Source organism: Rhinopithecus roxellana, chromosome 19, assembly GCF_007565055.1.
Source record: "Rhinopithecus roxellana isolate Shanxi Qingling chromosome 19, ASM756505v1, whole genome shotgun sequence".
Classification (NCBI taxonomy): Eukaryota; Metazoa; Chordata; class Mammalia; order Primates; family Cercopithecidae; genus Rhinopithecus; species Rhinopithecus roxellana.
This window is the reverse complement of record NC_044567.1, coordinates 15825351-15892316: the sequence shown is the minus strand read 5'-3', so window position 1 is coordinate 15892316 and position 66966 is coordinate 15825351. Positions and strand designations below refer to the sequence as shown.

Here is a 66966-nt window from a genome sequence, read left to right as displayed (position 1 = left end):
AAGTGGGTTTCTACACTGAAAGTACTTCCCAAAAATCAGTCTCCATCTGAAGGAAAAGGAATGCAACTACTGTACTTGAGTGGTTGTTAAAGCAAAAACTACATGCTGCTATTCCTTCTTTTAACAAAACCCCAAGATTTATGGGAGCTTTTTGCAAGGGAAATGAATTGCCACTTTTTATGGCTGTAGCAAATGTTTTGACATTTCTATTTTTCTTTTGATTTTTGTCATCATATAGGAATGTATAATTCATTGTCATATTTATAAAAATTTCCATCTTAGGTTCTGAGTTTTACAACTGCTAGGACAGTTCTTCTAGTACTTTTAAGGTGATCATATGGTTTCTGTCATAGGACACTTTTATCTGCTCCACATAATATTGAGTCATTCTCATTTCTGGTAAATAACTTCCTTGAGATATTTTATGTTATTTAATATATTATTGAATTATATTTGCTAATATTTTATTTAAGATTATTTCCAGAATATGTCTTTCTTCTGGGGACTGATTCCACTAAATTTCTCATTTTCTGTGATTCTACCTTAGTTTAATTAGTTTTTTTTCCTCTTATTTCTAACCATTTCCTAAGGTTTGTCACCTCATTTCTAAGTTTTTTTCTAATTCTGGTATATGGGGATTTTTTTTTTCTTTTGTCATTTTTAGCGATTTTAAGTCACTTTGAAATGGTGGGTTGTATCTTACTCAGTTTTGTAGGCATGTCTTTCCGGTATGCTTTCATTTTCTATGGGGACACTATCAACTCCTCACCCTTATTATCTTGTATCCACATTTCTTGGGATTTTACTTCAATCCTTTTCTTTTGCTTGGTTTTATTGCCAATTCATGTTCCTTAACTTCTAGACTGAAGTGTCATTCCTGGCCGGGCGCGGTGGCTCACACCTGTAATCCCAACACTTTCAGAAGCCGAAGCAGGTGGATCATTTGAGGTCAGGAGTTGACCAGCCTGGCCAACATGGTGAAATCCCCTCTCCACTAAAAATACAAAAATAGCCGGGCGTGGTGGTGCACACCTGTAATCCCAGCTACTCGGGAGACTGAGGCAGGAGAATCACTTGAAACTGGGAGGCGAGATTGCAGTGAGCCAAGACCGTGCCACTGCACTCCAGCCTGGGCAATAGAGTGAGACTTCATCTCAAAAAATAATAATAATAATAAAGTATAATTCCAAATAGCTTTACTAACTTCACAGAGTTCCCTTTTCTCTTGTTTTTATCTAGGATTCAAAAATACATTGGCTTGATTTCTGAAATTTCCTATCTTTTTTTCCCTCCCCAACTTGTATCTAGACCTTCTGTTTCCTTCCTGTCTATGACCCTCTCCTGAATAATTTTGATTCTTCCCCCAGCAGTTTCTCCTCGTCATGGGTTGCTCTCCCAGGAGGGAACCATGGCTGGTCATTTTGAGAATTCACAGGATGTAGGCTGTTCCATTCCCTTCTGAATTCATGGTGGACCCCTAGTTTAGAGTTAAAGTTAGAACAATTTTCTAACTAGTTTAACCCTGTTTTCCCCGTATCTTTATCTCTCATGCCACTTTCTTATGCAATTAAAACTACCAAGCAATCATTTTCATCTATTCCCATGAAGACCTCACTTTCAGAATCTCCTGTCCTCCTGTGCAATATGGGCTCTCTGTTTTTTAAGCCTGCTACCCAGCTGTCATGTGGGAACACCGTGTGCTCACATTGGAGCTCCATTTCCAGGAACCTAAGTTTTCCTTTTTCTTGTTTTTCTGTCTCGCGGGTTCCCAACAAAATGTGCAAAGGAGATAACTTTTTTGAGACCTTTCACATCTGAAAAGATTTTTATTCCACCCTCACTTGTGGTTGTGAAAGTAGAGAATTTTGCTTCTCTACATAAGTCACAATTAGAAAAAAAAAAAACTTAGAAATGAGGTGACAAACCTTAGGAAAGGATTAGAAATAAAAGGTTGGGTATCATTTTGGGTTCACTTTTTTTTTTTTTTTTTTTTTTTCCGTTTAAGAGACAGAGTCTCGCTCTGTCAGCCAGGCTGGAGTACAGTGGTATGATCACAGCTCACTGCAACCTCTGCCTCCTGGGTTTAAGTGATTCTCCTGCCTCAGCCTCCCAAATAACTGAGATTACGGGCACGCACCACCACACCCAGCTAATTTTTGTATTTTTAGTAGAGACGGGGTTTCACCATGTTGGCCAGGTTGGTCTTGAACTCCTGATCTCAAGTGATCCAGCCCCCTCGGCCTCCCAGAGTGCTGGGATTACAGATATGAGCTACTGTGCCTGGGCTGGGTTCGTATTTTGAAAGCATTCTTCAGTGGAATGATGGCTTTCCTAAAATTGAATATGTGTTGGTTTTGCTCCTGACATTTTAAGTGTTTGTTTTTCACCCCTGCCCCCAGCCGTGGTTCTCTGAAAGATCCTGTGGATGTGCCTCACTGTGGTTGTTTTTCATTGATCATTCATGTTTCTTGGTGGTCTCTTCGAATTTAGAAGCTCAGTTGTTTAGTTCTGAGTAGTATTTCAGAAAATATGATTATAAAATAATAAGTAGGTCTCTTTCCAGAAGACCTATTTGACATTGTTCTTCTTTGACCAAGTCTCTCATTTTCTAATCTTTTCTTTTATCTGTGAACAAAAGTTCTCTGAGCAGGAAATTCAAGGACAGAGACTTCATTCCAGCAAACAGCTAGTAAGCTGGTGAGACACAGACTTTGGTGTAAAATGAAAGTGTGTTCCAGAGAACAAAGGGAGGGAATTTGTATTTAGAGAAAGTTCCCACCCAGGTTCCCACTTAGGTCTGCTTATGCAAAATGCAGGATTGAAATTTACTTAGTTCTGATTGGTCGATGTTTGCTTACTTAGCTCTTATTAGTCAGGGCATGCAGACTTCTGATTGATCCATGTAGGTTACAGTCTATTGTTTGGTTCAGGAGGCATAAACAGGAGGTTGTTTGGTTTTAATTTGAATTTAGGCCCAGTTGGCTGCTCAGGACTCATCTTAAGAGACTGGCTCTTTACACCGGGCACGGTGGCTCACACCTGTAATCCCAGCACTTTGGGAGGCCGAGGCGGGTGGATCACTTGAGGTCAGGCATTCAAGACCAGCCTAGCCAACATGGTGAAACCCCATCTCTAGGCCGGGCGCGGTGGCTCAAGCCTGTAATCCCAGCACTTTGGGAGGCCGAGACGGGTGGATCGCGAGGTCAGGAGATCGAGACCATCCTGGCTAACACGGCGAAACCCCGTCTCTACTAAAAAATACAAAAAACTAGCCGGGCGAGTTGGCGGGTGCCTGTAGTCCCAGCTACTTGGGAGGCTGAGGCAGGAGAATGGCGTAAACCCGGGAGGCGGAGCTTGCAGTGAGCTGAGATCCGGCCACTGCACTCCAGCCTGGGCGACAGAGCAAGACTCCGTCTCAAAAAAAAAAAAAAAAAAGAAACCCCATCTCTACTAAAAATACAAAAATTAGCCAGGCGTGGTGGCACGTGCCTGTAATCCCAGCTACTTGGGAGGCTAAGGCAGGGGAATTGCTTGAACTTGGGAGACAGAGTTTGCAGTAAGCCGAGATCGTACCACTGCACTTGAGCCTGGGTGACAGAGCAAGACTTAATCTCAAAACAAAAAAAAAAAAAGAGAGAGAGACAGAAAGAGAGAGAGAGATTGGGTCTTTCAAGGCCCACATATTTATCTTTTTATCTTTTTGTTCTAATTTTGGGGAGTTTTTTAAAAATTTATTTTCCAATTCGTCTATTGAAGTTTTATTTTGGGAGCTAGTTTTTAATTCTAAGAGGTCTTTTATGTGCTTCCTGTTCAATTATAATGATGTTCTATCCATGTTTGAAATATACAGCATTTTTGTTACTTCTGAAAGTAATAATTATAGGTAGTTTCTTTTTTAAAGTTTTCTTCAATGTTCTTCATTATCTGTTTCCCCTGAGTACTGTTTTCTGTTTGTTTGAGTCTCTGTCTTTCTTGGTGAAGTGTTCTTCAACGCATGGTGATATCTTAAAATATGTTCATTTTGAGTAAGACCTTAAACACTTGGAACTTTTGCGTGAAGTGTCTGTATTTCCTTCCAGAGTGGTTGTGTGGTGAGCTCCCTTTTTGTGGAGAAGACTCAAACATTTTTATCTGGAGGTATTTTCTCTAAGATTCTTCAGCTTCCTCAGAGAGACCCAACAATTCGGGCTGGCTACATAATTTCAAGGCCCCGTGCAAAATGAAAATGTGAGGTCTCCTCTTGAAAAGTCAGGAAAAACGTTCAGTTAGAAATATTAAAACAGGCCCGGCATGGTGGCTCAAGCCTATAATCCCAACACTTTGAGAGAGCAAGGTGGGCAGTCTGAGGTCAGGAGTTCGAGACCAGCCTGGCCAACATGACGAAAACCCATCTCTACTAAAAATACAAAAACTAGCCCACTCCAGCCTGGGTGACAGAGCGAGACTCCATCTCAAAAAAAAAAAAAAAAAGAAATACTAAAATATAAATCTTTTTCTTTTAAAAATGTCTTATTATTTATAACACGTAATGAGGTAATGAGGACACATTTATAACAGCATAAACTACAAACAGCAAAGAAATATGTTTTGGTGTCCTAGTTTTATGTAAAACAATAAACCATAATACTTTACTAATGTATTAAATTGATTGACAAATCTTTCTGGCTTTTTTTCTGCAAGCTTATTTATTAAGTCATGAAAATTTAAATTTTTGCCAACTTGATTTTCAATCTAGGTAATTGAAAGTGATGTCAATCATTCTTGGCAAATGCAAGATCTCAAATGATTTGTTATAATTTTTAGTCTGAAGAAGAAAACCAGGTGGAAAGAACAACATGAACAAAGGGAAAGAGATGGGAAAGAGGGAAGTAGTAAAACAGAACGGACAAGTCAGTGAGGGAAAATCTACATTAAGACAGTGAGGTGGCTCCTGTCTATAATCCCAGCACTTTGGGAGGCCAAGGTGGGAGGATCTGTCGAGCCCAGGCATTCAAGACCAGCCTGGACAACATAGCAAACCCCATCTCTACAAAAAATATACACAGATCAGCCAGGTATGGTGGCACGTGCCTGTAGTTTGTAGTCCCAGATATTTGGTAGGCTGAGGTGGGAGGATTACCTGACCCTGGGAGGTTGAGGCTGCAGTGAGCTGTGATCATGTCACTGCACTCTGGCCTGGGTGACAAAGCAAGACCCTGTCTAGAAAAAAAAAAAAAAAGGAAAGAGAGTCCTAAATACCAAGCACAAAACTATAAGAAATGACAAAGGTAGGGCGCAGGAGCTATAAGTGGAAGAGAAAAGGGGAACAACATGAGATGTAGAAAAATTCTCAGAAAGCAGCTGTCTGAAACTCGATCAGACTCATCAGACTGAGGTTGTCAGTACTGAATGTAACCAAGAGAGTATAGGAGAATAAACAAAATAAATGATGATTAGAGATGTGCAGTGATGTTTGAGAGGTTAATTTCAGTAAAATGGTGGGACCACAATTCAGAAATAAGTAAGAGGTGAAAAGTACAAGAAGCAATGCAGAAAAGTGCTATGGAAACGGACAGCCAACAGAACGAATGCAGAAATATGAGCGATCTAGAGATAGAAAGGAAACACAGAGGCCACAGTCTAGACTCTTCACTTTACAGATGTGGAAACTGAGGCCCGAGGAGGTGACCAATTCCTTTACCTAACCTGGTTAGCAACGGAACTTAGACAGAAAACCAGTACAGATGAAATGGTAATTCAGGAAGGATAAGGATCAAAGGAACACTTTTGGTCTCCAAAGAAGATTCCCTTTAATGCCTCTGTTTTCCCTTAGGACCTCCCCTCCTTCTTCTGGTACTATGGACACACGGTCTTGAAATTATTTTCAGCATATCTGATAGAAAACTATGACTATGATACTTCATTGCTGAAGAGAACACAATGGTGATTTGGGTAAGGGAAAGAGAAATCTGTCTATCGTACTTTTTTATTCTTATAGATATTATACATTCCTGAAGCCTGGAAGACAGGAAGGGTTACTCATACTACATTTGAAATGCATCACTATAATAATCCTGATAATACTCCACCCTGTCCAACTCCAGAGATAACAAATAACTCCACGATAACTATCCACCTACAGAAATGGACACAGTACGGTAAAGCCATTCATTAAAAAAACACCCCATTATGGATAATTCACAATGAGCTGGCAAACATCATTTGGCTATGAGCAAAGCTCATCAAGAAACACCCTAATAATGTGTATATAAAGGCAAACCAAGCTGTTTGAGTAGGACGTTCACCATCAGAGCAACACCCCAGAAACAAACGCTCCAGCCTGGACACCATGTCTGTGCGCTTTTCTTCTACCTCGAGGAGACTTGGCTCTTGCGGGGGCGCTGGCTCTGTGAGGCTCTCTAGTGGGGGAGCAGGCTTTGGGGCCGGAAACACATGCAGTGTGCCAGGCATTGGAAGTGGCTTCTCTTGTGCTTTTGGGGGCAGCTCATCTGCAGGAGGCTATGGCGGAGGTCTGGGCGGGGGAAGTGCTTCCTGTGCTGCCTTCACAGGGAATGAGCATGGCCTCCTCTCTGGCAATGAGAAGGTGACCATGCAGAACCTCAATGACCGCTTGGCCTCCTACCTGGAGAATGTTCGAGCCTTAGAGGAGGCCAACGCCGACTTGGAGCAGAAGATCAAGGGGTGGTATGAGAAGTTTGGACCGGGTTCTTGCCGTGGTCTTGATCATGATTACAGCAGATACTTCCCAATTATTGATGAACTTAAGAACCAGGTAAGAAATGCCATGGCATGAGTGTTAGCACTCCTGAGAGTGTTTAGCCACTCACAGATGCACAAATGTATAAGCTATCACAATAACGGGGCTTTGCCCTCAGCTTCTAAATTTTAGGACTTCATTTTCAATATTAAAAATAATTTCTAATAAATTCTAATATTTGAACATGGCACATCCATCATGTGGTATTAGGTATGTGTGTATGCTTTTGGTAATATTAAAATATCAAAAGCTGCCCAGTGTCTCCAGCTATATATTTATAGGCTTTCCCACAGAAAGAGATTTTTTTAATGCTTGGGGTGGGGAATAAAAGAGACCACACCTGGCCAGGCACAGTGGTTCATGCCTGTAATCCTAGCACTTTGGGAGGCCAAGGCAGGTGGATCACTTGAGGTTAGGAGTTCGAGACCAGCCTGGCCAACATGGTGAAACCCTGTTTCTACTAAAACTACAAAAATTAGCCGAGTGTGGTGGCACGTGCCTGTAATCCCAGCTATCTGGGAGGCTGAGGCAGGAGAATCACTTGAATCTAGGAGGTGGAGGTTGCAGTGAGCCGAGATCATGCCACTGCACTCCAGCCTGGGCAATAGAGCAAGACTCGGTCTCAAGAAAAAAAAGAGGAGAGAGTGAGAGAGACCATACTTAAATTACCCATCTTCAAAAGAATCATCTGATTATTAGAGACATGCCAAAAATATCACTGTCATTTCATAGGTAATTTTATTTCAAGGAACTTTGAAATGCGTCTTAAATATTTCCTCAATCTTAACTAACTTTTCTTTTGTCAGATAATTTCTGCAACTACCAGTAATGCCCATGTTGTCCTGCAAAATGATAATGCAAGACTAACAGCTGATGACTTCAGGCTAAAGTAAGTAGAGCTGAAGATAAATAGGAAAAAAAAAGTTGTCTAAGCATTTTTTCTCCTTTATTCTTCTAAGTTATTTGAGGTTGGCTCAGTCTTTGTTCTTGTTTATTCATGTATTTGTTTTAAACAAAATGCATATTAGAATGAGTAACTAGCCGAGCAACATATTTTACCTGGGAAATTTGGGGACTAACAAAAATGAATGTCAAAGTCATATGAGAAAGAATTTTGCCTCTTCCCATTCTCTTGCTTCAATGAAATGTATTTGTGGCATGATAGGTGACCTAACTGAAGTTTTAAGTATTATCTTAATAGTTTTAGCTCAAAGCTTAGTCTGAGTTGTGATGTGCCATGTCTAATGACTAATCATGAAACTTTCAAATACTTTTCTAAGGTTTGAAAATGAGCTGGCACTTCACCAGAGCGTTGAGGCAGATATCAACGGTTTGCGCAGAGTCCTGGATGAGCTGACCTTGTGCAGAACGGACCTGGAGATCCAGCTGGAAACTCTCAGTGAGGAGCTCGCTTACCTCAAGAAGAATCATGAGGAGGTAGAAGCTCCACCAGGCTGGCTCTCACAATCTCCTCCCTCCCGAATTTTCAAATTAATTTCAGATGATAAATATAATATATGAAATTAACGTTCAAGAAGGAACCTGTCAGTTTCTCCATAAGGCTTAGATTGTTTAAGATGCTTCTGTGCATCCTTCTCAAAAGAAACAAACCTCCCAAAAAGTTTCTAACCCTATAGATCTTGTCCATCTGGCTCCTTTAAAAATATTCAGGCCGGACACGGTGGCTCACGCCTATAATCCCAACACTGTAGGAGACCCAGACTGGAGGATGGCTTGAGGCCAGGAGATTGAGGCTGCAGTGAGCCATAATCGCACCACTGCATTCCAGCCTAGGCATCAGAGCGAGACCCTAACTCAAAAAATAAAATAAATAAAATATTCAGATCCTAATTCCGTTAAACAAATATCTTTCAGGAAATGAAAGCTCTGCAGTGCGCAGCTGGAGGCAACGTGAACGTGGAGATGAACGCGGCCCCTGGGGTAGACCTCACGGTTCTGCTGAACAACATGCGAGCTGAGTACGAAGCCCTTGCCGAGCAGAACCGCAGGGACGCGGAGGCCTGGTTCAACGAGAAGGTAAAAGCACGCTTGGGTGCGCTCCGCGGGCGCCGGGCGAAGCAGCCAGCAGCACCCTAACGCGGCCCCTGCCGTTCCAGAGCGCCTCGCTGCAGCAGCAGATCTCTGACGACGCTGGCGCCACCACCTCAGCCCGGAATGAGCTTACTGAAATGAAACGCACCCTTCAAACCCTTGAGATTGAACTTCAGTCCCTCTTAGCAACGGTAAGCGAAAAGTTACAAAACAGATTTGCTTTAGAAATTGAGAAAAAAATAATCGAAGATAATTTTCTTCCAACATAATTACATATTTTAGTTTTTAGCCATTAATTACAGTGCTTGACATAAGACACATTTGCATTTTGCACATGACAATCCTCTTTGCCTACAAAGTATAGCTGGATGCTAATAATTATGAAATATTAGAAATTGGCAAATACGATCAAGATACTGGAAAAAGAAAATAGTTTTGACTTTGAATCTTCTATCCTAAGTCAAAATATCAAAAAACTCTCACATGTGGAAGCTAAAAAGGTCAATCTCATAGAAGTAGAGAGTGGGATAATGCTTACTACAGCCTGGGAAGGGGATAGGGGAATGAGAAGAGGTTGCTTAAAGGACACAAAATTACAGCAAAATAGGAAGAATCAGTTCAAGTGTTCTATAGTGCTGAGGATGACTACAGTTAAGAATAACTTATTCTATAATTTCTAATAGTTCAAAGAGAGGATTTTGAATGTTCCCAACACACAAATAAAGATAAATGTTTGGGACCTTGGATATGCTCATTGCCCCGATTCTATCACTACACAATGTGTGTTTTGAAATATAATTACGGAACCCCATAAATATGTACAATTCTTATGTGTCCATTTAAAAAGAAAAAGAAGAAAAAATCCTACTGCTTAAAGAGAGTAAAAATACATTTGCGCCACTCCTAACTTCATCTAGCATTCCTTTTGACTACTCAATTTTTTATTTATTTATTTATTTATTTATTTATTTATTTTTTTTGAGACGGAGTCTCGCTCTGCCGCCCAGGCTGGAGTGCAGTGGCCGGGTCTCAGCTCACTGCAAGCTCCGCCTCCTGGGTTTACACCATTCTCCTGCCTCAGCCTCCCAAGCAGCTGGGACTACAGGCGCCCGCCACGTCGTCCGGCTAGTTTTTTGTATTTTTTAGTAGAGACGGGGTTTCACCATGTTAGCCAGGATGGTCTCGATCTCCTGACCTCGTGATCCACCCGTCTCGGCCTCCCAAAGTGCTGGGATTACAGGCTTGAGCCACCGCGCCCGGCCTTGACTACTCAATTAAGAGCACTTACAAGTTCCTTTTAAGCGGCATAAACAGAGGCAAACTAGAGGCATGAACACTGACTATAAAACTAAACATGTGTAATGATAATCATAACTGCTTTCATTAAGTGTTTGCCCAGCACTTCCGCCCACATGTGAGTCCACAACAACCCCTGGGCACAGGGCAGGGCAGACGTTATAACTCATGTCATTATTTCCAAAAGAGGACTCTGAGATTCGACGAAGTTAAGCAATTCCCACAGTCCCACAGTTGGGTAACGAAGGCATCCAGAAGTTCTCTCCTAATTTTCTAACTCCCAAGTCGACACTTTTCCCACTATGGCTAGTAAACCACCAGAGTTTATCCACAGATGAAGCTATGAGTGTACATAAAATCAAGGCTTTATATAAAAAATACTTGCAGGTGAAAGGATAAGACACGCTCATCTTCATTCCATGTAAAATTGCAGTGAGTGTTCCCTCTGAGTATCTCTATAAACCCATTCAGATTCACAAGCCAATGAACTGAACTACTGTATTTAAAGCATAAGAAGGTCATTCTTTTCTGTGGTTTATTCTACTCATGGAACATTTATGCAGTTCACTGCAGGATGACTTTTTAATAGAAAGCTACAGTCCTCATGAGCCAACACTGTCACATGGCTAGAAATGAGTAGCAAAGTGTAGGCGGACTTCCAGTTGTATGGAAAGTGGCAAATTGTGCCAAACTCTACAAGCACAGGCTACATTGGTGCAGGGGAGGGATCTTTTTGTCTGTGCCCTGTGAAGAGAAAATTTCATCTTTTTTAGCACACCTGGGCATCTGAGGGACATTCAGCACCACCTGTGTCATTCTCAAATCAAAAAGTAGTATGACGTTTAATAAAGGCAATAATTAATATTGAACAAATAGAATCTTTTGGGTAAATGTAATTATTTGTGTGATGTAAGGATAATTATCTTAATTATCTCTTAAATGCTTTGACTTATTCTAAAACACTGTGACCTTTTCTATTAAACCATGTCTTACTAAACTACAGAAACACTCCCTGGAGTGCTCCTTGACAGAGACCGAGAGCAACTACTGTGCACAGCTGGCACAGATCCAGGCTCAGATCGGGGCCCTGGAGGAGCAGCTACACCAGGTCAGAACCGAGACTGAGGGCCAGAAGCTCGAGTATGAGCAGCTCCTCGATGTCAAGGTCCACCTTGAAAAAGAAATTGAGACCTACTGCCTCCTGATAGATGGAGAAGATGGGTCAGTATTGCTGTCATTGAGAAAACAATTCATTTTTAAGGTTACTAAAGATTATTTGAAATCAATTACAAAATATCTAATGATCTAGATCACATGGAGATAACACTCTTTTAGTGTTATTTCAGAATTTAGTGAATTCCCACCTTAAATCATTATTTTTCAGTTTCCTCAGTAAAGCAGAATGAAATGATTCATATAAGTGTTCTGTACTTTTACAGCTCCTGTTCTAAATCAAAAGGCTATGGAGGCCCAGGAAATCAGACAAAAGGTAAACAAAAGCTGTGTTAGGTATTCAGTGTTTATTTGTATGTATTTCAAACGATGAGTTATTTCCTATTTATGAATTTGATAAATTCTAACCGTTTATATGTGGCATTTTAGATTCATCTAAAACCACCATTGTCAAAACAGTTGTTGAAGAAATAGATCCTCGTGGCAAAGTTCTCTCATCCAGAGTTCACGCTGTGGAAGAGAAAGCCACCAAAGTCAACAACAAGAATGAACAGAGGGTGCCTTCCTGAACTGCCACCTCCGAGAAACAATGGCCCCCACATTAAAATACCAAAATGAAAACAGTTTCCTAAATAAGGGTCCCCTTATTTTTCTGCTTTTCTTTCAATGAATGAAGACGAGTTATTTTTAGAATAGTACCATTTCTTTGGCTTTTTCTCTATGGTGGTGTTTCAATAAACGTTCTTCCTGTTGCAAGTCATCTTCCCTGGTTCTGGCCGATCTTTGCATTTAGATATACCTTCCAATGGGTGCTGAATTTTGTCTTTAATTTCTTCTGTCGAATTCAGTGGTCTTCACAAGTTGGAAGTGAGTTTAACATGCAAACTAGTTGGAGTCTTTTTCACTTCTCTGTATACTTTTGTCTCCCTTGTCTCAGTACGAAAAGTACTTACTGAGCACACACTATATGCCAGATAACGAGGATAAAACAGTTAATAAGATCCAGTCCCTGAGGTCAATAGGCTCATAGACATAGAAATAAGAAACTGAAGAATCAGAAACAACCTTAAACATAAAGGAAAGGCTAGAAGTGGTGATATTTGAAGGTAGAAGGGGAAAAAGAGAGCTGTGAGGATAAGGGTAAGAGGAGAATTCCAGCGGGTATCGAATTCATCATCTTGATCACTCCACCATAAGGGTAGGAGTTCACAAGTTCTCTACTTCGTTTTTGCATTCCAAGACTGCAGAGCCATGTGGTTCTCACGTCAAATGTAAGTTTTAGTGCAATAATTTCAGCACCTACCATTAATGAATCTATTTCAAGGCTGGGAGTGGGAGGAGGTTAAACTCAGCAGAAAACCCTCCAGAGGTTTATTTGTGGGTGAGAGATTTGGCTCCCCCTCACCAATCCCATAACAAAAACAGCCTGTTTTTCTCTGGAACCAGTATCCTGTTACTGAACTCTGTAGAATTGGTTCAGTCCAGTTGAAACACAGTCACTTTCGAGCTGTCTTTCCTCCTCTCTTTCCCACATGCATGTAGTAATACCTAGATGAATGTAAGGCAGATACCCTCTCACTTAACTTTTTAATTAACCAGTTCTCGCATCATATACCCTCATATCAAAATTAGGAAAAGGAAGCATCCTACCACATAGGAGTTGAAAGCTTACATTCACACAAAAACCTGTGCACAGATGTTTATAGCAGCTTTATTCATAATGGCAAAACTTGGAAGCAACTAAGATGTCCTTGAGTAGGCAAATGGATAAATAAACTGTGGTACATCTAGACACTAGAATGTTATTCAGTGCTAAAAAGCTATGAGCTATTAAGCCATGAAAAGACACAGAGGAAACTTAAATGTATATTACTAAGTGAAAGAAGCCACTCTGAAAAGGCTGCATACTGTATGACCCCAACTATATGACATTCTGTACAAGGCGAAACTATGGAGATAGTAAAAAGATCAGTGGCTGCCAGAAATTGAAGGAGAGGGATGCACAGGCAGAACACAGAGGATTCTGAAGGCTGTGAAAATACTCTGGATAATACTGTAAGAATGGACACATGTCATTATACATTTTCCAAACCCGTAGAATGTACAACACTAAGAGTAAACCGTAATACTACAAAGCCTTTAATTTATTATTATTTTTTTAGTTAGTCTCACTCTGTTGTCCAGGCTGGAGTGCAGTGGCGCCATCTTGGCTCACTGCAAGCTCCACCTTCCGGTTCACGCCATTCTCCTGCCTCAGCCTCACGAGTAGCTGGGATTACAGGCGGCCACCACCAGGCCTGGATAATTTTTTTTGTATTTTCAGTAGAGACGGGGTTTCACCATGTTAGCCAGGATGATCTCGATCCCCTGACCTTGTGATCCACCTGCCTCAGCCACCCAAAGTGCTGGGATTACAGGCGTGAGTCACCGAATACTTAGCTCAGATTTCACAGTATTTAAGACGCCTGACCACCAACTCACCGTAACTCAGGGAATAAATTCTTTCTGCTAAAACCAGGCCGATATTCAAGACCTTTAAATATGACTTCCAGGAGAGAGTCAATAATAATTGATAACCAGCACTTACTGGGGGGCTAGACTCTGTTCTAAGCATCATTTATTCCTCATGACAACCCTATGAGGTAGGTACTGTTATAGTCCTCGTTTTACAGATAAGGAAACTGAGGCAGAGACCAGTTGAGTAATTTGCCCAAGATCACACAGCTAATAACAGGAAGTGCTGAAATGTGTAAACCACACAGAATGGCTCAGAGTCTGGTGCTCACCACGACATAATACCATGCTACTGAGAACCTTATGACTCCACTTTCCTTCTAGCAAGAGAAGGGATAAAGAAACTACGTGCATGCTCACTCCAGTCGGTCTGACATTAGCAGAGACATCAGTATCTCCTTCTTCCCAAACCAAACCAGGGAAGCCATTTTGTGGAAGGACTTAGTATACCAGAATCTGATTCTCAGGAAAAAAAAACAAAAACAAAACAAAAACAAAAACTAGGAATCTAGTGACAAAACAAACCTCATTCAAGTTCAAGAAAAAGGGTTATCTAACAGAAATATAGAATGTGAATTTTAAACAACAGCGTACTTGAAACTAAACAATAAATCTATTGGGGGAAAATTAGCATATGATCATCAGGACAAGATAATGTAACGAAAAACTTTATCCTGAAATAAGGAGACAGCAACACTGCATAAAACTTAATTCGATTCATTTTGAATACCTAAAATACGTATGCACATCATGTAATGTTCTACTACCTAGTAGATTTTTAAGAAATGATCAGTTATATACATCCAAATACCACTTTCTTGCCATGAATAAAATAATCAATCTTGGGGGAAAATAGACTGAAGTGGTCCAGAGAATTTGTTAAATCTAACCTCCACTTCCAGAAAGAACTAGAGCATACCTACATTTTAAAAATAAGTATTAGTTTAGAGGAAAATCTATGATTAAAATAATTTAAGAGACCTACGCACATGAGTAAATAGGCAACAACGTTTCAAGAAGGAATTAAGCATCATACATTCCAGTCCTGCTTTGATACGGAAATGTTTTGTGGCCACTTAGCTTCAGAGACAACTCATCTCCAAAATGGTCCTAATAATATGTGCTTAACTTATTTCACAAAAGATAATTTGTATTTGTAAAGTATCTAGAGATAAATAGATTATGTTAATAATACTTTGAAATCTCATAACAACTCACCTAAGAAACTCAAGCTCTATAAACCATTAAACTGACAATATTCTCTGTTTTTCTTGTTTTATTCCTGGGAAAAATGAGCAAAAGATTAAAAATTTGACCAGGTCACAACAAAATCAGTAAAAAGTCTCTAAATAGGAACTGTATCTAGGTTATCATGCACAGTTTTAAACCTAAGCTGATGGCCCAGTTATAGCTTTGTATTTATTATTTATTTTTAAATATTTTTGATTTAGAAAATCCATGCAGTCCACTCAATGTTACATACATTTTAGTGACAATAATGTTGGACGTTTTCCAAAGTATTCAGTATCCAGAACACTGAAAAATATCATTCAGAAAAAAATTACTGTTTCAAAACTAAATCCATAATTAGTTAACCAATCAATTTATGTCATTATAGGTGATAGAGACTTCACCCTGTCTGACATGTCCACTTTATTATAATAATTTAAACAATTAACATTTTAAAATGTTTGTGCCTTTCAAACTGTCTTATAGTCATTCATGATTGGAACTGCTCAACATTCATTTGAGACTGTCTGATACTATTATTTTCATTTGCCCAGTAGGGAAATGATCCAAGCCTGGATAACTTTCCAGGGCATCAAGGCAAGAGAATAAAGAGTAATTCCCTGTGACAACTTATCTTCTCTCTAGGGTACCGTAAGTACTGGTTTTCTAGGTAATGATGAAAATGCCTCCCTTCTTATATATTTTACTCCTTGCTAATCGCTCACTTCTCAAAATAATTCCTAATGTCTTAAATACATACATTTACACTAAAAGACAGTGAACACTATTTAGGGGTAGGGAAGTGAACAATTTGGAGACTGTTAGTTGAATTGATGTCCTGCTCCTGGACCGAACCAAGAAATCTCAATCAAAATAATTCTCCACCACGATGACATATTCATGAATTATATTGAAATTAATAATAAGCAGGACTGCAGGATTTCTGTTACTTCAGTTTTCAATTCAAGAAATGGTAGATTTCTTTTAAAATCTCCCACTACCAAAAGATCAATAGATGCTGAGATTGTCTGGTGTCAAGAAGAAGGAAAACACACCCAGATGCCCAGTGCAGTGGCTTACACCTGTAATGCTGGCTACAGGAGGCTGAGCTGGGTGCCGAGGCTGAGGATCACTGGAGGCCAGGAGTTCAAGACCAGCCTGGGAAACATAGCAAGACCACATCTCTTAAAAAAAGGAAAAAAGAAAAATAAAAGAAACAAAAAAAGGAAGAAAGGAGGCACTCAGTGAAGTGGGAATACTAGAAATACTCTATGAGCATTAACAGGACAAAAGTAGGAGACATTTCTCATTGGAATTATTAATTCTTTATTATATGTGACGGGGAGACTCTAGATTCTATTAATATTCCAGTGGTCAAAAAGATGCATATTTAGTCATATTTAATTTTGGCCTTTGAGGCTATGATTTAGTTTTACTTCACCTGGCATCATTTTTATATATAAAAAATATCCTTGGGGCACCTTTCCACCTACAGACTGGACTGCTGTTAAAAATCACCCAATTGTGAAAAACAACAATTAGGATGCAAGTAAATTTTATTACAGACTGGCATAGTCAAGACTGAAATGACCCAGTGAATCCTATAAAAGGCCAAGGGAGCTAACGAGTGTGGAAGGTGAACTCTGGCTTTGCTCCTCTCTTTGGCAAGGGGTTGCCCGATTGTGCTGCCACCATGTCTTTTCGACTTTCTGGTGGGTCCAGGCAGATCTGCTCGCGAACTGGGTCTGGTAGGCTGTCCGGTGGAGGAACAGGCTTTGTGGCTGGGAATGTGTGTGTTGGGTCGGGAGCAGGAAGCAGCTTTTCTTGTACTCTTGGGGGCATCTCTTCTGGAGGAAGCTTCTGCAATAGCGGTGGAGGGTTGGGAAGTGGTGCCTGTAGTGGTTTTCTTGGCAATGAGCACAGCCTCCTCTCTGGGAATGAAAAGGTGACCATGCAGAATCTCAATGACCGCCTGGCGTCCTACCTGGACCATGTGCGTGCTCTGGAGGAGGCCAACGCAGACCTGGAGCAGAAGATCAAGGGCTGGTACGAGAAATGTGAGCCTGGCTCTTCCCGGGGACATGATCATGACTATAGCAGATACTTCTCAGTCATTGAAGATCTTAAAAGGCAGGTAAGAAATAGGGATTTGCATACTTTTACTACAGACTTTGTGTCTGGATAATTTAAAGAAGAGAAAATATAAAATGTGTTTAACAAATTTATGTGATGTAGGATTTGTTCACTCGGTATTTCCAGTGCTAAGTGCAGTACCTGGCAATAAAATCTTGTAGAATTAAATAATGAAAAAGAAATCATTTCAAAACAGATATATTCACTTTGTTTTTCTTATATTTAGCTCATACCATTTGATCAAAAGTAATAAAAGTACCTATGTGGCGCTTAAGCTCTGGATGCTTATTATCTGAAGAAAATCCAGGTTTCTTTAACATAGAAAAAAGATACTAAAACAGATGTTTGACAGATTAAGAAGATATAAAATCACACTGAAATCTGGAGCCTCCTTTGACTTTTGGTAATCAACATTTTTCATAATCTTCCCTATTTAGATTATTTCTGCAACCACCTGCAACGCCAGCATTGTTCTACAAAACGACAATGCCAGACTGACCGCTGATGACTTCAGGCTGAAGTAGGTGAAAACGAACTAATTAATTATATTAATAAAAGTTAAAATATTACAGTTGGATTAAGGAATATGTATTTTGCTTTGAAAACCAAAATGTTTTTCTAAAGCCAGACTAGATCAATAAAGAAATTGAATTAAATACACCCTTATAAAAAGCGCTATCATGGTTGGATACAGTAGCTCATGCCTGTAACCCCAGCACCTTGGGAGGCCAAGACAGGTGGATCACTTGAGGTCAGGAGTTCAAGACCAGCCTGGCCAACATGGGAAGACCCCGTCTCTACTAAAAGTACACACATAGAAAAATAGTCAGGCATGGTGGCGCACTCGGGAGGCTGAGACATGAGAATCACTTGAACCCGGAAGGCGGAGGTTGAGTGAGCTGAGATGGGGCCACTGCAATTCAGCCTGGGTGACAGAGTGAGACTATCTCAAAAGCAAACAACAACAAAAAAGAGCTATTACATATTTTTTAAAATCTAAAATCTAGCAATATTGTATTTAATTGTTAAGCATATTGGATGACAAAAATCAACTCTGAAGAAATAACATCCCCAAAATACAATTCATGAATTGTTAGGTATCTCAAACCATTTTAGCAGTTTGCCATTGCAAGAAGCCTCAGAAGTATGTAGAGAACATCGTATCTTTCAGCATATGAGATGTCTTAGAAAGTTGTGCTTTGCAGCTGCCTATGATGACAACTCCCAGGTGCCTTACTAACCTTTCAGGTATGAAAATGAGCTGGCTCTGCACCACAGTGTTGAGGCCGACACCAGTGGTCTTCGCAGAGTGTTGGATGAGCTGACCCTTTGTACAACTGACCTGGAGATACACTGTGAGACCCTCAGTGAGGAACTGACCCACCTCAAAAAAAATCATGAGGAGGTAAGGAAGCCTGCAGAGTGGCTTCATATAGTGTCTAATTTCCTTTTTTAAGTCCACTGTTCATTTCATAGCAGGGCATGAACATCAATCAAAGTCCTCCACTGAGGATGAATACCAATCCCATTTTTAGGAGATGGAAGTCTTGCAGTGTACAGCTGGGGGAAATGTGAACGTGGAGATGAATGCAACCCCAGGAGTGGACCTAACTCTCCTGTTAAACAACATGAGGGCTGAGTATGAGGACTTGGCTGAGCAGAACTGCAAAGATGCTGAAGCCTGGTTCAACGAGAGGGTAGGTCTATGGCAAATTACAAAGGCTTGCTCAGGAGGCAATCAGGCCGGTCATTAACCCTTTCGACAACTACACTTCAGAGTGCAACGCTGCAACAACAGATTTCCAATGATGAGGGAGCAGCCACAGCAGCCAGAAATGAGCTGACCGAATTGAAACGCAATCTGCAAACCCTGGAAATAGAACTTCAGTCCCTCATGGCTGTGGTATGTAGGAATCGCCACTGAATTGAATATATGTGTGAATATGTATAAGTGAATACAGATATAAAAATGTATGTAACACCAAGTACGTATAACCATTTACATATGACTAAAAGTATAAAATATATTACATATCAAGAATTCTGTCCCTAAATTCACCAATTCCAAAACTTGAAAAATGCCTTTTTACAATAGAGGAATTTTTTAAAATCTTGCAAGTGTTGACTTTCAATTGAAAATATTCAGACCTTATACAAATAATTATTTCTACCTTGAGAATATTTAAAATATGACCATGCTGCTCAAGCATGGTGGCTCACGCCTGTAATCCCAGCACTTTGGGAGGCCAAGGCAGGTGGCTCACTTGAGGTCAGGAGTTCAAGACTAGCCTGGCCAACATGGTGAAACCCCATCTCTACTAAAAATATAAATATTAGCTGGGTGTGGTGGTAGGCACCTGTAATCCCACATACTCAGGAGGCTGAGGCAGGAGAATCACTTGAACCTAGGAAGGGAGGTTGCAGTGAGCCAGGATCGTGCCACTGCACTCAGCCTGGGTGACAGAGCAAGACACCATCTCAAAAAAGTGAATAAAATAATGTAAAATGTCCATGCCATTTCTCTTTTACACAATGAAGCTTTGCTTTTTTTGTCTTTCAGAAACATTCCTATGAATGCTCCTTGGCTGAGACTGAAGGAAATTATTGCAATCAACTCCAACAAATTCAGGATCAGATCGGGGTGAGAGAGGAACAACTGCAACAGATTCGAACAGAAACAGAAGGCCAGAAGCTGGAGTATGAACAGCTTCTTGATGTAAAAATCTTTTTAGAAAAAGAAATTGAAATTTATTGCAACTTACTAGATGGAGAAGAAAGGTAACTATTAACTTGCAGAAAAAAAAAAAGCCTCCCATCAACTAGGTTTTCTCACAGTATATGTATGCCAATATTGTATCCTAGAATTTCCTACTCTAGAGATCACATATATTTATCCTCAGGAATGCATATTATTGCAGTCAAGTGAAATTAAAACATGCAGAAATTTGAAAATCAAATTTCTAAGTATGTAAAAATATTTGTATGTATAATAATATAAAGGTCATTTAAGTATAGAATATTTAACAATTCCAGTACTCCAATTCAAGAGGAAGCTTGCTTTCTGCGATTTAGTGTGTGAGCACATTTCTTATAAATAACTCACTCTCTTTTCTTATCACTTCACTAGTTACCCCACATGTACCTTGTATTAAAGGTGAGCAATGAAGATATAGGAAGAATTAATTGGAGAAGCACCACAGTTTCTTAGTCAATAGCAACAGCCTTGGAATTGTAGCCCTAGCTGTGAATCAAATACTGGGTGAATTACGAGCACATTGTTTAACCTTTTCAAATGCAGTTTCCTCGTTGGTGAAACTGTGGTAACGCCAAAACCATACTTGTAACAAGTCTTAACTATGATGTCTCACTACGTAGCATACACAGAAAAGGTATTTGTGACAGTGGCCTACACAGAAAAGGTATCTGGTAATCACTGCCTATTACTAAGTGCTTGCCCATGGCCGCATAGTGAGGAGGTAAAGTCTTGCACATTACAAGGCCCATCAGCCTTCTGCAGCCTATTCTCACAGGAACCCAACAGTGATTGCTCCCTCCTCAGAACAAAGCACTCATTATACCACTCACTTTTCACTTAATTTACAGCACTTTTCAAGTTATAGGTAATTTTTAGCATGTGTATAATTTTTTCCAACCGTAAAAACTGTGTCTTGGTTCTATATTTTCTGCAGCACCTAGCCCAGCAACACTTTCTTCATGGTAGGCTCTCCAAACATATTCATTGGCCAGTTGATTGAAAAGTCAGAGTGAGAAATATTGCTAGATGAAAGAGGTAATATCTGGTCATGAGAAAATTTCTATCCATAAACATCCATTTCATCTCTTCTTTCACTATGTTGAAGTCATGAAAAGCTTACTAGTGTCCCTTAAATATATAAGGAATTTGAATCTTGTTGAAACTAGAATTCCAAAATGCTTATTTCCAATTTAGAGGTATTTATAAGCTCACTAAGGAAAGAAAAAGATGCAATAATTTACTCTTCTCTTCACAGAAAAAGCAAATCCACATGTTACAAATCAAAAGGATGCAGGCCTGTGAATTCTGGAAATCAAGGCAAAGGTATAGATGGTTTTTTTACTTGGTGTAACTCCTTAAACTCCATCAATTGTGTTAACTAAGTTATTTATTTGTTAACTAAATAAAATTTGTTTTTAAGTTTACTTGTGGTGAATAAAGGCATGAGGGGTCATTATTATAGTTCTTAATATTTGTATTTTATATTCCTATAGAACAACAGATGTGGTCAAATTATGAAATTACCGAGTGAGGAATTAATCCCACAATATATTTCTTACCTGGAATGTATTATCTTTCATAATTTCAATACTTTGATAAAAGAGCTACTTTATCTTAAACCATAAAAATAGGGCAAGCTGGTATTTAAAAGAAGACATTACTTGCAGCCAGCCTTTACTGCCTGATACTTAGATTGTTTTAATCCATGTTTAATTTATGTTTTCAAACACCCATTGCTCTAAAAACAGTGGCAAATATAAGAGAGATAGTCCAGGTTCTTGCTAAACACTGACTTCAAACACAGTATTATATATCAATTTACTGCAGACTTGCAAAAAACATTTTAAAAAAGCAAACATTTTTTAAAAGGTGCGGTGGCTCATGCCTGTAATCCCAGCATTTTGGGAGGCCAAGGCAGGTGAATCACTTGAGGTCAGGAGTTTGAGACCAGCCTGGTCAACATGGTGAAACCCCATCTCTACTAAAAATATAAAAATTAGCCAGGCGTGGTGGCAGGCGCCTGTAATCCCAGCCACTTGGGAGGCTGAGGCAGAAGAATCGCTTGAACCTGGGAAGGAGAGGCTGCAGTGAGCCGAGATCATGCCACTGCACTCCAGCCTGGGTGACAGAGCGAGACTCCTCAAACAAACAAACAAACAAAAAGCATACCTGTTATGGCTAAATACTTTTCAACCTGTTAAAAAATGACCATTAACGTTTTATTTATTTTATTTTAGACTCAGCAAAAGAAACTATTGTCAAAACAGTGGTTGAGGAACTGGATCAAATTGGCAGTGTGCTTTCACTGAGAGTCCACTCAGTTGAAGAAAAGTCCTCTAAAATAAGCAACATTACAGTAGAACAACGAGTACCTTCTAAAGCACCATAAGGAGGAAAACTTATGAAAGAAAGAAAGAAAGAAAGAAAGAAAGAAAGAAAGAAAGAAAGAAAGAAAGAAAGAAAGAAAGAAAGAAAGCCCGCCTTTGCAAAAGTCCTACTGATTAAATAACCTAAGGAAATTATTCATTTCTGTTCTTAAAGGTAAAAGGGCTAGAATTTGTTCTCCTTCTCTTCCTTTTCTCATGTTCTATGCATGTAATCCTTTTCCAGAGAAGAAAAATCCTGCTCTGTCCCTAATTTTTGTTTTTATTTTGGGAGTCTTTTTTGACATTTCATTAAAAATTCTTCTGTTGCAAGTTATTTTTTAATATCTGGTTCTTTTTAATTTCTAAAGTTGATCCCAATGTGACAATACTAAGGACCTGCTAATAAAATAATGTGTTCCATTTCATAGTCACAGTTACCTCAATTAATAACAGAATAAGGTGTCAAGAGCACTAGCACTAATAATGTCTGGTCCCAAATCTGTCCCTGGTTAACTATGTAAATAACTCGATCTTTTTGGGTTTGAGCGTCTATGGACATAAAATAAGGAGATAATATCTACTGATCACTAGGACTTGTTTACCCTTACAATACCTCTCCTGGGTGATCAGCAAATGTTTGTTGTAAAATCTGAACCTGGAAAGCTATTTTTCCATTTTCCAGCACATGCATCTCTCTGCCCCTACCATGGTGATGACTAAGCAAATTTAGAGCTCAAGCCTGGGGTGATTCTAAGTCTTGCTCATATTCTCCTGCACACAAAATTCTGCCTGACATCCTTACTAAATTATTTTGGAAAGTGCCGCTGGGATTGGAAAGCAGCAAAGTTCTAGGCTAAAGAGGTTTTCTTCAGCTGGAGTGGAATGAGGCAGTGACCTCTATAACCACCTAGATTTCCAACTTGCATGGCAGAGCATCATTGAAGGGCTTTAATCAACTGGCATATAGACGATGTGGGATTCAAAATGGCCCATGAAGACTGAACTGCACCATTTCAGGGTGCTGATCCCTGTGAGGTTGCATTCTACAAGTCTCAAATATAAGCTTGGTCACCATTATTTCCTGCTTCCACATAAGGTAGTTGACCTTAGCCTAATGATTCTTTCTGGAGAGGTAGATACAGCTGAAAGTTACCTTTGTCAGGGTCTTCCTGTGATGAATGGTGCCAACCATGATGACAAAGGCCATATTTCAATGGTATGGAGTTAGATTAAGTCTGTTTAGAAGCACTTTCAATTGCAGAACTATAGTGACAATATCTTAAATTTACTGAGTGTGTTTTAACTCACTTTACATGCATTAACCAATTTAATTTTCATAAATGCTTATGAGGTAGGTGTTTTATCATCTTTATGTTATATATGAGGAAAGCAGATTCTCAGAGATTAAGGAATTTCTCCAGGGCTACACAGCTGACGTGTACCGGGGCTTAGATGCAAATCCAGATCTCCTTCTCTGCCATGGTGATTTGAGTTCCATTGAACAGAACAAAAATAAGCATAGGAATTCACTGTTTTCACACTAAGATTCCATTGTCACCCAAGAGGGACCACAATCAGGCAGACTTTTATGTGCATGACTATCAATGATACAATGAAAGCCAGGAGTATGGCTTTCAGTGCAGTGGCCTGCTTGTAACATGAAACAAGCATGCTTGCAACATGACTACAAATCCCTCAAGTATCTATGCCTACAGTATGCCTACTGCATTCTACAGTGTATAGCGCCCCTACAGTATGCCTACAGTATGCTGAAAGATGCCTACAGTATGCCTGCAGTATATCTACATTATGCCTACAGATACCTACAGCATCCCTACAGAAAGCCTACAGCATGCCTGCAGTACGTATACACTCTTTTCTTATCTGCTAGTTACCCACCTCCAGCTCCTCTCCCAGCACCTCCCTTCTCTGTCTCCACATTTATTAAGTCCTGGTTACTGGATGCCCCTCCCTTCTGCTACAGTTTCCATCACTAGGCTTCATTACTCTCTCATTCTGACTGGTAGGGTCACTCAGAGGCTCTATCCCCCAGGAATTAAAGGAGTAAAATCACATTATCAGCTCTCTCAAGACACTTGCTTAACTCACCGTTTTACAAACACAGTGTTGACTCTCTTTCTCTTGTGCCGCCAGTAATATTCACTCTTTCTTATTCCCAACAGAGGTCCTATTCTTTCCAAGAACAACCGGGCTAACTTCCATTTTTCTATATCCACTCTTTCTACTTAAATAGATTTGCCTATCTACATAAGACTGATTTGCACTTAATACAAGCATAACTCATGACTCCAAAATACATGCTATTGATGAATCAACCATACTTCTTGAAACGAAGGCTGGAAAGTTTAAGTGCTCAGCTTGGTTTCCAAAAAGATAGTATTAGCAAAAAAAATGTAAAAAGTGAAAAGCTGTCACCAACACTTGACAAGTCCCAAAAACTTTTATGGGACATCCTTAATTGTGAGCTACCAATTGTGAAACTAAAGACAAGCTAAAAAGAAACCCACATGTAGAAAAATCATAATAAAACCACAAAATCACAAACAAAAGATCTTAAAAATCAGCCATATGGGAAAATAATGATTACTTTCAAATGAGTGACAGTGAGAATGCACAGTGACTTCTCAACAGGAACAATGGAAGGCAGGAGACAATAGAACAATATCTTCAATATGCTGACAGAAATTCCAAATTGTCATTAAATTTCTAAAAAGTGCTCAACCCCATATTAACCGGAAAAAATACAAATGAAAACCACATGAAATACTATTACACACCCACCAGATTGGCAGCACTTTTAAAATATCTGCCACAATGTTATGCATTCTATTCTGGAATGGTTTACAATTTGAAACTATTATGAATACTACTACTATAAATATCCCTTACATGTTACCTAGTACATGACTGCATGCATTTCTCTAGGACACAACCCAACCATATGCTATCTACAAGAAATTCACTTCAAACATAGTGACACAGGTAGGCTGAAAGTAAAAGGATAGAAAAAGCTATATTATGCAAACATTAATAAAAAAATCAGGAGTGACTGAATTAATTTCAAAGTGGACTTTAAAGCAAAGAATGTTACTAGAGATAAAAAGTGATATTATATAATAATAAAGAGGTCCTTAAGAAGATACAGCAACTCTAAATACACTAAACCACTAAGCTTTCAAACACATGAGGCAAAAACGAATGGAGTAGAAAGAAGAAAGAGGCAAATCCAAAATTACAGTTGGGAAATTCAATGCCCAATTCTCAGCAATTGATAGAACTACTAGACAGAAAATTAATGATGATGAATAGAAGAACTGAACAACACCATCAAACCACAGAATTTAATTGACATTTATAGAACACTGCACTCAATAAGAGCAGAAAACACATTCTTCTCATGCACCAATGGAACATAGACCATGTCTTAGGTCATATAATAAACCTTTAAAAATTTATAAGAATTGAAATTATACAGAATATGTTCTCTGGTCATAATGGAATCAAATCAGAAATTAATAATACAAGGTGAAAAGAAAAATCTCTCAACATTCAAAAATTAAATGACATACTTCTAAACGATCCATGGATCTACGTATTTAAAAGAGTCATAAAACAGAAATGACATTAGCAAGATGGTGGAATAGGAGATCCCCCGCTCATATGCCCCAAAGCAACAATAATTTTGTAAGAGTCATCAACAGAAAAAAGTACCTTTATAGGAGCCTTGGGATTCAGGTAGGAGTTTATAAAGCCCTGGTAGAGCCCAAGACCTAGGAGTATCATTTTTACAGGATAGACCCACACCCACTTGGCACTTACTGATCATGGGCCCATCTCCAGACCTAGAAACTGCTCCATATCCTTGCAAGCTTGGCTACAACCCCATTTTGTGTTGGTCCTGCTGCCAAAACCATTTGTCAAAGAGAAGTCATGCACACTAGTACATCAGAAGATAGGCCCACCAACCTCTGTCTCAGCCATACATCCTAAAAATATCCTCTAACTCATCCCCTGCCCCTGTCAGCTACAGCATGAGATGAGTCCTGCTTCCACAAGGACCCACAGGGAGACATGTCCATCTGAGTGTGCAGAGCAGGCTTGCCAATCTTGGTCCCACAACAGATCCCTAAATAGCTCTAAGTCTCAACTCCAGCCCCTCTCAGCTGCAGACTAGGCACTTCTGCCTTGTCAGAGACCTGCTGGGAGAAACACCCTTCTGTGTCCTCAGGACAGGCTTGCCAATCTCAATTTTACAGCATCCCTAAAACAAACCTGAATCTGGGCCCTAGCCCTTCTCAGCTGTGGCCAGAGAGAAGTTCTACCTGCCCAGGAATCCAGAGGGAGGCACTCTCATCTGAGATCCACAGGCAGCCCAGCTGACCTGGGTCCCACAGAAGATCCTGAAATGGCCCTGAAAAGCAGTCCCAGCCCCTCTCATCTGTGGCTTGAGAGCAGTGCTGCCCACATGAGACCTGGAGACAGACATGCTCATCAGTGCTCCTAAAATCTAACCCACTGACCTTGGTCCCGCTGTGGATCTTGAAATGGCCCTGTAATTCAGCACCAGCCTCTATCAACTGTGGTCTTAGAGCAAGCCTGCCTGCCCAGGGACCCACCAGAAAACATACCCATCTGTGACCCCAAAGACAGGCCTGAAGAGCTCGGTCTCAGCTACAGCCTCTAAAGCAGCCCCAAAACTCAGTTCTAACTCGTCTCAGCCATGGACTTGAGCAGCACTACATACCCAGGGTCTCACTTAGTGATCCACAGGGAAACTTTCCAGAGACACAGAAGAAGCCACACCCACTCACACACCTGGTAACAGGCCCATCATCTACAGATCTTGAAATGGACTCTCATTCCAGTGCCAGCTCTATGGACTAAGGTTCTACAGACAGTCCAGTCAACCCAGAGATTACACAGAATCCACAGCTACTAGAGCCCCTGGTAACAGACCTACCAACTATAGACCCCACTGTGGACTCAGCAATAGCCATGTGATCCAGCTCCAACCCCATTTGACCACAATCCCCTCAGCACAGGAACCTAATAGAAGAAGGCCTTAAACTGCCAAAAACAGTCTATAAAGATTTAAAGAAGGCCAGGTGTGGTGGCTTTCACCTTTAATCCCAGCACTTTGGGAGGCTGAGGTAGGTGGATGGCTTGAGCTCAGGAGTTCAAGACCAGCCTGGGTAATATGGCAAAACCCCATCTCCATGAAACATATAAAAATTAGCTGGGCATGATGGCACATGCCTGTCATTCCAGTTACTCAGGAGGCTGAGGTGGAAGGATCACTTGAGCCTGGGAACCAGAGATTGCAGTGAGCTGAGATCATACCAGCCTGGGTGACAGAGTAAGAGGTATTGTACCTTCAAATGCACAGATACCAATGCAAGACTCCATAAATAATATGAAGAATAAGGCAAGAATGACACCTCCAAAGGAAACTAATAACTGACCCCAAAGAAAGGCAGATCTACAAATTGCCTGAAAGAAAATTCAAAATAATTATCTTAAAGAAGCTTAATAAGATGCAAAAGATGTAGATAAATAACTAAATGAAATTAGGAAAACAATGCATAAATAAGATGAGAAGTTTAATTTTAAAAATAGAAACCATAAATAAAACAAACAGAAATCCTGGACCTGAAGAATACAATGACAAAACTGAAAAATTCAGTAGAAAGCTTCGAAAGCAGGCTCTATCATGCAGAAGAAAGAATTAGCAAACTCAAAGACAGGGCATTTTAAATTACCCAATTAGAGGAATGAAAATGTTTAAATAATAAAAAAGAGTAAAGAAGGCATAAAGGATGTATTCTATCCCACCAAGCATACAAATATATACATTATGAGGGTTTCAGAAGGAGGAAAGAGAGAAAAGGAAAGAAAGCTTATGTAAAGAAATACATCCCAAATCTTGGGAGGGATATGGACATATAGATTCATGAAATTCAAAGGATCCCAAGCAAGATCAACCCAAAAACAAACACTATGAGGCACATTAATTCATGCAGGGCTTAAAACCTAGATGACAGGTTGATAGGTCCACCATGGCACATGTATACCTATGTAACAAACCTGCACGTTCTGCACATGTATCCCAGAACTTAAAGTAAAATTTTTTAAAAATTGCCAAAAGACAGAGAGAATCTTGAAAGCAGCAAGAGATAAGAGACTCATTACATACAATGGAACACCTATGAGGCTATCAACAGACTTCTCAACAGAAACTTTGCAAGTCAGGAGAGTAGGATAATACATTCAAGTGCTGACAGAAGAAAACCTGCCAACCAAGAATATCATACCCAGAAAAGTCCGTGCTTCAGAAATTAAGGAGATATTCCCAGACAAACAAAAGCTCAGGGAGTTCATTGCCTCCCTTATAAGAAATGATAAAGATAGGTCAATGAGTTGAAACAAAGGAACTCTAATTAACAACATGAAAACATATGAAAGTAAAAAAAAACCTCACTGTTAAAGGTAAATATACAAATTCAGAATATACTACTGTAATGGTGGTGTACAAATCACTTATATCTGGTATAAAGGTTAAAAGACCAAACTATTAAAACTAACTGTAGGTACAATAATTTGTTAAGGAATATACGTATAAAAAGATATAAATTGTGACATCAAAAAATTAGATGGAGGAATAGTAAAACTGTAAATTTTTTGAATGCAATTGAAGTTATCAGCTTAAAATAACCTGTTCTAACATGTTCAGTGTAAGTCTCATGATAACCACAAAGCAAAATTCTATAGTAGATACACAAAAAAAGAAAGAGAAAGGAATCAAAGCATACCACTACAGAAAGTTGTCAAATCACAAAGGCAGACAGCAAGAGAGGAAAAAAGAAACAAAGGATCTACAAAACAACTGGAAAACAACAAAATGGCAGTAGTAAGTCCTTACCTATCAATAATTACCTTGAATATAAATGGATTACATTCTCCAATCAAATGACACAGAATAGCTAAGGGTATTAAAAAGGCAAACACACACACACACATACACAAAATCTATATGCTGTCTACAAGAGACTCACTTCAGCTTTAAGGACACACATAGACTAAAAGTGAGGGATGGAAAAAGATATTCCATGCAAATAGAAACAAAAAAGAGCAAAGGTACCTATATTTATAGCAGAGAAAAATAGACTTTAAGTCAAAAATTATAAAAAGAAAGAAAGTCATTATGTAATGATAAAGAAGACAATTCATCAAGAAGGATATAACAATTGTAAATAAATATGCACCCAACATCAGAGTACCTTTATAAAGCAATTATTAACAGATATGAAGGGAGCAATAGACAACAATACAACAATAGTAGGGGACTTCGGTACTACAGTTTCAACAATGGATCAATCATCCAGACAGAAAATTAGTAAGGGAAGATTAGACTTAAACTACACTTTAGACCAAGTGGACCTAACAGACGTATATAGAACATTGTATCAAACAAGAGCAGAATACACATTCTTCTCAAGCACACACAGAACAGTCTCCATGACAGATTGTATGTTCAGTCACAAACAGGTCTTAACAAACTTCAGATTAAAATTACATCAAGTATTTTTTCTCCACAAGAGTATGAAATTAGAAATCAATAACAGGGAGAAATTTGGAAAGTTCACAAATATGTGAAAATTAAACAATATGTTCCTGGACAACCAGTGGAACAAAGAAGACATCAAAAGGGAAATCAAAAACTATCTAGAGACAAATGAAGATGGAGACATACGACAAAATTTATGGGATGTAGCAGAAGCAGTTTTAAGAGAGCAGTTTATAACAATAAATGCCTACATTAAAAAAAAGAAATAACCTGCCATTACACATGAAGGAACGAGAAAAAAAGAAGAACAACCTAAGCCCAAAGTTGGTAGAAGGAGAAAATACCAAGGACCAGAAGAGAAATAAGTGAAACTGTAAAACATTGATGAAATAAATTGATGAAGACAAAAATAAATGGAAAGATACGCCATGTTCATTGATTGGAAGAATTAATATTGTTAAAATGTTTATATTACCCAAAGTGATATACAGATTCAATGTAATTCCTATCAAAATTCCAATGGCATTTTCACAAAAAGAGAAAAAAACATGAATTCTAAAATTCATATAGAACCACAAAAGATCCTGAATAGCCAAAGCAATCTTGAGCAAAAAGAACAGTTGGAGGCATCACACTATCTGATCTCAAAATCTATTACAAATCTATAGTAATCAAAACATCACAACACTGGCACAAAAAGTGACATATAGACCAATGAGACAGAATAAAGAGCCGAGAAATAAATCTATGCACTTACAGCAAAATGATTTTCAAACAAAGGTGCCAGGAACACAAAATGGGGAAAGAACAGTATTTTTACTAAATGGTGCTGGGGAAACTATATTTCAGAAAAATGAAATTGGACCTTTATCTCACCCTATATACAAGAATCCACTCAAAATGTATTAAGCAGGTAAGCATAACACATGAAACTGTAAAAGTACTAGAAGAAAACACAGGGGAAAAACTTCTTGACATTAGTCTGAGCAAAATTTTTTTATATGACCCTAAATACACAGGCAACAAAAGAAAAAAATACATAAATGGGATTACATTAAACTAAAAAGCTTCTACATAGCAAACGAAATAATCAACAGAATGAAGAGATAACTCTTGGATTGGGAGAAAATATTGTGAAGCACACATGTGACACAGGACTAATATCCAAAATATATAAGAAACTCAAGCAACTCAACAACAATAACAAAAACAATCCAATTTAAAAGGTATTTCTTAAAAGAAGACATATAAATGGCCAACAGGTATATGGAAAAAATGCTCAACACTACTAATCATGAATGAAATGCAAATGAAAAACACACTGAGATATCACCTCACACCTGCTAGAATGGCTATCATGAAAATGGCAAGAAATAACAAGTGTTAGTAAGAAAGTGGAGAAAGAAAATCCTTGTACACTGTTAGTGGAAATGTAAATCAATGCAGCCATTATGGAAAGCAGTATAGCGATTCCTCAAAAAATTAAAAGTGCAACTACCATGTGACCCAAAAATCCCACTACTGAGTATTTAAAGGAAATGAAATCAGTATGTCAAGGAGATATCTGCATTCCATGCACATTGTAGCATGATTCACAATAGCCAAGATAGGGATTCAACTTAAACAACCATCAATAAATGAAGTAATAGAGAAAATATAGTATATATACCCAACGGAATACGATTCAGCCTTTACAAAGGGAAATTCTGTCATTTGTGACAACACAAATGAACCTGTTGGATGAAATGCTGTGAACCATACATCTGATCAAGGCTTAATATCCAAAATATATAAGTAATTCAAGCAACTCAATAACAAGAAAAGAATGTGATTAAAAAGACATTTCTCGGCCGGGCGCGGTGGCTCACGCCTGTAATCCCAGCACTTTGGGAGGCCGAGGCGGGTGGATCACAAGGTCAGGAGATCGAGACCATCCTGGCTAACACAGTGAAACCCCGTCTCTACTAAAAATACAAAAAGAAATTAGCCGGGCTTGGTGGCAGTGCCTGTAGTCCCAGCTACTTGGGAGGCTGAGCCAGGAGAATGGCGTGAACCCGGGAGGCAGAGCTTGCAGTGAGCCCAGATCGCACCACTGCCCTCCAGCCTGGGCGACAGAGTGAGACTCTGTCTCCAAAAAAAAAAAGAAGACATTTCTCAAAAGACATATAAATAGCCCATAGGTTTATGAAAAGGTGCTCAACATCATTAATCATCAGGGAGGTGCGATAGGGAAATTTTGGTCAAAGAATACAAAATTTCATTTAAGTAGGAGGAATAAGTTCAGGATAACTATTGTACAATATGGTGACTATAGTTAATAACAATAAGAAAGTAGATTTTAAATGTTCTTACCACAAAATAGGTATGTGAGATAATAGATATGTTAATTAGCTTGATTTGGTCATTACACAATATATTCATATATTAAAAAATCATGTTGTGCACCATTAATATATACAATTTTTATTTGTCAGAAAAAATGTTTGAGACAAAGTCTCATTCTGTCACCCCAGCTGGAGTGCAGTGACACAATCTCAGCTCACTGTAACCTCTGCCTCCCAGGTTCAATAGATTCTCTTGCCTCAGCCTCCCGAGTAGCTGGGATTACAGGCGCCTCGCCATGATGCCTGGCCAATTTTTGTATTTTTAGTGGAGACGGGGTTTCACCATGTTGGTGAGGCTGGTCTCAAATGCCTGACCTCAAGTGATCCACTTGCCTCAGCCTCCCAAAGTGCTGGGATTACAGGTGTGAGCCACCATGCCCGGACTTATTTGTCAATATTTTATATTTCCATAATAGGTAGAGTTTTTAGTAAATATATGTGAATTCCCACCCACTAAATACCTTACTGATGACTTTCACCTGAGCTAAACCACAGTAAATTAAGACAGAAGAAATAGTTCCTTCCAGGTTTGCTTCAGATTTTGCAGGGTCAGGAAATAAGTTCATGTCTTTCCAAACTCCCACAAAACATAACACCAATTAGGGGTGTGCTCCTAATTACCAAAATGGATAAGATAAGGCAACTCTCCCCAGTCATAAGTGTCAACAAAATAGGATGCTCATGTCAGCCAGAATGGAAGTTAACTTCCCATGGGAAACAGTGGCAAGAGGAATTTAAAAATAAAAACAAAAACCTATTGGTTGAAGAACTAGGTTGGGGAAATAATGATTACAGTTCTATTCTCTACTTATGTAGAAAAACTTGTGAAAATAAAAGCAGAAAAAGTCTCAGAAACATCACAGCCTGCCTTGGCATAATAGCCCAAAACCATGATGCCAAATTTCTATTCAGTAATGAGCTGATGAGGCTTATCTTCTAAAGATGGAAGTGAAGAATGACTCACCCAACATTTAAAAATGTAATAATGAACCTGACATTGCTCCGCCCAGACCCATTTCTCAGATTACCACCAACCTGAGGGCAACTGCCCTCCTACAGGAATGAGCCCAGCAAAGTGAGTTACTAATTAGAAAAAATCACCCAATTATGCCAACTTGCTGAGACTGGCAAGCCATGTTTTACTCTATGTAGACAGAATTTCATTCAGAACACACTTGGGACTTGCCTATAAAAAGGCAAACAGAACCATTTAGACAAGAAGGGACTCCATTCTAGCTTTCACGAATACAGCTCTGCAACGCGTTTGCCCTGATACCATGTCTCTTCGACTTTCCAGTGCATCCAGGAGGTCCTGTCCTCGTCCCACCACAGGATCACTCAGACTCTCTGGTGGGGGAACCAGCTTTGGGGCTGGAAATGCTTGTGGCATTTCGGGGATTGGAAGTAACTTCTCTTGTGCCTTCGGAGGCAGCTCATCCGGAGGAAACGCAGCGGGAGGCAATCCCTGTGCTGGCTTCACTGTGAATGAGGGGGGACTCCTTTCTGGCAATGAGAAAGTGACCATGCAGAACCTCAATGACCGCCTGGCATCCTACCTGGACAACGTGCGTGCTCTGGAGGAGGCCAACGCTGACCTGGAGCAGAAGATCAAGGGCTGGTATGAGAAATTTGGGCCCGGCTCTTGCCGTGGTCTTGATCATGACTATAGCAGATATTTCCCGATAATTGATGACCTTAAAAACCAGGTAAGAAATCATACTTCACAATCATTTTCATGTACCTTTATTTCTAAATTGTTTTCCTTTCTTTATTAAATTCTAAAAACATTTATCATTCCTACTTGTGATTTTTTTTGTTTTTGTTTTTGTTTTTCTTTTTTTGAGAAGGAGTTTTGCTCTTGTTGCCCAGGCTGGAGTGCAAAGGCAGGATCTCAGCTCACTGCAACCTCCACCTCCTGGGTTCAAGAGATTCTCCTGCCTCAGCCTCCCGAGTAGCTGGGATTACAGGCGCCTTCCACCACGCCCACCTACTTGTGATTTCTTAAAGAGAATTCCAGTTTAGCATTGGAAATAAGCATTAAGTAGATTCAGTTCGTTTACTTCATGATAAAAGTCAAATTCCCATTTCTAGATCATCACTTCCACCACCAGCAACGCTAATGCTGTTCTGCAGATCGATAATGCCAGGCTTACAGCTGATGATTTCAGACTCAAGTAAGTAGACTGCCAGAGTGAAATGAATTCATGGCAATTCATGCAAACCATTACATCAAATTTGCAACTCTTATTCCAAAACTATAAAACACTTGAATTTCACATAAACAGCATGTTATTACTTTTTTATGCTTTGATTATTAAATACAAAGCGTGAACTGCTATTAAAACTAGTTCTTTTTCTATCAAATACTGCAAAGTAGAAACAATAATAATTATTATTATGCAGCAAGTTTTGAAAATGCCTCTTGTGGCCAAATCTTCAAAATTCTGGAATTCCAGCATTTGTCATTGATCAGTGACTATGTCTCCAACCATGTGACAAATTAGGAAATCATTAACACTCTTTAAGGTATGAAAATGAGCTGGCTCTTCACCAGAGTGTAGAGGCTGATGTCAATGGGTTACGAAGAGTTTTGGATGAAATAACCCTGTGCAGAACAGATCTGGAGATTCAGTACGAAACCCTGAGTGAGGAGATGACTTACCTCAAAAAGAACCACAAAGAGGTAAGAGCTGGTCATCTACACTTTGCTATTTTTGCAGACACTGTGCACCTGACAGGGGATAATGTACATAACCTCTCATATAAAAAGTTGGTGCTGAAGACACATTGTCAGACAGACATGAGGGCTGAGCTGTCTCTTCAAGAGTCAAATTCTTTGTACAGATTCACCCTTGCTCTCTCATCAAGTTTCCTATGGGAAAAAATAAAGGAATCATGTTTTCCAGACCAATCAGGGTTATAAGAGCAGTGTTTGGCTATGTAATTATAGCTGAGTTAAAATGATCTACTTAGGAGATTACATCGAATTAGATAAAATAAATATAAAATAAATATACTTTAAGGACATCCTTAAACTGGAAAACTAGATCTAAATTTCTCTATGACAGTGGCAGATTTAAAACACTAAAACATTTACTTCATACATACATGAAGTATACACACTTAACACTAGTACGTATTCTTTATAGGTATGGCTGTAAAAATAATGAGAATGAAATTAAGCTATTACACCAGAATTTATACTTAATCATAAACTTCCAAAGCGGTCACTGTTGGAAGTTAAGTTCCAAATTTTATATTGCAGCAATTACATCCTTAGGATTGCTTTCAGAGGTGCTGTTTTCCAAAAGGGAAAAATCTTTATCCTTTGAAAATAAATTTGATATTTTAAATAGCCAAAAGACTTCTATGGTCAAGCCAAATGCTTAAAACAGAAGATCAAGCTAAGAATCCTACTTGATTAGTCATGAGGCTGTCTTATAAATAAAACTACTTGAATAACATTGATTTGCCTACGTGGATTCAAATATAGTTATAGCCCATGGTGTTTAATCAATTTTTGATGAATTAAAAGCAATTGATTTTTGATTTTTGTAATGCCTCACTTACAGACAACCCTATACACACACACACACACACAGGCAAATATATATAGATAGATATATATAATATATAAATATATATAATATATAAATGTATATATATATAATCTTTTTCATTTTATGCTTGAACCAGGAAGTTTTCACTAAATCCTCAGAAGTAAAAGCCACATCTGTAGATCAGGAAGACATAGGGTCAACCAGGAGGAAAGAAGGCTGGATTAGCTGAGGGGCTCACTGCAGGAAGGAATGAAAGCCTTAGTTACCATCATTAAGACCAATTCATGAATGAGGAGGAGAGTTTCTGCAGCAGACAGAAGTTGATGGGTGGTATTCCAGTACACACAGTCTTCGCTGTGATGCCTGCCATTCACAATCTTAGAACTGACTCACACATTCTAACAGCTTGCAGTTCAGACAGGGTAACATGTAGACTTTGGCTGCAAAATAAATTCCAGCTTCCGTGATGATAATAATTATAATAACCAGCATTCATTTAGCATTTATGTGCAAGGTAGTATCACAGTCATTATTATTATTAGTTCTTTGATTTCTTTTAACAACTCAGGAAGGATATTTAATTATCCTCAATTTTCAGGTAAGCAAATAGAAACTTAAAGAGGTTAAGCAACTTTCCCAAACTCACCAGCCACTATAGGGCAGAACCAAAATTTACAGAGAGATTTGTGTGACTCCAAAGTCCAACATGATACTGTATATATGTCCCTGTATGGACTTAATAGACAGCTGCAATTCTTTAGAGGATGATGTTCTTCCCTGAGGGGTGCACATGCACACACACACGCACACACACACACACACAATTTATTTACTTATCATCATTTCAATTGTTCAGAATTATTCAAACTCAGCCCTTCAACCATGTTCATGGCTGTGTTCAGGGTGTAGCTGAGTTAAGACTGCATCAAAGCTGGCCTCTAGTGAAATGAAGAGCAGTCCACAAACGTGGAGAATAGAATAAGCAATGGAGGACCATTCATTTTAAATGTTTAAAACTTTCATTTGGAAAAGGAATTAAGACTCATTCTGAGTAGTAGAACTGAAACTGATAAGTTTAAGTTATAAGAACAGGAGTTTGACTCACTATAATATAGAAGTCTGGAACAATTAAAACTCTTCCAGAATGAAACAGGCTAGTTCATGAGGTAGTGAGTTCACCGTCTTTGAGAATTAGGTCAACAGGACAGGAAATATCAAATGTGGTGGGAGGGGGTCAATGCACAGCCTGGGGAAAACCAGACAAACTCTAAGTGCCCTTCCAAAGCTAAGCTTCTAGACCTTCCATGAGATCCCTGCAGAGTTGAACTGAACACTTTTCTGCCTCTAGGAAATGCAAGTTCTGCAGTGTGCAGCTGGAGGCAACGTGAACGTGGAGATGAACGCAGCCCCCGGGGTGGACCTCACAGTTCTACTGAACAACATGAGAGCTGAGTACGAAGCTCTTGCAGAGCAGAACCGCAGGGATGCGGAGGCCTGGTTCAACGAGAAGGTGACTCTCCTCCGGAAAACAATCCCTTTGCATGTAACTGATATTCACGAAACTAAGATTTGCTCCTTCACTTATGGCATTTCAGAGCGCCTCCCTGCAGCAGCAGATTTCTGAGGATGTCGGAGCCACAACCTCAGCCCGGAACGAGCTGACTGAAATGAAGCGCACTCTTCAAACCCTGGAGATTGAACTTCAGTCTCTCTTAGCCACGGTATGAAAAGAACAATTTTTTACCATCCCCCAGGGCATCATGTTAGATACTTGCCAGCTGGTTTTAAAAACCTTAACAATATTGAAATATATATTTTTATAATTGTCTTAAAACATAAGCAGAGAATAAGATTATATAGCTGACAGCTAAAACAACATGAATGTCTTTAGGTCTATTCTACCAAAAAGAAGGATTTGCTCATTTTCAGGCAGTATCACAGTCTTAACTATGTGCCCATGTGAAATCTAAAACAATTATACGTAAAGTTAACAACAGGAGAAAATCATATATCAAACAAATCCCTGCATATCTGCATATCCATCTCAGGTTCTCTTTATTGCTTCCTGACAGAAACACTCCCTGGAGTGCTCCTTGACAGAGACCGAGAGCAACTACTGTGCACAGCTGGCGCAGATCCAGGCTCAGATCGGGGCCCTGGAGGAGCAGCTGCACCAGGTCAGAACTGAGACTGAGGGCCAGAAGCTCGAGTATGAGCAGCTCCTGGACATCAAGCTCCACCTGGAAAAAGAAATTGAGACCTACTGTCTCCTTATAGGAGGAGATGATGGGTGGGTAAAACAATTTGCATGGATGGCATAATATCCTGAAATCTGCTTGCAAGTTAGATCCCACTTTCCACTGGAAAGTGGACATAATTTGGCTGCATGCATTTATTATCATGAATACTAAATATTAAATATAATACACACTCGACTGCCAAAATACAAATTAACATCTTAACAAACCAATATGCAGCAGGCACCGAGTTTAAGGTATGAACATTGAAAATATCACTTCTAGAGTGAAAAGAATAAACGGGAAGCTAATTGGAGTTTCAATATGTGGACCAGGATTCTGACTCTGGAAATGGTTTCTGGAGCTCATCACTCACAGAATCCTGTCTTCATAGCACTGATAAAGTCCCATGGGCACAAGTCTGAGAGTCTAGAGCTCAGGGTTGTTAGGAGCAGGAAGCTTCCTAATTCACAACGAAGAGCATTTCATCACCCCAAAAAGTTCTTCTGTGCCCCACTTCCCTTGGCAGTTACTATTTTATCCATTCTTGATGTTAATATAAAAGGAAATACAGGAAAAAAAATCACTTCTTAACACTGAAGCAGAACAAAAACATCACAATCTCAGAGAAAACCACACTTAGAAAAAATATCTTGTAATTGTCTAACTGCTGAAGCGATCTACACCACTCTTCCCCATCTATCATCAAACCCTCCCTCATTGACTAGAGTGATGCTTCCACATGTAAATCGTTACACAGCTATATACATTTGTCACAATTCATAAACCTGCAGAACTTAAAAGGGAGAATTTCAACCTAAGTTGTGTAAATACATCCAGTGGCATGCCAGAACTGCTGTTAGCATCTCATGACAGCCTCTTTTGCACATCTCTTCCTAACTCCTCACTTAGTGATGTCACTTGATAACTTGATATCAGCAATGGAGAAGGTATTCATACCTCTACAGAAATCGGTAAACACTACAAATCAAATATTGGGTTACACAGTTGAAACTACCAAAGAGCTAAAGAAAACCATATGGTGAACCTAGAATTGATGGGGTTCTCTCTAAATCACCCTCTTTTGTGATGTTTTCACAGAGCCTGTAAGTCTGGAGGTTACAAGTCTAAAGATTATGGATCTGGAAATGTGGGAAGTCAAGTCAAAGGTAATTAAAATGAAATCTGTTGTTATGCTATCCTACTTTTTAAATTTTCTCAACTTTTATTTTAGGTTTGGGAGTACATTGAAAGGTTTGTTACATAGGTACACACATGATATGTTGTACATATTATTTGATCATCCAGGAATTAAGCCCAGTACCCAATAATTATCATCTCTGCTCTTCTTCCTCCTCCCACCCTTCCCCCTCAAGTAGAACCAAGTATCTGTTGTTTCCTTCTTTGTGTTCATAAGTCCCTATCATTTAGCTCCCACTTATAAGTGAGAACATGTGGTGTTTGGTTTTCTATTCCTGCGTCAGTTTGCTAACAATGATAGCCTCCAGCTCCATCCATGTTCCTGCAAAAGACGTGATCTTCTTCTTTTTCATGGCTGCATAATATTCCATGGTGCTTATGGCTTTATCCACTCTGTCACTGATGGACATTTAGGTTGATTCTTTGTTCTTGCTATTGTGAATAGTGCTGCAATGAACATTCGCATGCATGTGTCTTTACGGTCGAGTGCTTTCTATTCCTTTGGGTATATATACCCAACTACTTCATTTTTAATGCATAGCTTGATTGTTCTTATATTACCATGGCTTGGTAAGAATACACACAATAAAGATTTGTAGTAGACATCATATGTGCTAGATATCTAATGTCAGTGATGTGTGCTAATTTTAAACAAAATAACATGTCACTGTGTTTTTTCCTAACCAAATAATCAAAATTATTCACCAAAAATGAGTCTAAGTATTTGTGTTTAGTGCATAGTTCATTCTATATGCAAATATTATTATTCCTTTATTATTCCTTTAAATGATACAATGTTTTATTCATTTTTAACTATATAAAATCTCCTTTTAATTTTTAATTTTCAGACTCAGCCAAAGCCATAGTGGTTAAGAAAGTTCTTGAGGAGGTAGACCAACGCAGCAAAATACTTACCACCAGGCTTCACTCCCTGGAAGAGAAATCTCAAAGCAATTAATTTGAGATGCAACAGAGAACGTCTGCCACATACCCCCTAAGAAGAAAAGGCATTATGTATCTGTCCAGAAAAATGTGCATGTCTAAGAAAAATGTCTCTCCTGTTGTCTTTCTGTTATTTTCTCTTTCTGGGCAATCAATAACAGCATCTCCCCATTCATCTGGAAGAATGCCACACACAAATATGATGACTCATTTTATTATCCTACAGAAATCTGTTGTCAATTCTTTGTATTCAATAAACCTCTTCTTTAGCAAGTTATCATTGGTGATATTGTCTTTAGAATGTTTATGTGTGCAATATAAATATGTGAACACGTAACAGCTTTTATTTATATAAAAACTCTTTTAAAATAATAGATTTCCTCATAGATTTTCATCGGGCTTACCCTATAATTCAAACTGAGACAAATTCAGAAAGAATAAAAGTACTTTTATTTAAATCCCCGATCTGCCGTACTTTGACATACTAAGAAGCCTATTCCCTTTAATAATAACTAAAATGTATATATTTCAGGTTCTTCATCTGTAAATGGGGATAATAAAAGTAGTTCTTTCAAATGGTTATTGTAAAGATTAAAGAAATAAGTTATTGCAAAGTGCACTTACGGGATAAGCATTTGATAGATGCTAATACGTATTTTTAATACTCAATATTTATAATGATTAATGCTCAATCTCATTTTCCTTTTGGATATATATTTTAAACAGTATTCCAAATGTAATAGAGGTTATAGCAAAAGTTTTAGTTTAGAACCCAAGTTATAGGAATAGAGCCATCCACTTCTACTACAAAGTTGTAGCTGATGTTTATAACTCTCTTGACCATCAGATTTATCTCTACTAAAGGGAAATAAATTAGATTAATTAAAAACATAATTTTCTCAGATCAGATATTACCTCTAGATATTTAGTTGACCCTCTATACTGTATGGATGGATTATCCATATTATAATCTATTCAAAAAAATGAGATTCAGCCTCTATGTGAAAATAGAAAGCAGAAAAAAAGAGTCTTTTAAGTGTGTTATAATTATCCCTGAATTGTTTGTATTGCCTGCTTCTGATACAATCTTAGCCACAGGCCTCATTATGTTCCCCATTAGATTATGTGAAACAAAAATATTACAATCTCAGAGAAAATTCCACTTAAAAAAAGATACGTTGTAATCGTCTAAGTGCTGAAGCAATTTACACCACTCTTCCCCACCTATCATCACATCCTCCCTCAATGATACAGTTTGGCTCTGTGTCCCACCCAAATCTCATTTTGAATTGTACTCCCATAATTCCCACATGTTGTGGGAGGGAGCCAGTGGGAGATAATTGGAATCACGGGGGCATTTTCCCCCATACTGTTCTCATAGTAGTGAATAAGTCTCACAAGATCTGATGGTTTTAACAGCAGTTTCCGCTTTTGCATATTCCTCATTTTTCTCGTGCCATGTAAGAGGTGCCTTTCGTCTCCCACCATGATTTGAGGCCTTCCAGTTATGGGGAACTGTAAGTCCAGTTAAACCTCTTTTTCTTCCCAGTCTTCATCAGCAGCGTGAAAATGGACTAATACACTTATTGACTAGAGCAATGATTCTCAATGTAAATCCTTACACAGCTATATATGTCACGATTCATAGACCTGAACAACTTAAAAAGGTGAATTTTAATATAAGTTTGTAATACACCCTGTCATGTGCTAGAACTGTTACCATCTCATGGCAGCCTCTTCTGCACATCTCTTCCTGACCCTCCATTTAGTGATATCACTTGGTAGCTTGATGTCAGCAATGGAGAAGGTATTCACACTTTTGCAGAAATTGGCAAACCCTGCAAATCAGAAATTCTTCCTCCTCTGAAACCTGGTTATTACACATTTGCCAGCACATCACTGATTGTACTCTAACAAAGATGACTTTAAAACACACACACACACACACACACACACACACAATGGTTAACCCCTTTATATACACAGACAGAGAGAAAGATGAATACATCACTACCTTTCTTAAAATCCTCCAGTGGGATTGCTTGAGCCCAGGATGTTGAAGCTGCAGAGAACAGTGATTGCACCTTAGCCTGGGTGAGAGAGAGAGACCCTGATTCCAAAAAAAAAAAAAAAAAAAAAAAAAAAAAAACCATACTCCAGGGGATTCCTGATGTACCTAGGACTAAATTGAAATATTTTTCTATGGCCTCCAGAGCCCGATGTGACCTGGTTCTGCTTATCTCTCTATTCATATCTTATGTCTTCACCTCCCCCGCAGCACTAACAATATTGCCCTCCTCTTATTCCTTGAATACAGCAAGCTCATTCCTGCCGCAGAGCCTCTGTACTAGCTGTGCCCCCTGCCTGAAACTCTCTTCCCCAGATCTTCCCATGGCTAATTCCTTTTGATCTTTCTCATCAGAAGAGCTGACCCTGACCACTCCAGCAGAAGTCACTAGTCCCTCACACTGCCTTACTTCCTTCAGAACCTTCATCAGCACTTGAAATTATCTTGTTTATTTATTTTATTTCTTATTTGTTGTTCCTTCCCCTGCACTGGAATGTAAGCTTTCTAAGGCAGGGATATGGCCCATTTTGTTCAATGTCATATCCCCAGTAACCAGACAGTTTCTGGCATATGGTAGGTACACATTAAATATGTGCTCAATAAATGAATAAATATACACATCTAAAACCAGAAGAAGTATTTTATATTGGAAACATGTAAGACTAAAGTTAGTAATTAAAACTATAAAAGGTCACGGCTGCGATGAGTCAGGTGTCTCCCTCTCCCTAACTAGTCTGTAAGCTTTTTTTAAAAAAAAGGAGAGCTTATGCTACACATCTTTGACCAGCCTCTCATTATACAGCAAAACCTGTGCCTTGCACAAACTTGGTCCCCAGTGATTGTTCCTATGATGAGTTTTTGAAGAGTGAAAGTCTTGGCCTGAATGAGGAGACTCTAGGCCCCCTGAGTGACCTTTCATATTTCTCTGACGGCAGAGGAGAAAAGTAGAGAGACACGGGCGGGTCCCTGAAGAGAGAAAGAACATAATAGGCTCGCTGGGAAGGCTCAAGTCCTGTGTCCCTGTGTCCTCCAAGGTGAGGGGCCTGGGATATCTCGCCAGAAGCCAGTCTTCATTTGGGATGAACTACCAGTTATCTCCATTAGACAGTAGAGAGTTGGTAAGCTTTACTGAAGGAAAAATTACATTAAAGAGAATGGATGTGATAAATGTACATAAGTAAAATAAAAAAGAAATGGGGTCATGTTCTAAAATGGGAATATCAACATTTAAGGAGTAGGTAGAGGAATGCAAATCTATGAAGAACAATCAGTAGGAATAGTCACAGGGGTAAAAATGAGAATCAAGAGATGATACAGGACACTTGGTTTCAACTGGTTCTCCTACTGGAAGCAACTAAAAATACTGGATAAAATCCTTTTAAAATCTTTTTAAAAGCATTTATTGGCCAGGCACAGTGGCTCATGCCTGTAATCCCAACACTTTGGGAGGCTAAGATGGGTGGATCACCTGAGGTCAGGAGTTCGAGACCAGCCTGGCCAACGTGGCAAAACCCCATCTCTACTAAAAATACAAAAATTAGCTGGGCATGGTGGTGCATGCCTGCAATCCCAGCTACTCGGGAGGCTGAGGCAGGAGAATCGCTTGAACCTAGGAGACTCTGTTTCAAAATTTTAAAAAATAATAATAATTTTTATGAGGGAACAACGATGGGGCTGGTGGCACGGGGGGTAAAAGAATTTACCAAGAGAGCTGTAGATAAACAAAGGCAGACTTGGCTGGGCACGGTGACTCAAGCCCTTAATCCCTTCCCTGGGAGGCTGAGGCAGATGGATTACTGGAGGTCAGGAGTTCGAGACCACCCTGGCCTAAATGGCAAAACCCCGTCTCTACTAAAAATACAAAAATTAGCTGGGCATGGTGGCAAGTGCCTGTAGTCCCAGCTACTCAGGAGGCTGAGGCAGGAGAATCACTTGAACCAGAGGTGGAGGTTTCAGTGAGCCAAGATCACACCACTACATTCCACCATGGAAGACAGAGCAAGAGTTTGTCTCAAAAAACTCTCAAAAAAAAAAAAAAAAGGCGGATTTATTAGAGAAAGTAGGAAAATACATTGCGAGAAGGCAACAAGCAGGATCAGAAGAAGAGAAGCTGACTGCAAAGAAAGAAAGGCTTGCTGGAGATTTTATAGGATGGTGTTTATGCTGTCTGTTGAAGAGGGCTTTGTTTAGTATTGATAATGCAAAGCTTGTAGTGAGCTAACTTGCAGATGTCTGGTGATAGTTGGGTGCAGGAAGATTGTAAGTTATTTTTGCAGGAGGGCTGTGTGTCCTAGACCATGAAGAAAGGCAGACTTGTAGCTTATCTGCTTTATCTTTTTGCTTTTTCCTGCCCCCACCAGCCTGACTCCCTTTCCCTAATTAGGATTTCAAATTAACGAGCTGTAATAACAAGGAAAACCCCGACCAAACACTATATGAAGGAAGGAACCCAGAGAGAAAAGGAGAAATCTGAAGATGGCTTGCACTTTGAGGCATTTGCTGAAGCTGTGAACTTGTACTTCACTTCACTGTTTATGACCCCACAGAGTATGAAGAACAAGAGATAAAATGTAGCACCTGCCTAAGATGGGGAGTATAAACAGAGACCCTTCCTGATAGGTGTTAGCCCCCAAAAGCCACACATGTAATATAAGCATGACCTAGAAATAAACTCACCTCCCTGCCAGAGAATTGCAAAGAAAGTTCCCTGTCTCAACCACTGGCATAAAGGGAAGAGGGAAAATTAACTCTGAGAATATATGGTTACAAGCCAAACTTTGGATAGGGTTATAGCCAAAATCCACACTACCTTGCTGCATGAAAATAACTTTAAGCTGGGAATTTACTTTAAGAGGGTTCCTAACCACTGGTACCTCCCTGGGGGCCTAACAGAAGCAAATGCAAATTCTCTTTAGATAGACCCACTATCATCCCAAGCCTCAAATGATTCTCATAAATAAAATTTGTAAGGGAAATTAGCTGTTGATAATCAGAAATTGCTAAACAAGATACCATGAGCAAGAGCCAATAGAAACAATTTTAAAATATAGAGCATAAAAATGATCAAAATACTTTTAAAAATAAAACTTCAAAAATATGAGCAGAATCCAAAACACTGTAAAGAATGGCTAAGGATATTTGAAAAGAGCCAAATATAAACTTCTAGATATAACAAATGTAAGAAATAACATTTAAAATATCAATGTTTAGAGCTAATAGTAGATTAGACACAGTAGGAGAGAGAATTAGTAAACTGAAAAGTAGACTGAGGAAATTATCCAGACTTCAGCACAGAGAGAAAAATATTAGGTAGGTAGGTAAGTAGATAGATGGATAGATACATACATAAGATTAAGAGAAGCATAAAAGAGGATAAAGGATAAAAAGAGACAGCCCTATTAAAAATGGCACAAAAATTTGAACAAGCTCCTCACCGAAGAGGAAATCCATACATTCAATAAACATGAAATATACTCAATCTTATTAGTAACCAGAGAAATGCACATTAAAAATCACAGCTAGCTTCCATTTCACACTTTCCAACTTGGCAAGTATCAAAAAGTCTTCCTGTAGCAAATATAGATGAGTATGTGGAGCAACGAAAACTCATACTCTTGTAGGGTTGTAACTCTGAACTTCGAAAATTTGGTTTCACCTAACCAACTTGGATATGTGCATATTCTATGCAGCGGGTTGAATATTTACGATCTTCCAAAATTTCTATGTGGAAGTCTAGGTGATGGTATGAGGAGGTGGGGTCTTTGGGAAGTGATTAGGTCATAAGGGTGGAGCCCTCATGATTGAGAGTGGTGTCCTTAAAAAAGAGACCCAGAGAACTCCCTTGCCCTTCCACCTTGTGAGGACACAGTGTTACACGGCACAGAAGGTGACATCTATGAACCAGGAAGTGGACTCTGACCAGACATCAAAGTTGCCAGCACTTTGATCTTGAACTTCCCAGTCCCCAGAGCTGTGGGAAATAAATCTCTGTTGTTTATAAGCCACCTAGTGTATGGTATTTTGTTACAGCAGACCAAACAGATTAAGGAGGTCTAGAACTTGGAAAGACCCTTACACAGGTGCACCAGGAGACATGTCCATGAATGTTCATACAACATTGTTCATAGTAGTAAAAAACTAGGAACAACCCAAATACTAGCCATCAATGGTAGGATGGATAAATAAAGTGAAGTCTATACCAAAAACTGCTATCCAACAGTGGAAAATAATGGACTATAAACCCTGTGGTGATGCTGTGATCCCACTGGCTACCCAGATCCAGCAGGCTTCCAATAGAGAGCTTTTCATCCCAGCTGCATAGGTATTGGCGGCAGGCAGTCCTCAGCCATTAGCCCCTCGGGTTGCTTCAGCTGCAGTGTCACCTCACCTGAGTTCACACCCTACATCCAATGAATGATTGATACAGCAGTATAAAGGCCTGGCCATCTTGGCCCCACTCAGGACAGTACTGAGCTCCAGAGCTCCTGATGGAAACTCACTTTCTACCTGTTCCCAGTCCTGCTTCCTTCTCCCTTTCTACAGGTGTTGATCCCAAGGCAATCTCTAATAACCACCCTGCACACTAAACTCAGCTCTGACTCTGCTTCCCGGAGAATCCAACCTACAACTCCCACACACATCAACAATGATGAGTTACAGAAACATAAAGCCAAACAAAGGAAGCAAGTCCCAGCATAGTGCATAAGGCAGATTCCACTTGTATAAAGTTCCAAATAGAAAAACTAAACAAGACATTGTTTAGAGGTGCATAGCAAAACTTTTTGTAAAGGCAGGTGAAAGGTTTTCTTCCCTTCTGACACCAACTCAATGTCCTACAATTCAGTTCAATTCTAACGCTAACACACTGGAGTTAGTGTCAGACTCCACATGTCTAAAGGCTCAGTCCCACAAGACTGTCCTCACTTCAGATACCAGCCACAAGTATCCAGGCCCCCAGGTTACCCACACTTCTGTCTGACATGGCTACAAATTCAGGGTTCTCACAACCTCCCCCTCTGCAAAGCTTAATAGTTCTATAGAATGACTCACAGAACTCAAGTAAGTGCTTTACTTACTATTGTGGGTTTCCTATAAAGGATACAACTCAAGAACAGCTGAAGGCAAGAGATGCCCATGACCCAGCTGCACACCATAACCAAACATGCCAGGCACAGCAGGGGGTCCAGGACCCCAGTCCAGACTTACCAGCTGCTGGTATTCATTCTGACTCATCCATGCCCAGGCCATATAATTGTTAACTATTTGGGATATCACACCTGGTTTTATTCATTTTTCCTTTGTTTTTTTCTTATCCACATCTTAGAAAATCTTTCTTATCCATATCTTAGAAAATCTTACAAACCATTGTAGCCTCAGGAATGGTCTAGTGGTTGTACATAGAACTGTTTCCACCATTCCCGGTGATCAGTTTCCAGGGCATGAGAACGTGATCAGGAGCGGTTCCTAGGTAGTCCTATGAGGATTCAGACTAGAGCCGAGTGGTTCCAGCCTCGGTGAGAAGGTCAGAGCATCATGGCTGGGACCTTTTCCTCTAATTCATTTTATTAATGAATCAAAAGAACATATCAAGCTAAAGAAAATATAGTCCCTTAGTTGTCAGAGAAGGCAACACTGAAAAGTGGTTAAGGGAATAAGCCTCGAATTTTCTGGATTTAAAACTTTTTTTTATCCCTTTCTAGCTGTGTTTTCTTGAGCAAGTTATCTAATTGCCCTGTCTCTCAATTTCCTCACCTGTAAAATGGTGATAATAATATTAACACCTATTCAGAGAGTTGGTGTGATGATTAACTATCTGATCTATGCACTTTGGAGAGTGTCTGGTTCATATTAAACCCTCAGTCAAGGTAGCTACTATGGCAAAGAAAAAATAAAAATTTAAAAATTAATTATATGTTATCAGAGAACTTTAAAGCTATAAGAGAGATTAGAGACTAGTCCATGTCATTTCCCCTTGCGGAAACTAATGCCCCATGAGAAGTAGTTGATTCAGAGGCAGAATGAGAGATTTCATCTTATCAATTCTCATATTTATTTATTCATTTATTTATTTTTGTAGAGATGGAGTCTCACTATGTTGCCTTATCTGGTCTCAAATCTCTGGGCTCAAGCAATCCTCCCTCCTTAACCTCCCAAAGTGCTGGGACAGGCATGAGCCACCACGCCCAGCCTCATCAATCCTCCTAAAGGTGAATGACAATTCTCCCTACTTTACCGTAAGACTCAGACAATGTGTTGAATAAATCAGTCAATTAAAAAATATATATTCAGGAGAAAATGGCCTAGTTCCAATGACTGTGTTGCCAAAATGGCAAGTCTACAAAGAACACACAGAGAGCACTGTTCCTAATCCTGTCCTCTCTGATACTTATACCTGCAGGAACACGGTGCTCATTGCAGCCTAAACCTTCCTGCTCAGATGGGAGGTTCTATGTGGCAAGATGGTTAACATGCCTGAACTAGTGTCAAAGGCAGGAAGTAATTGAAAGCTTTCCAAAAAGGGAAGAAAAATGTAACCACCTTGGTTCTTGAGGGCATTCTGCTTAATATGGAAAGAGGTATATTTACATACCTAAGAGAGCATGGCTATAATTTGTAAATTACCTAGAGGATTTAGTAACTGAAACATAACCAAAAGTCCTCACTCCCCACCAATTTACGGGTATCCGTGAAGTCTTCTTAACATTGATGCACTAATTTAATTGTTCTAGTTATTTAACTGCCACCTATAAAAAACTACATACAAACCTCTGGCTACCAGCCTTTTCCACTATAATTTAATGCTCTGCACTAGGCCACTGATACTCTCAAGTCTCATGATATGCTACAATTACTTGAAAGTTTCTATCCAAAAAGGGAGAAAAGAAACACCCTTCTACCTTTTCTCTGAGCTCCATTCTGTAGGGGTATGTTGGGGCCCCCAAGACCATCCTCAATTTCAGTGATTCACTAGAAGGACTCACAGATCTCAGAAAGACTGTTATACTCACGGTTATGGTTTATTACAGTGAAGGGATACACATTAAAATCAGCAAAGGCAAATGGCACATAGGCCATGTCCAGGAGAGATGAGGCATAAGCTTCCAATTGTTCTTTCACACAGAATCACAAAAAACAGCACTTCGTTCTCCCAGAAATGATGTGTGGCAATGCATACGTAGTAATGTCAACCAGAGAGGTTCACCCAAACCTTGGTGTCCAGAGTTTTTATTGGGGGTCAACCACTTAGGTATGGGACGTCTACCTGATTCACCTCAGTTACTCAGTCTCCAGCCCCTCCAGAAGTCAAACTGATACAGCGTAGCCCAAGAACCCCACTGTAAGTCACACTGTTGGCATAAACTCTCTGCTGTGGCCTAAAGCCCCAGGTATACAAAGGCACTCCTATCAGGCAGAATATTCCAAAGCTGAGAGCTTTTTCCCCAAGAGCTGGGTAAGGGCTAAGCCTTTCTTTGGTATGTGCAAGATCTGTACACCCCAAGCCTGCCGAGTTAACTCTTTCCTGCAAAAGAGGTCTCCTGTGCAGAGCCCCAAGATAGTACAGAGTTTCACTTCAGCATATTCATCCCCTACAAGTCCTACCCCCAACTGCCAGCATGCATAAGCACCCCACCCTCAAGCCCTCCACACCCTTGGACATCTAGGCTCTGTCGTCACATAGAGCTCATGATGGAGTCCATCTTTCCTTAAAACGAGTTCTCTCGGGCTGGGTGTGATGGCTCATGCCTGTAATCCCAGCACTTTGGGAGGCCAAGGCAGGCAGATCACCTGAGGTCAGGAGTTCAAGACCAGCCTGGCCAACATAGTGAAACCCCATCTCCACTAAAAGTACAAAAATTAGTTGGCACAGTGGCAGGCACCTGGAATCCCAGCTACTCAGGAGGCTGAAGCAGGAGAATTGCCTGAACCAAGGAGGCAGAGGTTGCAGTGAGCTGAGATCATGCCACTGCATCCAGCCTGGGTAATAGAGCATGACTCGGTCTAAAAAAAAAAAAAAAAAAAAAAACAGCTGGACATGGTGGCTCACGCCTGTAATCCCAGCACTTTGGGAGGCCGAGGAGGGCAAATCACAAGGTCAGGAGATCGAGACCAGCCTGGCCAACACAGTGAAACCCCGTCTCTACTAAAAATACAAAAATTAGCTGGGCCTGGTGGTAGGCACCTATAATCTCAGCTGCTGGGGAGGCTGAGGCAGGAGAATTGCTTGAACCTGGGAGGCAGGATGCTGCAGTGAGCCGAGATTGCACCACTGCACTCCAGCCTGGGTGACAGAGGGAGACTCCATCTCAAAAGAAAAAAAAAAGAAGAGTTCTCTCTTACAGACTTTCTTTAATGTTTCGCATCTGCTGGGTTCCTGCCAATCTTCAGCACATGCATGTATGCAAAGCCCAATTGCAGAAAAGACTTGAGATCTTTCCACAGAAGTCACCTCAGCAGAAAATAAAGACAATTACCCCTGAGAGTACCTAAATCTCCACTCAGGCTCAGAGGGATCTAACAGTGTTTGGAAGCTTTGACTAAAGAAGAAGGATGAAGTTTTTGTGTAAGAAATAATTGAATCAGGGCAAGCTTAAGAAAAAACTTACATTCACTGAAACTGTTTTCCAGGCGATAAAGCAAAAGTGAGAAATTCAAGCAATACAAATAGGCATGTTTCAAACATATCAGAAGGTAGTATTTTCAATCTGTTGCCACAATTAAGTCTCTAGACCCAGAAATGCAAGAAGAAATTACAAATGGGTACTCCCTTAAATCTAACATAAACATTTATCTTCCAAGACATAAAACCCACTCTTCCCTTCCTCTTCACCTACAATATAGATTTTTCTTAAAGTCTAGAGATAGAACTTAAGAAAATAAACACTAGCAATTAATTGAATAGTGATTATACTTTATGTGTATATATTACTTTAGAATTTTAATATACAGACAAAAAGTAAAAGTTGATCTTCACAAAACCCTTACAAGAAGGACGATGATCATTTATAGATCAAGATCCAGATTAGAGATGTTACTTGTTTTGTCCCGGGTCACAAGCAATTTAGTGAAAGTACAGAATTTGAACTCAGGTCTACAAACTACTAGTCCAGTGTTTTTCCCACTCAACACATTACCCCAGGAATTTGGCATGGATTTCAAAAAACTGAACCCCTTGAAAGTGATTCCACAAAAAGCAATTTTATAGAAAATGTTTTCAAAACACATGGGCAGGCATAGCAACAAACTAACAGATGTCACGTCTTTTCTTCAACGCGAACCAAAAACGTTTAATTTTATACCACTGGTTAATGCCAATGAAGAGAAAATAAAACATATTCACTTCACGAAGGAGAATTCACCAAGACAAGGACAGAATACCTCTCGGTTATTGAAACAAGTGTGATTCTCAGAGTCATAGGAAAATTGGTAGATTTCACGGGAAGTTTTGTTTAATTATAATATTCACCAAACTTGTCTCACAAGGAAGATCTGAAACAAAGTTGGTGAAATTAGAGTAAAAGGTAAGAAAATATTCCTCATTAAAAAGGATTAAAATTTTAATGTTATAAAGCCAAATTGCTATATCTGCCTGTGTCACAGTTAACACACAAACACACACAAACAGGTTCTTTCTTTCCCCCAAAAAATGAAATATTATGAAACGTAAAATATGTGGTGATAACTTTTAAATCACTACAAAGGAACAGAACTTATGGGGGAACACTGAATTTCATATGTAAGGAATCATAAAAACTGGGAGAACCGTGTTCTCCCATAAACTTCATCTCTGCAGGTGTGTACACCTTTCAGCCTAGCATCTCCTCAAGGTAAATGGGTGGTCGACGACACACCCTCAGAGACTAACAGCGAAGGTGGCAACCATAAGCTCAGGATCTCAGGGGACTTTAGGTAGGAAAATGAGTGCTGGCTGGGAATCAAAAGACTCAGATTCTAATCTAATTCTTGCAGTAACAGATTGTACTGCATAGAGGAAAACATCACTTTTGGGCCTCAGTTTCCTTCTCTGTAAAATGCCCTCACTGCCTCTCACAGCTCTAATAAGTATTCAGTTACAATGACACATACAAACGTAGTTGAAAACGGCAAAAGTGATATAGAAATGCAAAAGCATTGATAGCAGAAGAGATTAGACAAGAAAATGATGTCTTATTTAAAGGAGCCAAACGTGTTTAATCTGATAAATCATTAGGACATATTTTTGAAAAGTGGCACTTGAGGCAGATTAGGGATAGTGGTGTAAGTGGTGTAGGTTTCCATGATGATGAACAGACCTGCAGTTTAGGTAATGTCGAGATGTAAAGGCCAACTTCTACAACAGTGGGCTTTTCCCACATGAAGAACAGATGATCTGGGAAACCCTTTCTTACCAGGGTACAGTATTAAACAAGCAGCTCACTCAACAAAGTCAGCAGGGATTTGGTCCAGCCAAAAATTACAACAAATATTATCCACTAATTGAAGAATTGACGAGTCGAGCAAAAAAACCTACACTCTTCAGCCTCTTTATTAGATGCAATGGTTTGGAGGGGCTTTTAAAATTTGAAAAAAAAAAAATGCATTGCAACATAGACATAATCTTGCTTTCTATTTTTGAAGTTAACAGCTGCTAGTTATTAAAATCTTATAAATAGCCATAATGGTTATTGATTACATCCATTTGTCATTAAAAACAAAAGCGGTTCTCAATCCAAAAGAAGGCTGTATTCCAAGAGTTGTTAATAAATGTTTTCATTTAATAATACATTTCACACTTCCTGTATGCCAGGAATTACTCCTGGTCCTTTACAAACATAACTTATTTAATCCATGTGATAATTTTATGAAGCAGGAGCTATTGTCTTCAATTTACAGATGAGAAAATGAAGGCTCAGAGATGTTATGTTACGTGCTGAAAGTCACACAGCAAGTAAATAGCCAAATAATTAGTGGGGAGCTAGAAGTACAAAAATGTGGCTCCAGGATTTTTTAGCTGCCATGCCATGCTGACCTTTTAGAACCGATATAGTTCTCCACAGAAGCAATGGTATAGTTATAAAATTCCACAATACCCTATTTAAACCACATGTAGCTGAAATTCTACTATCTATCAAAGTGCTATCCCTGGCTCCCAGCTCAGTACTTGTCAGAAAGGAAGTGCTTAATAGCGTTTCTTGAATTTAAGATGGAATAGGTGCCCCACTTATGATGTTAACACTCTAGAATATTGGAGCAGTCAATGGCAGAAACATAGATGTGCTCCTCTACAGCGTCTCCTACACTGGTCTCCACGGTTTGGTGGTGGAAAGGAATTTGGGGGATTGGGCCTTATGGAGATAGCACAACTTTTTAGCAGCAGATGACAGATGGGGTTTTGGTTTTAGCAGCAAAGCAGCAGCACAGAACTTCAGCAGCAAGCTGTGGAGAGAATCTGGGTTCTACTGGGCAGCAGGATATGGTTGCAAGCCTGTGGCAGAAGGTGGAGTGGAAGTAGGTGGTGGACGGCAAAGTGAGTTTCTGGTATCAAGACACATGGAAACTGGGTCTGTAACTAGGGCAGCTATTTGTCAACAAGGGAAGATGATAAATCAGCCATCTGCAACCCAGAGTTTGTCTCTAGGTCAACACTCGGACAGTTAATAATCTCTCTCTACTGTTTCTCAGTAGGCAAAAAAAAAAAAAAGTAAATTATTTTTTGGACAGTTACTGAACACCGTGAAGAATATGTAAGAGAAGACTTGCTGTGATTATATAAAATACAACAAAAATTATACATGAAGGATTTTTTCCCCACTCCTGGCTCTGTCTCCCAGGCTAGAATGTAGTGGCACAATCACACCTCACCATAACCTCAAACTCCTGGACATAGGTGATCCTCCCGCCTCAGCCTCCTGAGTTGCCAGGACTACAGGTATGCAGCACTATGCCCAGCTGACTTTTAAATTTCTCTTTGTAGAGAAAAGGTCTCGATATTGATCAGGCTTATATATGAAATTCTTTAAGAGTAGGGACTATTACTTGTTAGTTTTATTCCCAAGGCATAGCAAAATGTTTTTGCAAGATGCTCAATAAATATTAAATAATTGATAAAAGTTGATTTATTACTGATATGTAAAATAGAAGATAAATAACCAGCCTGGGCAACATGATGAAACCCCATCTCTACAGAAAACACAAAAATTAGCCAGGTGTGGTGGTGCACACCTGTGGTCCCAGCTACTAGGGAGGACAAAGGGGGAGGATCTCTTGAGCCCAGGAGGCAGAGGTTGCAGTAAACCAAGATCGCTCCACAACACTCTAGCCTGGGTAACAGAGCCAGACCCTGTCTCAAATGTATATATGATATATAATAACAATACTAAAATAACTAAATAGAATAATTGATAAATGAATAGAATAATAAATTGAATAATAAGAGAATAATAAATAAGCAGAATAATGGAGTGATAGACAAATTGTAAATGAATGAAGCAATAGCACCAACTTTTAACTGCTATGTTCATCATAAACAGCACAGTGAGTTTGAAATATTCATATTACCTTGTTATACAATATACAATGTGAGCAATAAAGAAAACAGGCATTAAATGTATCCTTGTCCAAAATAAATTATTCTGAAGCTATCAACATTTCCATCTTTAATCTTTAAAATCTGTATGTTATAGCAGGAAGATGTGATTCCAGTTTATTCGGATATTTTAATACAACTTCCTCTTTGGATACAACACAAAATCTACAAAGCCATGTAAGGAAGAATAATCTTCATCTTGTCAGTAAACAAATAAAAGTGCAGGTGTCATGGATCTTTGTTCAAGCAATATCACTAACTCGTTTGAGTTCTTAAAGAAACCACTACTCTGAGTTAAGACTTTTTAAAATTAAGATTTTTGAATTTTAAAAGGAAGGAATTCATCTAAATTCCTTTAAGTTCTTCATCCCTTTCTAGGTGGTAGAGAACTTCACTAAATTTGCCTGAAGTTACTCGACTTGATATCAGGGGGGAAAAAATACGTGTAATTTAATAGAAAATATTTGGGAAAATATTTTTATTTTAAACAATTTTAACCACTTTTCAAAAACACCAGCGTCAAAACAGGGTTTATCTAAAGTGCAAAATGGAGGTCAATGACACAGGCAATGCTCTGAAAACTTTCACAACTGCTGGCCTGGAAATGAACACGAAACCAAACTGAAGAAAGTGAATCACCACAGAAGGGAATCGCGCCTCAGTGCTTTTCCACCTCTCCTCCAAAACAATCATTTTCTTCAGGGTTTGTTTTAACAACAGCAAAAAAAAAAATAAAAAATCAGAGAAAACAGAAGTATAGATTTTTTCTGTTTTAATGTAATATTTTCTGTTGCTTTTGATTAGGCAATGAGACTGAGGAATCGTCTAGTAGTCATATAATTACTGTAAGGAATGCTGCCCCAGCCGCCGACCAGTCTTAACATTTGAATGTTGATAACCGTAACACGACATTTTTGTCAAGCAAAACTATAAAGAAGCTAAAGAATAGTTCAATTAATAGAGTGGCTAGTTAAATATATATATACACACATATGTGTGTGTGTGTGTGTGTGTGTGTGTGTGTGTGTGTGTGTAAATAAAATAGAGGTATATTTCAGAGCTCTGTTTTGCCAGGATGTTATAGCTCAGAGTGAGTCAAGGCCAGCTCAGTTCTCCACTGAAGCAGCAAGATATGAGATCTTGAAACTGAAAAACGCATTCTTCACACCCATGACACTGAACTACAATCCCTAATAGCTAAGGTATGTGAGAGCAGCTGATTACAACCTCAAACTTGAATCAGAAAGAAGCCATAGATAGGGTCTACATTGTTTTTTGTAAATAATTATATATAAAAATTTCAAAGATAAACCCCTTAGAAAAGACATCAAATGGAACACCAAGTGTACATAGAAAAATGGTGAGGACTATGACGGGCCTTTCAATAGATGAAGTTAAGCTGACCTCCTGGTTTAGAAATATATGGTCTTGTGGAATAAATAATACAGTACAAATGCAAGAAAACAATAAAAATGATCAAACCTTATGTGTGAATATGGAATTACAATTTACAGAGCACTTGTGCGCTCTCACATTTGATGTGATAATCCTATGCCATTTGTAGGGCCGGAACTTTTATCCTTAATTTTGCAGGTGAAAAAACTATGGTTCAAGAAATCGAAGCTTCTAGCTGAAGGCTTCGTGGTAACTAGTAGGGTTCTACCACTAGAGGACGCTACTAGTTCTGATCCCAAATCTGGGCAGACTTCTGCAAATATGAGTGCATAGACTCATAAGAAGAGAGAGAGAAAGAGAGAAAGAAAGGGAGAAAGAAAAAGAAAGAACGAAAGAAGAGAAGGGAAGGGGAAGGGAATCTGGCCCAGATATCTGGCCCTGGGAAAGTCACTTTATTTCTTGGAGTTTTGTTGCAGGTTGGCTCTCAGGAAGTAAATGCTGAGACTGAGTTTGAGGACTGAAAGTAACACTTACGAAAGGAAAAGGGAGAAAGCAAAGACCGGGCAGGATTTTAGTCTTTTGGGGGATAGTTAGCAGACTGATACAGACCAAAGTCTCCGTCAGCTCCGTGAGAGTTCTGGAGCAAAGATTGCCCATTAGCCCCTTGCATGCCCCAGAAATAAGTCATCATCATTTATCAACTGCATCAGATAGGCCCATTTTATTTTTTTATAATTTCAAGTGACTTTTACAAATAACATACAGAAGATTTAAAAGATAGCACAAAACGAATTTATTTAAAATGTTAATATAAACTAAAACATAGAAAACCCAAATGTTTATTCTATAGTTTTGTGGTTTTGGAAGTATATATACCTAAAATGGGCAACATCCTTTGAACGCATGTCACACATGCCCCTGGAACATACCGATTCTGTATTTATGGATTCCAGATTTCAAATGCATCTGTAATAGGTTCTAGCTCATCATCACTTTCAACTCTTGCACTAGCAGCAACAAAATGCAATAAGTTTGAGAACTTTGATAGCTCACAAGATTTTTTAAGAGAGGAGCCACCCTCTTTGCTCCTCTCTTATAAAATATAAAATATAAAAGTGAAAATGCAAAACATTTTCACTTTTATATTTATATTTATAAACATCAATTGTATAATCAATATAATATTTTTTATTTCTACATTACCTGTTTCCTCCCAATCAACCTTTGTATACACACCTGCCTTTATCACCTGTGCACTTACAAACGATACCTCATTCATTTTGGTAACAAACATCATAAAAAATGAAAGAATCCTGCCCACCTTCTTTCAGCAAAATGGAATGGCCCAGGAACTTGTGGCAAAATATTGTATGATGAAATTCTTTCTGTTGAATGAGTATAGACGATGTATTAGTCTGTTCTCAAGCTAATAAAGACATACCAGAGACTGGGTAATTTATTTTAAAAAAGAGGTTTAATGGACTCACAGTTCCGCATGGCTGGGGAAGCCTCACAATCATGGTGGAAGGTGAAGGAGGAGAAAAGGCACATCTTAAGTGGAGGCAGACAAGGGAGGGTGTGCAGAGGAACTGCCCTTTATCAAACCCTCAGATCTCATGAGATTTATTCACTATCACAAGAACAGCAGGGGAAAAAACTGCCCCCATGATTCAATTACCTCCTACCAGGTCCCTCCCATGACATGTGGGGATTATGGGAGCCACAATTCAAGATAAGATTTGGGTGGGGACACAGTCAAACCATAAATAAATTAGTCTTCAAATCTTGATATAGAGAAAATCATTCTAGAACATCATCCTCTGGACATTCATAGTCCAAGATCTGCTTAAGCAATCAACTTCACCATTTTCTTTAGAGTCTAAAGTGCTGCTATTTCTCCTTTGCATCATTTTCCGATTTTTCTAATAATTATCAAACATATTCCTCAGGTTTCTTCTCTGCCATTATGGGCAGAAAATCTAAAACTAAATTTTCAATATTGTTCAATTATAATTTTAAAAAAAAAAGACAGAGGCTCAAAGCTGGTATCACCATACTTTCCTTATACCTTCTTGAAAAGTGATATAATACTTTGGGCAATGCATTGAGAAAACTGATGATGGAATAACGATTATTTATTTTATTGTTGTATCATCCTTCCAGGTGATTCCATAATTCTTTCATTTTCTTATTTTAGCCTTTTTTTTTAGCATAGTTCGGAATAACTGATTAGTGAAGATGAAATAACTTTTAGGATAATGAAATAGCAAAATGTTTCAAGATATAGAAAAAATAAAACCATTAAGATCTCATAAATGTGTCTTAGATTTATGAAAGGATCCAGTGAATCTTTTTTTTTTTTTTTTTTTTTTTTTTTTTTTGAGACAGAGTCTTGCTCTGTCGCCCAGGCTGGAGTGCAGTGGCCGGATCACAGCTCACTGCAAGCTCCGCCCCCCGGGTTTACGCCATTCTCCTGTCTCAGCCTCCCAAGTAGCTGGGACTACAGGCGCCCGCCACCTCGCCAGGCTAGTTTTTTGTATTTTTTAGTAGAGACGGGGTTTCACTGTATTAGCCAGGATGGTCTCGATCTCCTGACCTCGTGATCCGCCCGTCTCGGCCTCCCAAAGTGCTGGGATTACAGGCTTGAGCCACCGCGCCCGGCCCCAGTGAATCTTTATGGCAATTATAAGATACAATAAACTTTATCCTATTTTTTAAAAAATAAGTAAATTTTCTCTTTGTTCTTTGGAGGACTAATAAGAATATAAGTCACAAAATATCAGTCCTTACAAATAGTTAGAACTGCTTTAGAAAGACAGTCAAAAATTATATTGGGTCCAGTGGCCCCTGATGATATATCAAGTGTTAGTGAAGCTTTGTGTTGGAAAAATGGCTAGGCTCTGTCCAAACCCATTAGTCAGACATTGGCTGGTGGCCACCCCAAGAAGAGGATGCCCTTGGCTACCACTGTCTTGCTGAGTCATTGGCCAGTGTATTGGTTCACTCTCACCCTGCTAATAAAGACATACCTGAGATTGGGTAATTTATAAAGGAAAGAGATTTAATTGACTCACAGTTCAGCATGGCTGGGGAGACCTCAGGAAACTTACAATCTTGGTGGAATGGGAAGCAAACATGTCCTTCTTCACATGGCGGCAGCAAGAAGTGCTGAGCAAAAGGGGGGGAACCTCATATAAAACCATCAGATCTCATGAGAACTCACTCACCATCACAAGAACAGCATGAGGGCAACAGCCCCCATGATTAAATCACCTCCCACTAAGTCCCTCCTGTGACACGTGGGGATTATGGGAACTACAATTCAAGATGACATTTGGGTGGGGACACAGCCAAACCATATCAGCCAGAGTCAGTTGCAAGAATAGGGATCAGGGAACCCTGCACGAATGAATAACCCTCACAGCTGGCAGTGAGTCCTTTCTTGAAAGGAGATCTGAGCATATGTATGTCTGTCATCTCTGTGTCTGTCACAGCTTCTACTTAATTATTCATTCATTCACTCACTCAAAAAAAATATATGTTGAGCACCTACTACATGCAAGTCACTGTTCTTGGTACTGGGGATTCTTGGGTAAACAAAACAGAACCCCAAAAAGTGCTTAGAGCTTACATTCTAGTGTAGGCTGGGGAAGACAACGGACAAGATAAATAAATGAAAGATATAGTTGGTTACTGATAAATGTCAAAGAGAAAAAGTATGAAAGGGGAATGTTAAATATCAGAGAGATGTGAACTAGCAGAAGACTGAGGGCAGAATTTTAGATACATTCTCTTGGAAAGCCCTTACTATTCCAAAGTGGACTTGAGTAAAGACCTGAAGGAAATGAGGGAGCTAAACCCTGCAGGTATCTGAGGGAAGATCTTTCCAGGCAAAGCAAACACAAAGACCTTGAGACCTGGAGTGCTTGAGGAACTAGTGTTGAGTGAGCGAGGAGGGCAAGAGAGGTAGGAGCTGATATGGGAGACACTGGAGGCCAGACCACACATGTCGTACAGCGAGAACTTGGGCTTTTGTTCTGCGCAAGATGGGAAGCCTCTAGTAAGTTTTACAGAGTTGCATGGCTTTCAGGTGGGCTCACTCTGCTGTGTTGAAAGGAGCTTGGGGCAAGGTCAAGAGCAGACAGGTAAGTTAGAAGGCTACTATAGCCAGGTGCAGTGGCTCATGCCTATAATCCCAGCACTTTGGGAGGCCAAGGCAGGCAGACCACCCAAGGCTAAGAGTTCAAGATCAGCCTGGTCAACATGGTGAAACCTCATCTCTACCAAAAATACAAAAATTAGCCGGGGATGGTGGCGCATGCCTGTAATCCCAGCTACTCGGGAGGCTGAGGCAGGAGAATCGCTTGAACCCAGGAGGCAGAGATTGCAGTGAGCCACGATCATGCCATGTACTCCAGCGTGGGCAATAGAACCAGACTCCATCTAAAAAAAAAAAGAAGAAGAAGAAGAAGGCTACTATAGTACTCCTGATCAGAGACGATGGCAACACCAAGTTTTTGGCCTAACCAGCTAGCGGATAGAGCTGTCATTAACCCAGATGGGGAAGACTGCAGAAGCTATTGAGTTGAAGAGGAGGGGACAAAATTTTAGGAGCTCATTATTGGACACATTGAGTTTGAAATGCTGATTAAGTAACCCAAGTGTTAATGTCAAGTAGGTAGCTGCGTTTGCCAATCTGGATTTCCAGGAGAAATCTGGACTGGTGATATACATGTGGGAGTTGTCAGCATGTGGATGATATTAAACTCTACACATTGGAAAAGACCACTTAAAAACTGAAAATAGATTTAAAAAGAGAGAGAGAGGGAGAGAAGACGTACCTACCACACAGGGTTGCTGGGTCCCTCCATCAGTATATGCAGGAAAGCCCAAGACACACATCAGGTAGGCGCTTGTTATCCACCTTAGTAAATTCAGTTTTCTATAGTATTCCATTTAAAACATTGAAATCACCTTTTCAACTATGTAGCTGGCAGAGTTAAGTATTATAGGCTTACCTCTTCAGAGTAAAATAAAACATCATAGGCATTCATAATTAATGAGGAAAGTGGGCTCTTATCTTTGAATTTTTTTAATGATAACTATGGCTACAAGATCAGAATGATGTTTTTAAAATCCTTAGGGATAGGCCAAAACTAATGGACTTAAGTAAGAGGAGCAATTCCTTTGACTGTTGAATCAGGAGGCTAAAAAGAAACATTATTATTGCGCAAAAGTCTTGCATAGAATAATCCAATGACACTTTACTAACAACCCCACCCTTATCAACAATGTGTGCTCTCCAAGCCAATCCTCATAAATTAGCAAAGTCAGGCTTTCTTTCTGCAAGAATAGTTACAATGCTCAATTTGTTCCCAAAAATTGTTAAGGGAATATGAAGCTACTCATCATTATTATTGGATTAGAAAAGAAAGAAATATTTCCTGACAAATCACTCCTGAGTATTTGAATTGTGACTAACACTGGAATCTGGCATAATAATCTTCCCAGAATTACAAAGGAAGTAGGTATGAGTTTAAGGGACCTAGAGAAATGTACGATTTGCCAACTACAGAAGTCTAGGGAGGTGAAAAAATGATTGCCAGGAAATAATAGATTGTACAGCACTAATGAATTCTAATGAAACAATAACAAATCTAATCTTACTCCATGTTTACCCAATTTTTCAAATATTCATTGGCCCAGTAGGGAGAGGTTAACTCAAAATAAATTAACCCAGAATGGGTTGGAAACGTGAAACAAGGACAGAGCCAAGTGAAATGAATGCCGTAAAAACTGTGTACATAAAGACCAAAGGAGTCCAAATCAGTACACTTTTCACTTCCATCTCTCACACCTAGATAAGCTCAACGTTTGCAGGAGCATCATGTCTTGCTCTTCCCATGTCTGCTCCTCCAGGGCTGGAGGCAGCAGCTTGGCCAGGCTGCCTGCTGGTGAAAGCAGCTTCAGCAGTAGAGGCAGATGTGGTCTGAGGGGCAGCACTGTCCGGGGCTTCCAAAGAGGAGCCGGCAGCTATGGCCTGAGTGGGAAGGCCTAGTAGTGGCTTTGGAGGTAGCTTTAGTGGGGGATTTGATAACTGCTCTGTAGGAGGTGGTTCTAGCTTCAGCAGGATCTCTGGATTCTGCGGGAGTTCTGGATTAGGTGGTGGTGCTAGTGGAGGCTTCTGCAGTATGGTGGTTGTACGGGAGGTGGTGGTGGCAACAGAGGGCTTTTTCCTGGAGGGGAAAAGCAAACCATGCAGAACCTCAGTGATGGCCTAGCCAATTACCTAGACAATGTCAGAGCCCTGGAGGAGGCCAACACAAAATCAAGGAGTGGTGTGACAAAATTTGGGCCTGGGTCTGGAGACAGTGGATCTAGAAGAGATTGCAGTAAATACTATCCAATAATTGAAGATCCCAGGAACCAGGTGAGAAACTCAGTGACGGTACCTCTTTTGTACTTATTTATTAAATTTTAGGACAATATGAAATTGTTATTTTATTTTTTGCTCAATTGTTTCATGCAGAATGTTTCAGATACATATTTGGTAAAGAGAGAGAGAAAAGAAACAAGAAACGTTCCATGATGTCACTCTAGATTTATTTAGAATGTAATTCACACTGGACATTAGTTACTAAAAAATTTTTCTGCAAGTATATCTTGACAGTCAAAGGTAAATCAGTAGTGACAGGTTACTCATTAAAATGTTCATTAGTTTTACTGCGTCTCCTAGATCATTGCAGCCACGATTAATAATGCCAGCATGACTTCCGCAATTGACAAAGCTGGACTCGCAGCAGATGACTTCAAAATGAAGCGAGTTTGTTTCAAAATATCACTTGTTACCATGACAAAAAATAAGACTTACGTTTCTACTTTTAACATAAAATGTATATAAAGGCAATTAGATCCAAGTATCAGATAAATATATTAGTATAAAATATCTACACTGAAGGAAAAAAGGCCAATTTTAATGTGTATTTAATGACAAGAGATTCCAAAATTGGAATTTTAAAAAACTATTTCAGGCCAGGCATGGTGGCTCATGCCTGCAATCCCAGCACTTTGGGAGGCTGAGGAGGATGGATCACCTGAGGTCAGGAGGTCACCTGAGACCAGTCTGGCCAACACGGCGAAACCTCATCTCTACCAAAAATACAAAAAATTAGCCAGGCACGGTGGCAGGCACCTGTAATCCCAGCTACTTGGGAGGCTGAGGCAGGAGAATCACTTGAACCCAGGAGGTGGAGGTTGCAGTGAGCCGAGATCATGCCATTGCACTCCAGCCTGGGGGACAAAGCAAGACTCCTTTTCAAAATTAATTAATTAATTAAGAAATAAAAATGATTTCATAGTCTTTGTTTAAATATTTTGAAAGAATTTCAACTTGAGCTGGATGTCAGTAGGCAAGTCCTTTTTAAAACAAAGCTTCTCAAAGTAGTTAATCTAATTAATCTATCATATTCCAAAGATCTCCTAAGGTATGAAAATGAGCTCTGTCTATGCCAGTCGGTTGAAGCCTATGTAAATGGCCCGCAAAAGGTACTCAGTGAGCTGAATGTGACCACATGAGACCTTAAAATACAGTCCAAAAGCCTAGTAGAAGACCTGCCTTATCTCAAGAACAACCCCAAGGAGGTCGGAGAAAGAAACCCATCAAGGGACTTCCCATCACCATTCAGCAAGGTCCCCAACCTCAAAAGATTTTTGCTACTGTGACTTTTGCGTTTCCTCTCCGCCAAGAAAGGAGCACTTTGCAGAGACAGTTCAGGTGGGGACGTGACTGTAGAAATGAACTCGGCCCCGGGGGCAGATCTAACCAAGCGACTGAACTGCATGAGGCAATAGTAAGAGGAACTGGCTGAGCAAAACCTTAGGGAGGCCGAGGAGTGGTTCAACAAGCAGGTAGCTCAACCCTAATCCTAACCCGAACCTTAACCTGGCAAAGTGAGAGAAGATAGAAAGCCAGGCAGAGTAATTGTAGCTTCTTTGATTTCACTGTACTTTGTTGATTTCATGCTTGCAAAGTGCACCCCTGCAGACACAGATCTCCACGAATGCTGAAGCAGTTAGCTCGGTCAAGAGTGAGATAATGGAGCTGAAACGAGTCCTCCAGTCCCTGCACCATGAACTGCAGTCTGTCTTGGCCATAGTAGGTGGGAAAGGGGGGCACTCACTCAATTTTCTTCTATAGTTTTAAAAAATAGTTTCGCAGACACTGAAGCATGCTGGCAAAACGCTGGCTTTTGTAAACAGGAATAATAGTACCTATCTCATAAGGTTGTTATGAGAATTAAATGAGTCAATATTTATAAAATACTTTGAATGGTGCCTAATAGTGAGTAGGAAGTGCTATATAGTTACAGTAGCACTCTCTGATTAATATTTGCTATCATTACTATTATTGGATATTAATTATCAAAGGTAAATCTCTATTAAATGGTTCATTTGGAGACACCCTCACCATACAAAATATATGTTTCAGAATTCATATGTTGAATACCGAGGAGTCATTCTGACAATGCTTCAATTTTCATGTGCATTTGTAGCAAAGCTCCCTAGAAGGAACCCTGGCTGACACAGAAGCCGGCTATGTGGCTCAGCTGTCAGAAATTAAGATGCATATCAGCGTCCTGGAGAAGCAGATCTGCCAGATCCAGGGCGAGACTGAATACCAGAACACAGAGTATGCACAACTGTTGGACATCAAGACACGCCTGGAGGTGGAGATCGAGACCTACCACCGCTTGCTGGGTGGAGAGGGAGGGTGAGTCACCGATACCTTGATTTTGTTGTTAAAATCATTCTTAAAAATGAAGAAATTTGATTCAGAGACTGAGATTTACAGTCTCAGCAAGTTTCAAATCAAGTACAATCTGAAAAGCTAGTAGAAAAAAGAAAAAAAAAAACACAACTGTCCATGGTATCACTCTAGATTTATTTAGAATGTAATTCACACTGGGTGTTAGTTCCTTTACAATTTTTCTGCAACTATATCTTGATAATTAAATGCAAATAATAAATTACATGTTATTCTTTAACGTGTTCATTAGTTTTTTTGTATCTCCTAGATAACTGCAGTCATTTCTGAGACAGGGTCTCACTCTGTTGCCCACGCTAGAGTGCAGTGGTGTGATTACAGCTCACTGCAGCTTTGACCTCCCAGGCCCAAATGATCCTCCTCCCACATCAGCCTCCTGAGTATGGGGACTACAAACATGAACCACCACGCCTGGCTAATTTTTCTTTTTTTTTTTTTTTTTTTTTTTTTTTTTGAGACGGAGTCTCGCTCTGTCACCAGGCTGGAGTGCAGTGGCGCAATCTCGGCTCACTACAACCTCTGCCTCCCGTGTTCAAGTGATTCTCCTGCCTTAGCCTCCCGAGTAGCTGGGACTACAGGCACCCGCCACCATGCCTGGCTAATTTTTGTATTTTTAGTAGAGACGGAGTTTCACCATGTTGGCCAGGATGGTCTCAATCTCTTGACCTCATGATCCACCCACTTCGGCCTCCCAAAGTGCCGGGATTACAGGCATGAGCCACTGTATCCGGTCTAATTTTTTTTACTTTTGGTAGAGACATAGTCTTACTATGTTGCCCAGGCTGTTCTCAAACTCCAGGTCTCACTTAATCCTCCTGCCTCAGCCTCCCAAAGTGCTTGGATTGCAGATATGAGCCATTCACCCAGCATGCTATTAATAATGCCCAGCTGGCATTGTTAATAATGCCAGCATTCACATACAACTTTTGTGTGGGCATATGTTTTCATTTCTACTGGGTCTATACCTTAGAGTGGAGTGGTTGGGTCATATGTCAGCCCTGTATTTAACCTTTGAGGAACTGCCAGACTATTTTCCATAGTGGTTCCACTATTTTGCATTCCTACCAGCAGTGTAGGAGGGTTCCAATTTCTTCACATCCTCACCAACACTCTTCCACTTAGAAAGAAAATATGTCTGCTTCTTTAGAGTTTTCGGCCAAAGAGAAGTAACTGATAACAACCATTTCTTTTATTTGTCAATAGTTCCGAGGCCAGAGAAGCTGCATCTAAAGGATCATTCTCTGTGGTCCAGAGGAAGAATCAGCACAGCTCAATCAAGGGGAAAAGTCGCTTTTTAAAGGAATACTTCCTGCTTACTTAGTGAGCATCCATCAGGAATAAAGTGTGCTTTCCTTACCCCCAAAAATCTGGGCTACAGTAATTCACTTTAAAGCATGACTTGTGAACCAACCTTTACATTTCCAGTTCTAAAACTCTCTCTGTTTCTCTTTTAGATTCACATAAAAGCAGAGGAACCAGGCTGGTGATGGATAATGACCAACTAATTTCATCTCAAGTCAACAATGTTTCTGATGTAAAATTCAAGAGTAAGATGCAGGCAGCTGAGTCCTGTCCCCAGGATGTAAATGATGACACCTAACAAAGGCATGGTGAAGCACTGCAACAAACCTACGGCCACAGAGCTGCAGCTACTCCTGTAATTGTTTCTCAGATTCTTTCGTCTTATTGGTTTGGTTTTTGTCTTTAAATTGCAAAATGTGTTTTCCTTCTTAATCATTCTGCGTCAGTAAACTTTCTGCCTGCTGCCAATCAACTACATGAACCTTTGTCTTTTCGTTTCACACTGACTTGTTTTATGACAGCTTTATTGAGATATAATTCCTATACCATAAAATTCACGCTTTTTTTTTTTTTTTTTTTTTTTTGAGATGGAGTCTCACTGTGTCGCCCAGACTAGAGTGCAGTGGCACAA

General features: G+C 39.5%; 3 protein-coding genes across 3 annotated transcripts; all 3 read left to right on the top strand.

Annotated features, from left to right (window-relative positions):
* The first annotated feature begins 6279 nt into the window (after positions 1-6279).
* KRT27 (keratin 27) lies at positions 6280-12038 on the top strand. The gene is made up of 8 exons (XM_010388521.2): positions 6280-6772; positions 7564-7646; positions 8038-8194; positions 8633-8794; positions 8875-9000; positions 11109-11326; positions 11545-11594; positions 11708-12038. The coding sequence occupies exons 1-8, from the start codon at positions 6329-6331 to the stop codon at positions 11845-11847; spliced, it is 1380 nt and encodes a 459-aa protein (XP_010386823.1). The 5' UTR covers positions 6280-6328; the 3' UTR covers positions 11848-12038.
* A 4677-nt stretch (positions 12039-16715) lies between these two features.
* On the top strand, positions 16716-22597 carry KRT26 (keratin 26). The gene is made up of 8 exons (XM_010388519.2): positions 16716-17156; positions 17593-17675; positions 18404-18560; positions 18691-18852; positions 18933-19058; positions 19716-19933; positions 21166-21233; positions 22148-22597. Exons 1-8 carry the CDS (start codon positions 16716-16718, stop codon positions 22297-22299), a joined length of 1407 nt encoding a protein of 468 aa, XP_010386821.2. The 3' UTR covers positions 22300-22597.
* A 10871-nt stretch (positions 22598-33468) lies between these two features.
* On the top strand, positions 33469-40461 carry KRT25 (keratin 25). The gene is made up of 8 exons (XM_010388518.2): positions 33469-33951; positions 34337-34419; positions 34772-34928; positions 37154-37315; positions 37401-37526; positions 37878-38095; positions 39144-39211; positions 40091-40461. Exons 1-8 carry the CDS (start codon positions 33523-33525, stop codon positions 40198-40200), a joined length of 1353 nt encoding a protein of 450 aa, XP_010386820.1. The 5' UTR covers positions 33469-33522; the 3' UTR covers positions 40201-40461.
* Positions 40462-66966: the final 26505 nt, after the last annotated feature.

Bases quoted from the DNA above. Each gene is read 5' to 3' on its own strand.
- KRT27 (XM_010388521.2), top strand. From the start codon at position 6,329: ATGTCTGTGCGCTTTTCTTCTACCTCGAGGAGACTTGGCTCTTGCGGG. The intron at 7,647-8,037 runs GTAAGTAGAGCT...TACTTTTCTAAG, and splicing joins GCTGATGACTTCAGGCTAAA to GTTTGAAAATGAGCTGGCAC. The intron at 9,001-11,108 runs GTAAGCGAAAAG...ACTAAACTACAG, and splicing joins TTCAGTCCCTCTTAGCAACG to AAACACTCCCTGGAGTGCTC.
- KRT26 (XM_010388519.2), top strand. From the start codon at position 16,716: ATGTCTTTTCGACTTTCTGGTGGGTCCAGGCAGATCTGCTCGCGAACT. The intron at 18,561-18,690 runs GTAAGGAAGCCT...TCCCATTTTTAG, and splicing joins TCAAAAAAAATCATGAGGAG to GAGATGGAAGTCTTGCAGTG. The intron at 19,934-21,165 runs GTAACTATTAAC...TTCTCTTCACAG, and splicing joins TTACTAGATGGAGAAGAAAG to AAAAAGCAAATCCACATGTT.
- KRT25 (XM_010388518.2), top strand. From the start codon at position 33,523: ATGTCTCTTCGACTTTCCAGTGCATCCAGGAGGTCCTGTCCTCGTCCC. The intron at 33,952-34,336 runs GTAAGAAATCAT...TCCCATTTCTAG, and splicing joins TTGATGACCTTAAAAACCAG to ATCATCACTTCCACCACCAG. The intron at 37,316-37,400 runs GTGACTCTCCTC...ATGGCATTTCAG, and splicing joins AGGCCTGGTTCAACGAGAAG to AGCGCCTCCCTGCAGCAGCA.